Below are 72089 nucleotides of genomic sequence, written 5' to 3'. Positions count from 1 at the left end.
GCAAAACAAACAAGGTGACTTCCCATGTGACTCTTTGTTTTGGCCAGGAAGAACTTTCTATCTGTCCTTTTTCCTACGCCAGCAACCTTTCCAGCATGGCCGACTTCCTCTCTGCCCTCTGCAGCCAACCCCCTCTTCCTTTTGCAGTGTGTCAAATATCAAAGAAACTATGAGTACCGATACAACATTTTTGCATCAAAATGCATCAAGTACCAAAATTGACAGGTTTTGAAGCAGTCGAATACTGAGGTACCACTGGAATAATGATGGGGCAAGACTTATCTTAAATGATACTTGATGCCTCTGCCACTTTTAAAGGACCAAGAAGGAAACATTGAGATAAATTTCTGCTGGGGAAGGAGCAAGAAAGAAGAGAAAGAAGTTGGTATTCCTAATTTTTTATTTATTTATTTATTTTAATTCCATTTATATCCCGCCCTTTGAAATAGGCACACTTTACCACCGGTCTTCAGGCAAGCTAAGCTGATCATTTGTAGGACTCCACATCTGTTTTTTTTTCTTCAACTTACATGCAAAAGCAACAAAACATTGGCAACAAAGACTGTAGGTATGGCGCGGAACTCTGGATGCAGCCTGGAATGTAATGTTTGGCGTGGAAGAAGTGGTGCATCAAGTAGAGGGTCATCATCCATACTCTGTGTTACCTCAAAGGACCCCTGAAACAGATGACAAAAAAAAATTAAAACCAGGAAGTCAAAATAACTTACATATGCAGAAATCAATTATGCTATTTGTGCAAGTTGTCTCACATTAGAAAGATCTGTACATTTCAAAAAAAAAATTTATGTTACCTCAATGCGCAATCACATCATCACTCAGCACAAATAAATTCAGTAGCCAAAACACTAATAACAAGAACCAGACGCCTTGCAGATGAAACACATATACAAACAGAACTACACACCCTGACAGACATATTGACAGCAAACAAGTTCCAAAAAAACAAAATCACCAATATGATTCAGCAGGGGACTCCGAAACAGAAAAACATCCAAGAAGAAGAACAGAACAACGGACGAGCCATCTTGCCCTACATAAAAGGAACAACCGACAAAATCAGTAAAGTACTACGCAAACATAACATCAAAACCGCATTTAACACTGACAGAAAGATATCAACCATCCTGAGAAATCCCAAAGACAAAATAGAACTGGAAAACCAGGGCATATACCAAATCCCATGCGCCTCCTGTCCAGCAACATACATCGGACAGACTAACAGAAGAATAGAGGTACGTGTAGAAGAACATAAGAACTCAGTACAGAAAAAAGATCACACATCTTCACTAGTACAACACATAAACACTACGGGACACAACATCAATTATGAAGGTACAAAAACAATCGCCAAAATAGAACATCTCAATAGCAGAATAATCAGAGAAGCCATTGAAATAGAAAAACACCCAGACAGTATGAACAAGCGAGACGACACCTCCCGCCTACATGCCATTTGGAAACCAGCATTGATAGAGAAACGAATTTCAGCAAACAAGGATTTAAAAAACCAACAAACAACCCCAAATGCCACCAGCCCCAGCAAGACTCATCCACACCCAGAACAAAAACTCTCCCACACAGAAGACAGAATAAGTCAAGCAAAAGTGCCATCACCCAAGCAGAAGAACGCACACACGAACCTGACTGACCCATACCAGAGATACATAGCAGGTCCTCAAACTCGGAGCCAAACCAAAGCTCTGGAGGACACTACACAGCCCACTCCTCAGGACACCAAATCACAACACTCAGGATATTACAACACAACAAAAAACCCCACCCATTCAGAACACACCCCACCCAATCAGAAGACAGCCACGCCTCCACTCAATCAGAAGACAACCACTCCTCCACCCAGTCGGAGGACACACACCCCCCCACCCAATCAGAAAGCAGCCACGCCTCCACCCAGTCAGAACTCAGCCCCACCGGCAGTTGGAAAGAAAGGAACAGCCAGACCACGCATTGCTCCTGGAAGCAGCAGGAGGAACACTCCGGCCTGATGATGACGGATGTGATTTCGTCGAAACGTCGCCACAACTTTCTGAAGATGAAAGGAACGCGGGAAGAAACCCGAGACTCTAGATCTACATATATATATATATATATATATATATATATATATATATATATATATATATATATATGTGTGTGTGTGTGTGTGTGTGTGTGTGTGTGTGTTTGTTAAGTATTTAGAATGCACTTGCTTGGTCCCAAACACGGGACAAATCTTATTTCCTGTAGCAGCTCATATTTGTGTAAATTTTTTGGCTTGCTAACAAAGAATAAAGGGAGACAGATATGATCATTTCAAACTTATTTGAATGAGAACAAATAAGTTTGAAATGATCATATCTGTCTCCCTTTATTCTGTTAGCAAGCCAAAAAAATTATATATATATATATATATACACACACACATACATACACACACACACACACACACACACACACACACATACATATATATATATACAAACAAACTAGAAAAGATTTTAGATACTCTTGGCTAGGGAATTAATACAATAGGATTTCAAAACAAAATGAAGTATTCACTAACATTTAACCATTTCCTATTTGTGCTACAGTAACATGTTTTGTTTCTAACCAATAAAACAAAATTTTGAATTGGAATGTAGGTATCATGGAAGTTATATTTTCAAATTAAGCAAGTCAATCACTATTGTTGAAGAGAAACAGCATGGTCTTCAAAATCAAAATAGTTATTCTTTGGAAAAATTGTCTGGTTTTCAGGGGCATCCTTTGTATTTCAGACTTCATAAAAGGAAATGCCAACACTGTAGTTCAATATTAACAGAAAGTAGGAGGTGTAGTGTTTAGTAGCTTAAAGACAATGGGGAAAGTCTGTGATGGTTCAAGTCCTAGCACTTGTGTGGCGGGTGAGCTTCTGTAGCTTGCCTTGGCTTCTGCCATCCTAGCAGTTCAAAAGCATGCTAGTGCAAGTAAATAGGTACCACTTTGGTGGGCAAAATAACAGCGTTAAATGCGGAAATCCAACCTGTGTTTTACCTGCCAGAATGTGACCCCTGACTGTGAGCTAGTTTGCTCCCTGTGGTGTACCAAACAGATTAGCAGTCTTAGGCAGTCAAACAACTACTCAGTATTAACACTGTTGTCTCCTGGCTAATGTACTATCACCATACACTAAAAATATTAGGAAGTAGTAAGTAATTAGTTTTAAGAGTGCTAATGCTGTAATGTATAGATGTCTATTGAAATGTATATCCTACATATTGGATAAAATGTATATGTAGGCTCGGAATATAATACATCTTAATTTCACATTTGTTTCACCTTCCACAGAGAAAGAGACCAAATTATCATTCCCAATAGACAAAGGAAGAAAGACAACTCTTCCATCAGTTCTAGTCAGCATGACCAACAATGAAGAAAAGTCAATTCTTTTAATAACTGGAGACCAATGAATATTTAATCTGTTCAATGTATTTCACTTTGTAATTTTTTTAAATTACAAAATTGTTTTTCAAATACATAAATTTTAGAAAACTAGCACAGACACAAGAAAGCAACCTTTATTTTGACAGAAATGTCAACATACTGCACAGAACTTATTTTCAGTGCCAGAATCAGCCACAGCAAATAGGCAAACAGAATCACCTCAAGTATCTTTAGTTTTATCTTGAAATCTATTATTGATCCTACTGAAATCCTAGCAAACTGTGTGCAAATTCGTACTGGGGGATAATCCTGACCTTTTATATTTGTTGTTGTTAGCTGTGAAGTCGTGTCTGACCCATCACGACCCCATGGACAATGTTCCTCCAGGCCTTCCTGTCCTCTACCATCTTCTGGAGTCCATTTAAGCTCACGCCTACTGCTTCAGTGACTCCATCCAGACACCTCATTCTCTGTCGTCCCCTTCTTCTCTTGCCCTCAATCTTTCCCAGCATTAGGCTCTTCTCCAGTGAGTCCTTCCTTCTCATTCGGTGGCCAAAGTATTTCAGTTTCAACTTCAGGATCTGGCCTTCTAAAGAGCAGTCAGGGTTGATCTCCTCTAGGACTGACCGGTTTGATCGCCTTGCACTCCAAGGGCCTCGCAGGAGTCTTCTCCAGCACCATAGTTCAAAGGCCTCAATTCTTTGGCGCTCAGCCTCTTATGGTCCAACTTTCACAGCCATACATTGCAACTGGGAAAACCATAGCCTTGACTATATGCACTTTTGTTGACAGGTTGGTGTCTCTGCTTTTTAGTGTGCTGTCTAGATTTGCCATGGCTTTCCTCCCCAGGAGCAAGCATCTTTTAATTTCTTGGCTACAGTCCCCATCTGCAGTGATCTTGGAGCCCAGGAAAATAAAATCTGTCACTACCTCCATTTCTTCCCCATCTATTTACCAGGAATTGAGAGGGCCGGATGCCATGATCTTGGTTTTCTTAATGTTAAGTTTCAAGCCAACTTTTGCACTCTCCTTCTTCACCTGCAACAAGAGCCTCTTTAGTTCCTCTTCACTCTGCCATTAGAGGGGTTATCATCTGCATAACTTAAGTTGTTATATTTGTACTCTTGACCAGTTTTATAAATTTTAGTAGAACATGAAACAAAGCTCAATTTATCTAACATTGCTTCCTGGCGCTTTTAACTTCAGCACTTCTGCAGAAAGGATTTCCAGCCAAAATAGGGGAGGGAGGAAACAAGAGGAGGAAAACTGGAACACCTCCTAGGATATCAAGCAGACCTATTGTTGTGACTCAGGGTCAGCCTGTGGGTTCGGCAGTTGGGTCGGACGACTCAGAGGAAGAGGAGGGGGGTGTTGAAGACCTTGCTGAGGGGGTTGAAGATCTTGCTGATGAGAGCCCTCAGCCAGGCCCCTCCCACTTGGTCACCACGGAGACCCAGCTGTGTGAGCCTGACAGTGTGGATGAAGATGACCCACAGCTAGCCCTGTTCAAGGACGCCCGACGCAGGAGGCAGTCAATTAGGAGTAAACAGAGGAAGGCAATGGGGCTTCTCGGAAGGAGGCAGAGAGAAGCCACGCCCTGAACTCTATATAAGGGGAATGTGTGGGGAGGGCTGGTTTGCTGAAGGCAACCGCTTGGATAGTTCGTGTTTCTTAAAGCTCCTGTTTCTTGGTTGTGTCTTGTTTGTTTTTGTAGCTATAAATTTGGCAGGCGTAATTCCAGCCTCTTGCCGTTTGTAAAGGGGTTGTCCCTGCCTTTTCTGCAGGACCAGTAGCAGGCTGGTACAGAACACCTATTATTAACTACGCCCCACACAAATTCATCCCATTCTCACATGCCTGCCCATTTCACGGGTCCAACGGACAGGGTTTTTGGCTCACTCTATTGCGAGAAAGTTATTGGAGAGATCAATAATAATAATAATAATAATAATAATAATAATAATAATAATAATAATAATAATAATAATAATAATAACAACAACAACAACAACAACAACAACTGCCAAGATCTCGAGAAGCGAAATACGTCCTGCCTTCCAAAGAGAAACGAAAGAAAATCGGTGCCATCACATGATAGTGCCATCACATGATAGCCTTCATGCCGGGGCTCTCCAAACACGAGACTAGCCCTGCCGGGATCGCAACTACCAACTAGGCTCATCCTTTTGGTTAGCTACGACAGCAGCTGCGCTCCGACTCATTTGCAGAGCGCCGGGCTGAGAGCAATAATCAAGCGAAGGGCGGGGAGGGGGTCAGGGCGAGCCTAAGCCAACTGCTGCAAACCTTGGGAGATCCGGACCCCCCCCCCAACTGTTGCAAACCCCGCGCCGTCGCCCCCTCCGACCCAAAGGCTCGCCGTTCACAGGAGCGTCCGTAGTAGCCTCCGAACGCGGTCGCGCCGGGGGGAGCCCAGCAGCCAAACTCACATTATCCAGAGAGAGCAACTGCCGCCGCCCTCCTCCTCCTCCTCCTGAACCCGAAGCTCCCGCCATCGTGGGCTGCTCCTGCAGCTGCTTCCGGTGCCCCGCCCACCCCCACCCCCTTCAGTTGCAATAAAAGGAAACGCCCCGCCTCCTCCGTTCTCGGGCCCGACGTAGCGCACCTTCGGCTTTTCTTTCCCCTCCAAAGCTCCGCCCACTTTCCCGATCGGCGCTGTTATTGGAGACGCGCCTCTCGGCAAATAACCGCCTCTTGTCTCGAGGGCCCCGCCCGCCACGCGTGAAGTCCCGGCTAGGGGTCGGCAACCTCGGCTCTTTTATGACTCGTGGACTTCAACTCCCAGAATTCCTGAGCCAGCTATGCTGGCTCAGGAATTCTGGGAGTTGAAGTCCACGAGTCATAAAAGAGCCGAGGTTGCCGACCCCTGCTAGGCTTTTGCCCAAGGGACCAAGCGAGGGGGGGGGGGAGAGGGGGAGTGCTATTTACTTTGCTGAAGGAGCAGCTTCTTTTATTTTATTTTTATTTTAATTCCATTTATATCCCGCCCTTCTCCGAAGACTCAGGGCGGCTGACAAGCTTAGCAGTAGCCTTCATTCTATGTATTTTACCTGCTGATGACGCGTTTGAGGTGGGTGGGCTCCTTCCTATGTTCAGGAAGGGGAAGCCTAAAGCGACGGAGAGCAGAAGGATGAATTGGAGAAAGGGCAAAAATGCATTTCCGAAAGCATTCCCCCCGTCTTCTGTCCGGACTATTAAGAGAACACGATTTATTGATTTGTCCTACGTTGATTTGTGCTTTAAATTGTAAGCCGCCCTGAGTCTTCGGGGAAGGGCGGGATATAAATGGGAATTTAAAAAAAAAATGCGTTTAAACGTGACCCAATCTTAACTTCGATCCCAGATTTTCCCCCTTAGCTCCATCTCGTACCTAGCCCACGAGTTAGCTTTAGTCATCATTAATGGTCCTGGAATAACACGTTTCTCCTTATTCTGACGTTATCGAAGAGCCCCCGCCCCCCGTCAGCTTCCAAGGGAGGCAAAATGCACTAATATTTCCTAACAGAATAATTAAATCGATGGAAAAAGTTGCCTCCGGAAGTTGTGGGTGCTCCACAACTGAAATTAATGATTAATGTCTTGAGAGAAGAGAATTGAGGTGCGATTTTCTCATATTTTTTTTAAAAGCAGCATGATGTGCCTTTTTTTAAATCTAAAATGCATTTTATGTTAAAAGTATAATTGAAAGAATAACCTGCATTTTTGTAAGCACACTAAAATCTACTGACTCAGAGATGGTGCAGTACAGCGCACACACAATCATTTATAGGTTATAAAAGCATGCAGGGATTTTTAGCATAAGGTAGTAACCTCTATATTTTCTTATATTTATATGGAAAATAATTATTCTCAACATTTTCAGTTATTCATTAAATACAGAATGAAAATTATAGCAATTTTCATTTACAAACTGGATCCAGAGAATTTCAGTCTTTGGGTCTATAGATGGGATTGTACTGCAGTTTGGGAGTCATCCTGGTTGAAACATATGTAGCAACCATGACACAGCTTTAATATAAATAATGTGCGTGTGGCACCTATTACTACACTGGGAGGCCCTACTCAGAGAATCATGCCTTTTTGATTATGGCTGTGATCCATATGTGTTTGCCTTTGAAGACCACTCAGAATAATAATAAACCTTTATTGTCAAAGTACAACATGTGTACATTGAGATTAGCTGAGCCTCCCCCCCCTGCTCTCTCCCCCCAACACACAGTGACAACAAACCCTCCATCCCACCACACTATGTGAACCAACTACACTACACACCGGCCTCCCAAGTCAATTCTGCATAAGATTATGCAGCTAGTACAGAATGTAGCAGCATAAGTAATGTATTTATTTACTGTATTAAATTTGGAGGTCACCAACTCCAAACTGATTCTAGATAGCTTACGTTACAAAATAAAAAACAAACCTGTCCTAAGAAATTGCATTTGAGAATTGGATAGGACCACCTTTCAAAGGACTTTTAAGAGGCAGCTTTTCACTCAGGCATGCAGTCATAAGATTTGTGTGCCTCTCTTGATTGCTTTTGTGATATTTTTACATTGGTTGAAGTTGTCTCGGATATGTCTTGTTTTATATTTATAATGTGCTCTTTGTCATTCAGTGTTTATATAAATCACATGCATGTTATATATAGTGATGCTTGGTGTTGGAAGATTAAATATATGCTTGGGACAATATAATTGCATGGTTAGAGATTTTTGTTTGAAATACTGTATTCGAATGCCATTTTATGATTCCTGTTTTGGGGTATTTTGCTTTTTATAAAACAAATCAATATGCAATTCATTGTGTTTAAATTATAACAACGGTCCTATAGAATATAGATCCATATGGCACACAATTAGTTCTACCAATTGATTGTAATTTAGTTATAAGTATTAATCAATCATTATGGTAATAGACCAGCATAAAGAAGATGGGATGCAAACAATTTTTAAACTAAAAAAAATATGAAAACAAAAATTACACAAACTAAAAAAAGAACAAAAAGTAGATTATACAAGTAGTCCTCGACTTATGACCATAATTGAACCCAAAATTTATGTTGCTAAGCGAGACAGTTGTAAGTGAATTTTGTCCCATTTTATGACCTTTCTTGTTATAGTTAAGTGAATCACTGCAGTTATGAAGTTAGTAACACAATTAGGTGAATCATTGACTTTGCTTCTCTGAAGGTTTGATAAGATCACATGACCCCAGGACACTGCAACCTCATAAATATACAGTCAGCTACTAAATGTCTGAACTTTAGGCATAGTCTGTCTCTAATGCTTCACAATCACTTTGATTTTCACCATCCATTTGTCTCACTTCCAATCTTGACCATCTCGCTGCTTACTCCAGGTTAAGATCTTGGAAATTTCAATTTGGCAGGAGCCTTTGTTCCATGTGTTTGTGAGCTTATGCAAACACTAAAAATAACAATTAAGTAACAGGATTCCATTGAAAGAGAAATTTCATTAATATAGTTGTCTTGGATGCAGAGTACACCTATCAGTGTTCACAAATGTTCATGATTTTATTTTACATTATTTCTTTTTATCTATTTTTTGTCATTTATCTTAGTGGTCAAAATAGGCCCATAGGTGCTTACTTACGTATTGTGCGGCACAAAATCGTTTAAGTAATATTACAAAGCATTGCTTCCAGGACTTACTAGAGATTTCTCTTCTTAACTTTCCTTCATTGAAAAAAAGTTTCCTTTTTAAAAAAAAATCAGCAATCCATAAAAGGCAAGGTCCTCTTATCCCATGACCATTACTCAAGAGCCTTGATGATTAATTTTGTCAAAATGTACTTGAAAATTCAAGTGTACAGTCTTGATAGTCACCTGTATCTGCATGCTTGTTGGCTCTCTCAAAAAAACTGTATAAAATTAATAGCATTTACCTTTACTTAAGCTTGTTCCTCAATGTCCTCATTTTTTTAGTAATAAATAGTAATCACTTTGCACCTATTTGTCTGGAACAGACATTACATTGATTGGCTTGTAATTTCCTGGATCACTCCCAGGCCCATTTTAAAAATTAGAAATCATGTTGGTATTCCTAGTTCTCTGGAATTGAGCCTATTTTGAGGTACAAGTTAGGTACTTTGGCTAAGAGGTCAGCAAATTATTACAGCTCAATGTATATTCCTCATGTTCTTTATCATTGTTATTTTTCTTATGAGGAAAGGCTTTTTATTTCCTAAAGGAAGCCTGCTTTAAATTTTTTGGTTTACTGGATAACTACGAAGTACCCATGCTGCCTTCTTTCTGGACTTAGTTGACTTTTTCTGCCAGTAGAATACAGTAAAGTTGAGCCTGAATTTCTGAGATTTTATATAATCTCTAGGTGTTACAAAAAAGATTTGGCTCTCTTGTCTCCTTTTGTGAGAAATGTACATGTTGTAATTTTCCAGTTCTGTTAAAGGAATAGGCACAGGGCTTTTTTTCTCATAGAACACTCAGAATGGAGTTCCAGCACCTTTTTTGGATGGAACCTTGTAGGGTAGGCAAGGTGGTTTGTATGACATGTGTGAGTTCCGGCACCTTTTTCTTTTACAAAAAAAGCACTGAATAGGCATATAGAGGCACTTACCTAAGATACATTTAGGAAAGGACATATAATAAGATGAAGCAATAGAGAAATATATACCGGTATATACTGACTTAAAGGATACTTTTAGAATAGTGCACACTATTGTAGAATAACATATATCTTATGAATTCATTTTATATAAGGCTTATTCTTTATAAAAACTGCTTAGAGTTGTTGTGACTCAGGGCCAGCCTGTGGGTCCGACAGCCGGCTCCGACGTATCGGAGGACTCAGATGAGGGGGAGGAGGGAGACGAACCGGCTGATGATGGTTTGGAGGCTTTGCAGAGTCCTCAGCCGGGGACCTCTTCTCAGCTGCGTGAGCCCGAGAGTGCGGAGGATGATGACCCACAGCTGGCCCTGTTCAAGGACGCCCGACGCAGGAGGCAGTCGAGCAGGAACAAACAAAGAAAGGCTATGGGACTCCTCGGGAGGAGGCACAGGGAGACCACGCCCTGAGCTCTCTATAAAAGGAGTGTTTGGGGAGGGGCTGGTTGCTGAAAGCAACTTTTCCGCTTGAGAAGACAAGCTCTAGTGTTTTTGTTAACTGCGTAATTAAATCTTGGCAGAAGCCTTTTAGCCTTGGACGCTCTCCAGTCTCTTCTTTCTGATAAGGGGTTTGTTAGAAGAGGGCTGGTTCAGAACAGTTTGCTTTCAGCCTCCCACCCCTTACAACTACGATGGAGCAGCTTCTTGCCGAGAATGCTCAGCTTACCCAGCAACTCACTTTGCTGGCAGCTCAAGTGGGGCAACTACAAGCCCAGGTACATGCTGCACCCCCACCCAGGAGGAAATGTCAGATAGCTATGCCGGATAAATTTGCTGGCAATCCAGAACTGTTTCCTGCCTTCCTGGGACAATGCCAGCTTTTTATCAGCGTGAAAGCAAACTGTTCTGAACCAGCCCTCTTCTAACAAACCCCTTATCAGAAAGAAGAGACTGGAGAGCGTCCAAGGCTAAAAGGCTTCTGCCAAGATTTAATTACGCAGTTAACAAAAACACTAGAGCTTGTCTTCTCAAGCGGAAAAGTTGCTTTCAGCAACCAGCCCCTCCCCAAACACTCCTTTTATAGAGAGCTCAGGGCGTGGTCTCCCTGTGCCTCCTCCCGAGGAGTCCCATAGCCTTTCTTTGTTTGTTCCTGCTCGACTGCCTCCTGCGTCGGGCGTCCTTGAACAGGGCCAGCTGTGGGTCATCATCCTCCGCACTCTCGGGCTCACGCAGCTGAGAAGAGGTCCCCGGCTGAGGACTCTGCAAAGCCTCCAAACCATCATCAGCCGGTTCGTCTCCCTCCTCCCCCTCATCTGAGTCCTCCGATACGTCGGAGCCGGCTGTCGGACCCACAGGCTGGCCCTGAGTCACAACACTAGTTAGTATTTTCAAGTATAATTAAGAACCACAGTGCAGCCACGTTTAATCGAAGCATGAACTCTATTACACACATAACTTCTAGATACAAAGCAGGCATTCTTATAGAAAAACAAGGGAAGATATAAATCTTTTATAATTGCAATTATCCAGCTTGGGTAACAGTTCACCTTGTAGCTAAGGCTATACCCCAAGTTAGCAGGATCTTACAGAAAAGGGAGTGAAGATAAGATAGAAACAAAAGGGCATTTGATCTAATAATTGGAGGTTTTGGTAATTGTAATGGTTGCTAGGCGGTCGGAAAGCATGTGACCAGGTGGGCCTATCAACTGGACTAAAAACCTATGCAAAAATTGCTTCAGATGTGGACTCTGGGATTTGCCATTACAAGAGTTCCACCGCTTTTGCAAAAGCTTTAATAAAACTTGTTTTGTTTTCCAACATCCTTGGAGTTGAATTTTTTTTATTCCTCACACTTTCAAGCTATTTGTTACTAGTCAACTCATTTATGAGATTATTCTTTTATAGTGAAATATGATTGTGTTGGATCCTGCTAGCAATTTCTCGGTAACGTGCGCTAAATGCAACAATAGTTTTGCAACCACTGTTTTCTGTCAGTTACAAACATTTACATTTCACACCACTTCACAAGCACCATTTAAGTTTAATTCTAATATTGTTTCTTCCCCTCTCAGTTCCAAGGACAATTGTTTTAAGACACAGTGATTGAGATTCATTTGGGGGTGGGGGGGAGCTAAGAATGATGATATCCACTCAGTGAGAGAGTGAGTGTGAGAATCACTGAAGTCCTCCATTATTACAGTTGCTTCTTTGCATGACTCCCTGATTTCTTTAACCATTAAAGATCACCATCACTATTTCAGTTATGTGGGAAACAGTGTATTCATGGATATAATTTATATTTATAATTTATATTTGTGGCAAGATATTATCATGTAAAATTGAAGGGGAATTCAGTCTTTCAACATTATATTTTATACCTTCTTTGATATTAAGAGCACCACCTTTCTCAGTACTGTCCTTGCTTAGTCATTCGATTACTTCTGATAGACATAATTTCACCAGGAAGGTCTTTCAAAAATTGTTGCTTTCAGTTCTTGTATGTTGATGTTTTATCAAATACTGTAATACTAAACAGCCATCTTGTTTTCTGCCCCCTCTTTTTCAATTGCCTTTTATGTTTTCAAGCATCCATCGGAGTCTGCTCTAATAAGTTATATTTGAATTATATAGTATGTCCAAAATATTTAAGCATTATCTTCGTTTTAGTGCTTTCCATGTGTAGTGCTACTTCGTTTAATACTGAATTATTAGTTCTTGCAGTCCATGATATTCTCAGCAATTTTTTTCAACACCATTGTTCGAAAATGGTTATTCTTAGTTCAGCATTTCTGGTTATTCTAGTATCCATTCACAGCCATATACTACAATTGGGCAAACTGTGATATATTTATTTATTTATTTATTTATTTATTTATTTATTTATTTATTTTATTACATTTATATACCGCCCTTTCCCTGAGGACTCAGGGCGGTTTACAGGGAATTAAAAACCACAATACAAAAGTTAAAACCAGTTTAAAAAAGATTAAACTTAACCCTGTGCAAATAAAACCCCAGTTAAAATAAATTAATCCTCAGCCTGGGCCAGAGAGCTCAAAGAGCCAGGTCTTCAGGCCCCGGCGGAATGAACGGAGGTCGGGGGCAGTCCTCAGCTCCACTGGCAGCTGGTATATATATATGTATATATGTATATACACATATATATATACACACACATATATATATACATATATATACACACACAGACATACATACACACACATATGTAATCATTTTGATATCTTGAATCTTGAAGAGTTTGCCTAGATCTACCATATCTTTCTCTCAAGTGGGAGACCTTTCTTCCTTTTTTTTACACCTACCATAGCAAAATATAAAAAGGTAACAAAAATCCCAGAAAGTTTGAATCTCAGCATAAATTCAAAATCCCAGGAGGGTTCCTAGCATACTGAAGGGATGTGGATTGACATATCTTTCTTTGTTAATTGTTTTAATATTTACTCAATATAATCCTTTTTATCATTTCACCCTGATCTGATCCTATTGCCTTTGAATCCTAAAGGTGATTGGGGTACCAGCAGATTATGTTCTCTTACTTTGAACTTTTTGTCCTTCGAAATAAACTAATGTTCTCAATGTATTGGCATTAATTATATCTGAATAAAAACACCTTTCTTTCTCTTCTTTGCAACTCAGTTCTTAATTGAGCAAATTTTTCTTTGTTATCTTTTGCTTTCTACTTTTCTTCAGCTATTTTTGTGTAGGCAGACAACTATTTCATCTTCTGTTGATGAATTTTAGGATATTTTTGTTGGTTACATCTCTAATGCTGTTATACATTTCAGTTTAGAGTTTTTCAAACACTTTAACAATCTATCCATATAATATATTCTTTACTTTTGTTGCATAACCATACTGAACATTGGTGAGGTCATTTCTTATTAGTCTGTTTTATTAATTTTCTTTAGTTAAAATTTTAAAAGTGGTAATTAAAAATCATTCAGCATCTGGGTTTTTGGGGGGTTTTTTGGTGATGAACTGAGCTTTTTTATCTTTGCTGCAGAATACATATTCAAATTGATTTCATTGTTGCCTATGTTTTGATGTCAATGTTTATAGCTGTGTTTTACATTATTGGAAGATATTTGATATTAACATTTAATTTTCTTTTCAGAACTCTATTAACCTTTCCCCTGCTTCATTTCATACACTAAGAATTTTCCCCATTATTCCAATGCTATTTCTAACTTTAACATTCCTGTCTTCTATAATTAGTATGATATCTGTTTTGATGTTTTGTCAGTGTCATAAAGTTGCTAGTCAAGCTTCAAAAACTTGGAAGCTGGGTTCATGTACTTTATCCCTTATCAGTGACTGTGTTTACAGCTGAATCTCACTATTGCCTTTGATCTTGTTTCTTACTGAACTTTGTTTAATGGGAAATAACAAATCACTTATCTTTTCGAATAGAACTTTCAATGGTGTAGCTCATAGTTTCACTGGAATCACAGGTTACAAGTTAACAACTCATGAAGGGCAAGCCATAATGCCCTTAACTGTAAACCATTATTTTTAAACCACAATAGGTAGATTCACATTAAGCCAAAACCAGACAAACTATGTAATGGCTTAGAATAGTGCATTGAAATCAATTGGCAGTTTTCTGTCTTTTCAACAGGAATAATTTATTAAATGTTCATAACGGCTGACTCTAATGTATATGGCACCTGACCTTGGGTGGTTTACAAATTGTTAAAACATTTTAAAACAAGAAAACAATACAAAGGAAACAAAGATGCCAGCGATAACATATCCAGATGGGAAAAAAGAAAAGGAGGCTTCAATCATATTTGTCAAAAGGCTGGATGAAGAGTTGGGTCCTCAGAGGCCTTTAAAACAGAATGCTGTTAAAAACAATTTGAACCTTCAGTTGATCTCAATAGGTGGAAACAGGGCTTTTTTTGTCATAGAATGCTCAGAACGGAGTTCCGGCACCTTTTTTGGATGGAACCTTGTAGGGTAGGCAAGGCGGGTTGTATGACATGTGTTGAGTTCTGGCACCTTTTTCTTTTACAAAAAAGCACTGGGTCATGGAACATATAATAGAATCCACAGATCACTGAGAACAGTTCAGGTGACTGAAAAGTTTAGCTGACAGTTATCCGCAGGTCTACAAGTACGGCATTGCTTACACTCTGAATGGGAGACCTCATCATAAAAGTCATTTTCTAATCTTTCATTCACTGGAGAAGAACCTAATGGTGGGAAAGATTGAGGGCAAGAGAAGAAGGGGACAACAGAGAATGTGGTGGCTGGATGGAGTCACTGAAGCAGTAGGCGTGAGCTTAAATGGACTCCAGAAGATGGTAGAGGACAGGAAGGCCTGGAGCAACATTGTCCATAGGGTCGCGATGGGTCGGACACGACTTCGCAGCTAACAAAAACAACAATCTTTCATTCTTTCAAATCATTTACAACCCCTTAAAGACATCTATGAAGAAAAAGCGTGAAAAAGAACCTCCGGCCAACTGCTAGGCACAATGACCCGGTACCATTGAGATATTGTGTTTGTTGGGGATTCACAGACACATCCACTTCGACAAGGATTGCCTACACTTTGGCACGTAGGAATAACACCACTTATGGCTGAAGTATAAGTTCAAGTAAGTTTATAAACAACCCTGTGTGATTCAGTCCTAAGAGCAAATGCTCCAAATTTAACCAAGGAGCTTTCATGTTTGAGGGTGAACTTCAACCCGGCTTTCCCAGATGCTAGTCCAGCAATTAAACTGCTCCATCACCTTGACTGCCCTAGTTCCAGGACCACCACCCACCCACCCCTGCTCGTTGTGATGGGGGTCTCCCGATACTCCCACGTAACACCTCTACTCCGCGAGCTGCATTGGCTTCCGGTTGCCCTTCGGGTGAGATTCAAGGTGCTGGTGATGACCTATAAAGCCCTAAATGGCGAGGGTCCGGGATATTTGAGGGAACACCTGCTGCCAGCATCAAGCTCCCTTCGTCCAGTGCGCTCCCACAGGGAGGGTCTTCTCAGGGTGCCGCCGGTTAAAGATTGCCGGCGGGTAACACCCAGGGGTAGGGCCTTCTCAGTGGGTGCGCCTGCCCTGTGGAACCAGCTGCCTGCGGAGCTTAGGACTGCCCCTGACCTCTATTCATTCCGCCAGGACCTGAAGACCTGGCTCTTCGAGCTCTCTGGCCCAGGCTGAGAATTTTTTAATTTTAATTTTAACTGGGTTTTTTATTTTTCTCAGGGTTTTATTTAATCTTTTTTAATTTGTTTTAACGTCTGTGTTGATTTTTTTAAAAATGCCCTGTAAACCGCCCTGAGTCCTTGGGGGAGAAAGGGCGGTATATAAATCTAAATAAATTAAATTAAATTAAATTAAATTTAAATAAATGAATTAATGAATGAATGAATGCATGCATGCATGCTAGGGCAGAAGTTACTTAAAATGTCTGTAGGGACCTGATATGAAGAAAGCTGCAGGGGGGAAAAGACGAGGGCGCATCCTTCAGCTAGTCATTTTCCAAACGGCAAAGAGAACCACGCTTAGCACCAAACATAATTTCCGTGTTTCCCCTCCTCTGCCTTCCTTGTATCCACCCCAATACCAGCTGCTTCTATGGCAAACCTGGTTCTCGCCTGCCCCTTAAGACAGGCAGAGGAGGAGGAGGAGGAGGGGGAAGACGTCGGAGTCCGTCCTACTCCCCCCCCCCCACAAGTACGTGTTGACGTCACATTTTTTTTTCCCGATGAAGAGGATAAATCGGGTTAAGCTTGTCCAGACCCCGGAAGTAGAGGGGTTGGCAGGCTTGGAGGAGATGGTGAGGCGTAAGTAGGCGCTAACATTTGGCTCACGCTTGAGCGGAGGAAGGAAACGGTAGTAGGTTGCGCCGGGGCTGCGTTCGACGGGGAGGCTAGGCTGATTTTTCGTCTCGGAAAGTCTCGCCGCTCCCCCCGGGCTTTCTGCCGGGAGAGTCCCAGCGTTTGCGGCTGGCATGGTGCTGGCGCCGGCGTTCGGTGCTCGGGTTTTTCGGAGGGAGCAGCCGGAGCGGAGGAGCCGCGATGGAAATGCTGCTGCTGCAACCGTTGGGGTGAGTCTCGGGGCCCGGCTTTCCCCCCGTTTTATCTCTTCCGGGTTTGTTGGATTGAACACCCATCGCCCCCAGGCTGGCTGAAAGTGATGGGAGTTGAAGTCCAGAGGGACGCCCAATGGAACAGGACTGCTAGATAAGGGAAGGTGGGCCGGGCACTCTCCTGATGAGGTTTCTGGAGAGAATTGCCCCTTTGCAGAGAATCGTTATCTTCGAACAGCCCTTGGTCCTATTACTTAAACTGGAATATCGCGTTTGTTTCTGGAACCTACGTCCCAACAATCCCCACCGTCTTCTGAACATGTACAGAGGGCATTTCGTATTTGATAGTAGCTATGGTAAAACAACAGCTCTCGTTTCTGGGTTTGGATAATTTGGTCGCTCTGCCTTGGAAGGGCTGTTTCCAACCCCGTTATCTTAGTTTGAAGTTAGAAAACCACCCAACAAACAGCCAGACATGCTCCTTTTGCAATTTATATACTGTTCCAAAAAAAAGGCCCTTGAAATTCCAAACAGTTTCTGGGTGAGTTCTGGCTTAGTTGAAGATTTGGATTACTTCAACCAAAGTTGCCAGCATATTTTAAGTAAGAGAGCAGCTTTTTTAGGTAGGTTGTCTTTACTTTGGTTAGCCTTGTGCTAAATAATCTTAAGTATTTGAGGGTCAGCTGGGACCCACTGACAGAAAATCCTCAGGACAATGCAGATTAATCTTTGTTTGCTGCTTTTCTCTGCATGGAGAAAATTACTTTTTTCATTCTAGTCACAATTTGAATAACCAATAATGATAGTTGAATACTAGCAATGTGTACCGTACTTAAAATTGACAGCTGAAATGAAGTTTTTACTGTCATTTGGAATATCTGTCATTGTTGGTTTTGTCCAATAATAATCACTGGGTGAATAAAAAGCACCTAATGTGTTTCCATCATTCTAAATAGAAAAATGAAGGTAGAATAAAAACTTTATTGTCACTTTGAATGTACACTAATCAGCATACATTAAAATGAAATTTTGTTGCATACAGCTCTCAAAGGTTTCACGACCTCCAATATACACCAGATAAACATGACATAAATAAAAACAGTATTATGCATATACCCACATATATGACATAGAGAAACAACGCGGTCTAGTTTGGATTATACATGTGCATGGTGAGAAAAATGAACCTTGGGAGTTTACCAGATGGATGGCGTAGGGAACAAAGCTATTGGGTAGTTCTGCTAGAAATACTTCAAAACCTCCTCCCAGAGGGGAGCAACACAAACAGACCATAAAGTGGGTGTGTGGGGTCTCAAAGCTTTGAGCTCTAAGCACATAGCGCTTATAAGCAGCATCCTGAATACCAGGTAAGGTAAATTATGTTTCTGCACCAGGAGTTTTCAATTTTAAAAAGTTCTTGGAAAAGTGGAGATTCATGACTGAAGAAATTTATGTGCACATGAAATGTTACTTTTGACTTAGTTTTTTTTCAAAGTAAACTCTTCCCCTGGGGTCTCTGCCAACAGGTATTGGATGAGGGTGGCAAGGAAAAGAGCTGATAGCATCTTAACTTTGGGATTCTTTCAGATGCTTATTAAGATTTAAGCACCTGATCTAAATTTGCCTTATTTGTCCAGGTGTTACAATGATTCAGTGAACCTGAAGCTGTTTTTAAATATTTTATTCTTAGTAAATGCTGCTCTTATTTTAGGTGTTTCATTTTAGAGGCAATGCATTAATGTTATTTTGTTGTAGACTACAGTACTTAAAAAAACCCACAAATTTGGAACATATAGGTCTTTCACTAGGACCTTCCAAATTTATCTTCCAGTTGCATGTAATTCTTCTGCTACTGTACAGCTAGCTATATAATTTTTGTGGGCATCATAAAAGATCCATATTTTATTAGATTTTTTTTTGTTACACGGAGTCCTTTCCAAAACTGATCCCCCCCCACTCTGATTCTAATTACATTTTCTATTGGCTTCAGGTCTGGCATGAATTTTCATGAAGAAAGTTTTGGAAGATGTTCCATGGTTTCCTTCCAATGTTTTAGATTTTAACTCCAATAAGATATGGAGCATGTGCCAGTGACTGCAGAATAATTGGTAGTTTAGTGGCATTAAGCTCAAAAAAATTAGGGATTTTCTGGTCATTTCAGTGACATGAAGTTGGGAAAAGTTATTTCCTTATTATTAGTTTTGGTTATAGAGCAGCCCCATTTGATCAAATAAGATATTTTTTAATCAGATTTGTTATTTCTGTGATGAATCATTTATTATCTTTGTCTGAATGTCTTGCTGTAATACATGGTTGGATATATTGTGATGCTGCAAGTACTGCTAAACTACAAAAGCTTGGAAGTCCAGGTAGCCAAGCTAGTGGTAAGAGTATTCTAGGAACTGCACTTACTTCCCTGTTCCTGCTATAAGACTAAACCATGTATCAAGATATAAGTTGGGTCACAATATTGTTTTTGGTATAATGTTTGTTGGAAAGAAAAGTAACATTGGTTTTTTTTCTTTCGGACTTGGTTAAAGGACAAGTGGTGTTTCACCTTTTTTACTGTATGCTGTTAGCGCTAACTTCAGTTTAGTGTGTTTCAATGTGTCTTTAATTGTAGTTAGTTAGGTCTCTTATCAATGATTTAATTAGATTGTGGATGTTTAAATTTTGGGCTTTTCCTAGTTTGAATTTCACTAGGGAGTTGGGGTGTTCATCCCAAAGCTTAAGGCATAGTCAAAGCTAAAAGCACATTTCACTTGGCTTAATTGCAGAACTGTAAAAAAATTTTTATCCCATTTATATCCCGCCCTTCTCCGAAGACTCAGGGCGGCTTACAATCTAAGCACAAATCAATGTGCTTAGCAATAAAAAATAAAAATAAAAAATAAAAATAAAAAATAAAAAGTGAATATGTATGTAGATATTACAGGCTTTTGTGCCACGTCAGTCAAGGACTCTAAAGCAGCTTATAAGGCTATATAACAATAATATAGTGGAACAATAAAAACACACATAAACTAATCAGTTTAGCTATAGTAATAATTAAGTTGGTTGTAAACTCTCATGGTTAACAAATTTTCTTTTTTCTTTTTCTTTTTTTCCAGATATACCAAATTATGCCTGCAGAAACCTCTGGATTTGAAATATGATTTAACACATTTTCTTTTTTCTTTTTTTTTTCCAGATGTACCAAATTATGCCAGCAGAAACCTGTGGATTTAAAAGATGATAATACTGAAAAGCACTGCCCTGTTACAGTGAATCCTTGGCACACGAAGAAAGCTTTTAAAGTTTTGAATGAATTAAGAAGGTATTGTTCTTGAAAAGTAGGCAGTATCTTTAGTAGTTTTCCAGATTTTCCTCTTATTGGAATACAATGCTGAAAATTAAATTGCATTATTTAAATAAGATGCTGGGCTGGCCATTGCATTTCATACAATTGTTATTTTTCTCTCCAAAGCTGGTCAATAAGATTTTGAAGGGGAAACTTGAACTGCCTAATACAAGTTTTTTGGATGGCAGAAATTTCAGCTCTTTATTAATGACAAATCTGTTTTCAAATGCTGATAGTGGTTAAATATTGTAGATTAAGGATGTCGCGTCATTTCCCCAACCCTGAAAAATTATGAAAGTGTTCCTGTGAGAATAAAATATGTGGATAGGCGAATGATGGGATTTAGGCTTTGAGGATGAGATTTTATCCTCTTAAGGTGGTGTCTCCTCTTCAGGGTAAAATATTACTGGACCACCATTGGGTCACTACTACACTGATTATGCTCTTTTCCCATGTTTTGTAGATGCTGTTATTTTGGGTTAGGTCCCCTACTTTTTCTTCACTATCTTGTGCTAACTTGAACAATATAGACCTTATATCTTTTATATCTCCTACGCCTCACTCATTTTGGCATATGACTAAAACTATAGTCATTTTTTTTGTTATGCCATTTATTTATTTTAAATGTTTCTTCCTAATGTCCGATAAGCTGTTAGCTATGATATGTTGAAATCTGGCCACCAGATTTTGCTGTATTGCTATGGACATCTGCAAAGGGAAAGCTAAGTATGAGCAGTATAGCATACCATGCCCCAATTAAATGAACTCTAATACCATCATAAGCATTTTGTGCACATCCATAAATGCATCAAACAATTAAGGAGACCAAGGTCTTATTCCATTAGGGATGAACCATTCATTAACCATCCTACATAATCTTATACTTGGTTTGCTTCCATTGTATTCTACTCTTACTGCATTCCACAATCAATTTTCAACTCCCTTTTGTAATCTTCTCAGCTGACTTCTTGTTGACTTTTTGCGGGAGCCAGAAGAGAAGTTTGTAAATGGTGATTGCATTATTGTGGGGCACTTGGTAATTGGTTGTAAGTGCAAACAGGTTTCTCATATTGTGATCACGAGACTCGGGATAATGGTGCAATGTTTTTGTGATGGCTGGAAGTGCTTTGTAGGCCATAAAGCACCCATTCTGTTGGCATTCTAATTCCAGATCATCATTAATTGAATCCTCATAAGTCGAGAATTACCTGTAGTAGCATGACAAGGTGGAGAAAACTAGCCTTTACATAGTATTGAATTACAACTTCCATGTGGCCATTTGTTACAGATACTGTACATCAGGGGTCCCCAACCCCCAGTCCGTGGACCAGTACCGGGCCGCAGCATGCCAACAACCGGTCCACAAAAACAAGCAAAGCCCCATCCACAGGATGCAGGCAGCACACAAAACCACGCACCCTCCGATCCGCGGAAAAACCTCTCTCCACGGAACCGGTCCCTGGTGCCCAAAAGGTTGGGGACCTCTGCTGTAGATTATAATTCAAGTTTCCAATCCTGGAATTAAAGAATAAACTCTGCTTAATTTCTCAAAAATGTCTTTGTTTTTAGTCTTATGTGTTTACTGTACTTATGTGGTAAAAGTAAGCTTATTAAGTCAAAATATATGTGAGGGAGGGAATTGTATACAGAAGCAAGGTTCTTAAGCTTTTTACTACTGTTGATAATGATAAACAGATTTATTCAACCTTCCTATGATAAAAGGGATAGGACTGTGTAAGAAATAATGTTCCTCTTTTAATTTTTAATTTTTAATCTTTCTGAGATAGGTTCTTAAATCTAATGGAGCTTGCATAGAAAAGGTGGGGTCCAAAGCCTGAAGTGAGTTTTGGTAGCACTTAAACTTTGTCTTTACAAGTATGGTTAGTTTTTTTAAAAAAATAATTGCAAGATTTTTCCTTCATAAAAAAGATAAGCTCAATAGCTCTACTAGCAAGGAGAATGATAAGATCCTGAATATTGATATTTTATTAAACTTGTTGAATATCCACAGTAGCCTGTAACTAATAAGGCAATGCTTATCTTTCCTGTGGTCTTAGGTTATTTTTGTTTTCTTTCTTAATAGTCAAAACCTATTATGTGATGTGACAATAGTAGCTGAAGACATGGAAATTGCAACTCATCGAGTTGTATTAGCAGCTTGCAGTCCATATTTCCATGCAATGTTTACAGGTACCTTTTTTTTCTTCTTGTCTCTTGCAGTTTGAACTATCTCAGCCTATTTTGAAAGGCATAAGCTTAATGGGTATTTCCTCAAGACATTGCTGTGTTGTATGTAAATATGCACAGTGTATTTAAAATACTTTAATAAGTAAACTTTATTCTTGAAGCTGATTCCTAGAAGTAAAAGCTGTGCCTTGGAAGCTATATTCTTGCTAGTACTGCTATCTTTGGTGTCATTAGTTGGTAAAATGCGTTCTGTAAATTGCTGAAATACTGTAGCAGAAAAAAAATATATGGATTGAGAAACTATAGAATTGAAAGAATGGATGGAGGATGATAGCTTTACATCTTACGTTGGAGTGCTTTTGGGGCCCAATTTCAGATGATTGGACCATGTGTTTTGCCATGATGCTTTCTATGCCAATTGGATTTTTGAATGTTCATGCTCTGCACCAACTGTCCTGTGTATCCAACATAGGTATGTAAATTGGTTTGCAAGTAATTGTTAATTGTTAATTGAGTTTAACCACATTCAGTTCATTTGAAGAAACATTCTTTCATCTGTAATAATTGTATTAAATTGAAAATAATACAAACTAAAAGGAAAATGAAGGGAAAAGTGCATGAAAGCAATACACACACATATCCCTTACCCCTAAGAAAATGACTTTCCATCCCATCATACCAAATATAAGCAATTCTATAATCTTTCCACCTCCTCATAGCTAACAACTATAAAATTCTTCATCCCATTATGTCTTTTAATAATATTTCCAATCTGATTAAGAGCAAATCTTTCAATTCTAAAATATTAATTAACATCTATAAAATGCAACAAGCGTATCCTGACTTTTAACTGTAACAAAATCCGATTTAAAAAGCATAAAATGGTCCTTTTTGTGCCAGGAGTGTCAAACTCCCGGGCCGCAGGCTGCACGCGACATCTGGAAGCCACGCCCACCCCATTGCCGGCAATGGCAAAACTGTCCTGATATGTTGCACAACTAAGTCTGATGAAAATAACTATTTTGGCAGGGATGAATTAATAGCATGCATTTTGGGTTATAGGAGCATCTCATTCACTTGAACCAATGTGATCATATCTTTAAAATGGTATGTACAAGCCATCAATAATGTGGTTGCTAATATAGGTAGGTCTGTTTGTATTTAAGGAGATGCTCACAACAAATTCTAGTTTATTTGGTGAATGCCTGAAAGATGCATTACTTCATTTAAGCCAGACATGTCAAACACAAGGCCCGGGGGCTGGATCCAGCCCGCAAAGTGGTTTCATGTGGCCCGCGAAGCCATCCTGGAAACAGTGAGGGAACGGCCCCCACTGCCTTGGCCCTGGCCCAGAGACCCTCCTTTTGCCAGAGACCCTCAGATCTGTCCCACTCCTGCCCAGGCCCCCATAGGTACCCTTGATGCGAACGATGTAGAGCTGGCCACGCCCACCCAGTAGGCCATACGCACTCTAGCCACGCCCACCCAGTAGGCCACGCCCACCCTGGCCATACCTACCCGGCCGCTTGAGGGCAACCGCAATGCTGATGCGGCCCTCAATGAAATTGAGTTTGACACCCCTGATCTAAGCCAAAAACAGTTGAAAAAACTAAAGGCAATTATGAATTAAACTTGGCTCAAATCTCAAAGATTTGCAGGACGAGAATTGGACAAAACTTTGGAATTTACTATGAACATTTGTCTTAAATACAATAAATTAAATTTATGTTAAGAATTCAATATATAATTTTTAATTATATAAATATATAAATAAAATTATATAAATAAAAGATTAACAAGATGAGAGTTCCTGCACCTTTTTTAAGAAAAAAAGCACTGCCTCTTCCAGAAACTACCATCTTACACTCTTTTCATGAGGGGCAGCCATAAGGAAAAACAGCTTGGGCAATCTCACCTCTCTCTTTTTATCCACAAATGTTAAAATGTCCACAAACGCTAGTTTCACTTTTCCATGGAGCTGCCTTCAGTCCACCATCTTCTCCCAGAAGGTCCAACAAATATTTTTTTCATTCATCTTTTGAGTAATAGCATCTCCTCAACCAAGTGCCTCTTTTAAAAAGAAACAACAACAACAACAACACAATTCTTCTGTTTCAAACAGTAATGAATTTTGGCTGCAGCATTCCTAAGAGATATTTAGATAAAAAGGTAAAATGTTAGATTCTTGTTAAGGATAGGTAATTTCTGCTTTTCTGAGATGTATATAAATAAATGACAGGTGGTCAGGGTCTAGTTAGTTTGGTAATCAGCCAGCTTCTGATGTTATGAAGCTAGAGAAGGATTTGTTTTCCTTAGTATTGCTTGAAGTTCAAGTTGCTATTTTAACACATTGGATATTGTAGGCATTTTCCATTGTTAACCAATAGATTTTGGATCTACATCAGAAAAGCTCCTCAGAGCTGAGATTTGCTTTAAATTCTCTTTTGTAAACATTCATTCTGGCACTACAAATAGTTCTATACCAATCTCCACAAATTAAAAAGGTATCTTGTTATATTTGCAAAGTGATGAAATTGTTTTATATTACAATAAATCAAAATGTTGCTGCTATTAAATCGTCTTGATCCATGCTTGCAATCTGTTTTGAAACTTTTTTTTAAAAAAATCACTTTACATATAAAATGAATTGACCAAATTGGTGTACATTGGTGTACATTCCAAATTGGTGTACATATTTATTTATTAAACACTTTTTTCCATATACCGTTACGATATGATACCATACCATATCTAGCAACTGCTGGCAGTCAGACTACTCTGTAGATTTTTCTGGCTTTCAAATACATGGCAACGATGCTAGTCCATGTATGATATGCCATAAGATGGATGGATGGATGGATGATCATAATATAAAATATGTAAGTCCAACAGTGCTTAAGCTTCCAAGCAATCAAGTTATGAGTAATAGTGAAACATATATGTACCTGATCTTTCAAAATATTTGTGTAATTTGAACAGGAGGTAAATTAAGTTTGATTACTGCTTTTTAATTCCAGATTTATCCTTGTAGAGTAATGCTTAAAAATCAGTTTATTTCTCTTCCTTAAGAACAGAAAGACCTTCCTTTCTAGTCCCTGGGGCTTTTGAATTATGGTTGTACAAAATTAGAAAATTATGAATTCTCGTCTAAGATCTCAAAAATTCTGAAAGGCATTCAGTATCTCTTGGCTGGTACTTTGGTACCTGTGGGTATTATATTGTCATTTCCTCTTTTATTACTGTGGATTTTTTTTTTGCTTCCAGATAAGATCTTTTTGCAGCATGTCTATTCCACTTGCCAATGTCTGAATCAATCTGTTTTGCAGGTGAAATGAGTGAAAGCCAAGCAAAGGAGGTTCGAATAAAAGAAGTTGATGGTTGGACCCTTAAGATGCTCATTGAATACATTTACACAGGGGTAATTACGGTTACAGAAGAAAATGTTCAGGTGAGTGAGATGATTATGTTCATTTATCATAAAATACTTATGATGGTGGGACAAATCTCTCTGGGTTTGGCAAGAGTAATATTTATTTCTTAGCATATGACTGAAAAAAAATGTGCATCTTTTAACAATATTTCTGTGGTCTTCTTGCCCTGTTGTGGCACAAAACAATCAATGAGCAACTTGCATCTGATTGCATTTTTAAAAGATCTGCTGAGTTGTACAGTCCTTTACAAAGTACTCTTAATGGTATCAAGCAAATGGACAGAAAGGGTTAGGGTTGGAAACCATTGAAAATCTAAACAATCTATTGTTTGAAAAATACATCTTAATATATTTTTATTTCAGACTAAATACTACCGTGGGCTCTGAAGTAAGCACTGGGACTTACTTTTGGGTAGGGCCTACTTTTTGCCGGTACCAGTAGGCTGTGAGCTCGCAGAGCGGTGTGCGGCCCGCGCATGGTGTGGAGACACAACACGGCGAGAGCATGGTGGCGGACCAGTTTAAAAATAAAAAGCACAGTGCATATTATAGTAAAATATAAAGGGGAAAAAACGTTATGTTAACTTTTTAGTACTATTCCAATTGACAAACAGCCTAGCAATTTGGGCTTAACCTTTTCCCATATGCTTTCATGACAATAGATACCAAAACAAGATCTTTTTCAGAACTTTGATCGCTCTGCATGTATTCTGTCTATTGAGCTTCAGGTAGTTCCAGAACTTGTCAGCAATTAGATATCTCGAGTGCTGTTGATGGATGGCTTCAGTGTCCTTGAAGAAAAGTTGTCACTGAAGTTCAAATATTGCAAAATTTTATTGATTTTTGGAATGTTTTTATTTTACATTAGATGAGGTAAGTAGTTGTTATTTGGAGTGCAAACCATGTAGACGGTTCCCAATGTAGGAGTTTACTGAGGTTTGACATTGTCTCATAAACTAAATATTCTTTATTCTTTATAAGTGTGATTGGACACTTATTTCTGGTGCATAAGCTCTCAGTGTAGATACAAACAACAAAGCGATATAAGATGCCAATAGGAGAAGGTAATAGGAAAGATGAGAAGGATAATAGTAATACATCCCTTCCGCATGAGTAAATATGCTTGAGCATAAGACAGGTCTGTGGGAATTAGGTATTTAGCAGAGTGATGGCATGGGGGAAAACCTGTCTTTGTGCCTAGTTGTTTTGGCATGCAATGCCCTCTAGTGGCATCCTGAGGGGAGAAATTGAAACAGTTTATGTTCAGGATGTGAGGGGTCAATCTATAGATATTTCCTTAGCCGTCTTTCTGGCTGGTGTAGTATGGAAGTCAGGCTGGTTGCAGTTGTTGTTGAAGTCCTAACTATCCATTGAAGTCTCTACCTCTCCTCTTAGGTTGCTGTACCAAACCAGACAGTTTTAGAGGTGCAAATGACAGACTCAATAATTCTTTTGTAGAACTGTATCAGCATCTCCTTGGGCAATCTGAGTTGACGCAAGAAGAACATACTTTGCTGTACCTTTCTAATGATGGTTTTAATGTTAGGTGTCCATTTCAAGTCGTGGGAGATTGTAGAATGTTGGAATACATGTTAGAATGTAACAACTGCAACAACTACAAAATTATTCAGCCAGTAAACGACAGCAGTTAGTTTGCATTTATAGTTATAATCTGTGGTTCCTTTATGTTCTGAGGTGAGTTTCCTGTGACAGTTGAAACCTTTAAGCAGCAAGGCCCATGGTGAGTGTACACTGTACACTTTATTTGATCTGTATGGCTGTGTAACCATCCTCTGCTACCAATTTTTATGGCTATATAATAATCCTCTGCTACCATTTCTATATAATAAAACAGAATTTCTAATATAGAACCTAGAAGCTTGAAGGTCTCTACTGCTGACACTGTCTTGTCTAATATTGTAAGATGAAAAATACAACAAAAAATGACCAAAAAAAGAATCCTTTTCTTCCTCTCTCATTGTTTTTGGTAAAATGGGAAGTAAAAAAGAATTGGAACTAGTGGATTTTACTCCACTAGTCATTGCTGACTGTAAGGGATGGTACTCATCTCCATTTCCAGGCCATTGAGCCAGTGCTGTCCAAAGACGTTTTCGTGGTCATGTGTCCAGCATGAGATCATGAAGCATTGTTACCTTCCCACCAAAATGTTACCTATTATCTACTTGCATTTTCATGCTTTCAAATTTCTAGGTTGGCAGGAGCTGGGGCAAGTTTGGGAAGTCACCCTGTTGCGTGGTACTTGGGTCTCAAACCTGGGCTACCAGCTTTTCAGCCATCAAGCCCAGTGTCTTAACCACTGAGCAACCGCACACACTAAAATGGGAAGTAAGGTAAAGGTAAATGTAAAGGTTCCCCGCACATGCGTGCTAGTTGTTTCCGACTCTAGGGGCCGGTGCTTATCTCTGTTTCAAAGCCGAAGAGCCAGCGTTTCACCGAGGACGTCTCCGTGGTCATGTCGCCGGCATGACTAGATGCCAAAGGCGCACGGAACGCTGTTACCTTCCCACCATAGTGGTCCCTATTTTTCTACTTGCATTTTTACGTGCTTTCGAACTGCTAGGTTGGCAGAAGCTGGGACGAGTCACAGGCGCTCACTCTGTTACGCGGCACTCAGGATTCGACCTGCCAAACTGCCGACCTTCTGATCGACAAGCTCAGCGTCCAAATCAGACCTTTCGTTTAGTATAGTATTGGTTGCAGCTGACACCCCACAATATCCTCCTTTGTGGGGGTGAATTTATCAGAGATCAAACTTTGCAAGAAACATATGCTAAATAATCAGTGAACAATGGTTCCTTTATCTTCAACATGATTATTTGTTGCATAATTATATCAGCAAAATGCACTTGAAACAAAAACGGTTGTTAAAATCATATTGCAATTCCACTTTGTTATGAGACCCTGTTAAAAATTACTGTGAAATGTAATTTCTTCTGTAGTTCCACTACCCTACAAGTATGAAATATGACTAAAATCTTAGCACAGGTGGTCCTCACTTAACAACCACTCATTCAGGGACCATTCAGATTTGTGATGCCACTGAACAAAGTCCTGGTCATTTGAGTTCCAGCCATTGCAGCATCCCTGCAGATCTGGTTACGCTTTGTGACCTTCCCTGCAAAAGCTTCCCACAAGCAAAGTAGATGGAGAAGATGGCAGAAAGTGGGAAGTCTCGGTCACATGAAGTCCTCACTTAATGAGGGCATCTGTCAGAATAGCCATTGCTAAGTAGCACAGTCACATGACATTGCACTTTATGACCACATCACTTGCCAACAGTGATTCCGGTCCGAACTGTAACCAATCACTCCCTCTAAACTACTCTTCTCAGTTTGGGGGCAATGGTTCAAGGAACATTAAGGCACTTCTATCAAGCAACAGGCTGGCTTTAACTGTTGCAGTGAAAGCACAATTTCTAGTTGTATGCTTGGGCAAGCCCAGCCACTTAGTTTTGGAGGCAGTCCCTGTGGAAGCATTGTTTGACAAGTAGTGACAAGTAGTAGCAGATGTGAAAGCCTTCAAGAGGATGTGGATCTTTTATCACTTCAAGTTGGAATCCTTCACTTAATGCTAACATATTTTGAGAGTGTTCAATGCTTTGCCTAGGCTTAGTGAAGGCCATTAAGCTACTAAACAAGGTAGAGTATAATCATAACAGAAACTTTTACTGAAAGATGTTGCCAGTTGCTCACTACAAACACTCTTAAATTGCCATTTAAAATGTTTAATCCACAGTATGCTGTTTCAACCTTTTTCTGATCCCTCAAGAGTATCAATATAATATACAACAGTTTTCTGTTCCATGGTGATCTCTAGATGTGTGAAGATAGCAATTATCAGAATTCCAAACACATTCTAGGAGCCGGAATCCTAGGCATATCTAAAAGGTAAAGGTTCCCCGCACATGCGTGCTAGTCGTTTCCAACTCTAGGGGCCGGTTCTCATCTCCGTTTCAAAGCCAAAGAGCCAGCGCTTGTCCGAGGACGTCTCCATGGTCATGTGGCCGGCATGACTAGATGCCAAAGGCGCACGGAACGCTGTTACCTTCCCACCGTAGTGGTCCCTATTTTTCTACTTGCATTTTTACGTGCTTTCGAACTGCTAGGTTGGCAGAAGCTGGGACGAGTAACAGGTGCTCACTCTGTTACGTGGCACTCGGGATTCGACCCACCAAACTGCCGACCTTCTGATCGACAAGCTCAGCGTCCTAACCCACTGAGCCACCGCGTCCCTTTGTGGCATATCTAGAGGGCAGCAATCCATTTAGTTAAGTGGCACTGAAAAAAAGTGACTTATGACCATTTTTCACACGACTGTTCTAGCATCCCCATGGTCACATGAATAAAATTTGGATGCTTGACAACTGACTCACATTTATGACTGTAGTAGTGTCCCAGAGTCGAGTAATCCCTTACCTTCTGACAAGCAAAGTCAATGGGGAACCAGATTCACTTAACAACTGTGTTACAAATTTAACAACTGCAATGATTCACTTAACCAATGTGGCAAGAAAAGTTGTAAAATGGGGCAAAACTCACTTAACAGGTTTCTCACTTAACAACATAAATTTTAGGCTCAATTGTGGTTGTAAGTTGAGGACTACCTGTAGTGAAAATTATATGTGTGAATATAGAGTCAAGGCTTTTTCAGTCCTCATGCTTTCTTTTTTCACAGAGTTATCTTCAGGAAGATTAATAGTGAATCCAGAAATAATGTGATACCTTATGACTTGTTGTTTACTGCATAATAGGGGAACTTCTAACTCTATTGAGCAGTGTAATATTTTGTACTTGCAGTCTGTTTCTATCCATGGGCTGTACCTGGATTATACTGTAGTACAGAGTAATGATTACTACCCGTTGAGCAGAAGTGTGAGTCCAAGAGGATCCCCATATTGTGCAGTATCCTTGAATAGGGAAATACAATCCCATCACAGGCTAAAGATGGATTATTCCAATCCAATGAAGGAGAATATTTGTAGCTCAGGGTTGAAATTTTGATTTTGATTTTATTAAATTTATATACCGCCCTTTCCTGTAGGACTCAGGGCGGTTTACAAGGTGCTTAAAATATCAATACAAAAATTAAAAAAACAATTAAAAAAGATTAAATTCAGGTGTCCTTGAGGTGTCCTTGATGCTCTCTCAGCTTGCTTGTTTTCTTGCAAACGTTTCATTACCCTAACTAGGTAACTTCATCAGTGCTGGTAAGGAGTGCTGTTTGCTGTCAGTTTATATTCTGTTATCTTGCCTGTCTGGGTGGATGGGGGCAGTTTTAGGGATTCTTTGGTTGGGCTGAAATGCCAGGGGGTTTCTAGAAGCCTGGCACTCTTGACAAATCAGCCATCAATAGAAACATAGACATTAACAACATCTATAGACTATGCAAAAGAGACTATCACCCAGTCCAAAAAGGAACAAAAAGACTCCAGCACCTCTCCACCAGCAATCAGCACTCAGATCAGCATACATTAACTCCAAGGTCAACTTCAGACCAACAATCGAGTAAGCAATACCCCAATCAAGAGACTGCCAAATAGCCATTAGTAAACTGCCCCCATCCACACAGACAGGCAAGACACCAGAACATAAACGGACAGCAAACAGCACTTCTGACTAGTATTGATGATGTTACCTACTTAGGGTATTGAAACATCTGCAAGAAAACAAGTAAGCTCAGAGAGCACTAAGGACCCCTCATTCCAAGCCCAGGTGCCCCTAATAGCCACAGTCACTTAGCCTTGGTAGGATTCAGTCAGAATCAATTCCGGCCCATACAGCCTCCAAGCACTGGGGCAGAGCTTTGACAGCCTCACTTAGCTGGACTGGAGTTCTAATATATTGAACCCAAGAATGGTGGATTATCTCATTCAGTAATTTCCTGTGGATACTAAAAAGTGGAGATCCTGCAGGAAGGAAAAGAATTACAGGTAGTCCTTGACCTATGGACATTTATTCAGTGGCTGTTCAAGGTGCTGAACAAATGGTGGTTACAACCAGTCCTCAGAGTTCCAGTATCCCAGCATTTCCATGGTCATGTGATTGTGATCTGGGTGTTTGGCAACTGGTTCATACTTATGACCAGTTGTAGCAACCCGTGGTCATGCGATTGCCATTTACAACCTTCCCTACTGGCTCCTAAGAAAGGTCCAGGTGACTAGGGTAATTCCTCAGCCAGACACAATTTTCCTTTTGCCCTTATCTCATCCAAATTTAAATCCTACATCAGCTTAGCCACTCTGTGAGCTGTGGCTCACAACAGCTTATCCCTTTTAATAAAAGTTGTAAACTGGGAAAGATGCTTTTTGACAATGTCAACAGACCACTTAAATCCCCCCAAATGCAAATGGAGTTTGGGTCATTAATAAACAGTGTTCTGTACGTATGCTGCTATGGGCACTAGGACATTTAATGGCTGTCAGAATACAGGCATAATATTGACCCATCCTTGTGTTAATAATTGTTCGGTGCTGCTGAACAACAAGCATTTTAAATAAATCTACCTACTATGTCTATAAATTGTATTTGAATGTCAAATGTTACTTTAGTTAATAACTTAAATTTCCTGTTCTAGTAAAACCTCAAGGTGCAACAAATGGTTTCTGAAATCATTCACATCTGAAACGGATGTTAATAGCCTTTTGGCGTGAAATGTAAAGTATTAGCCTTCTGCTTTGTGGTACCGATGTCACTTTGTATTTTTAGCTTTCTTTACTGCCACCTGCCCACCATTACAGCTGTTTATGTTGACTCATATGTTCTTCAAAGACATTCACAAATATAATGACAAGTGTTTTTGCTTGAAGTATCTTGGCATCTTTTGTATCAGTCCAATAAATGTTTGGAAATCTCACAGATTTTTTTAAAATCTAGTCTTGTGTAGAAAAGAATGAATTAGAAACCTGATTTAGCAACTAGTTCAAGTTCTCTGTTTGTTAAAATCAGAAATTTTTGTTACATTCAAATTTTCAAATATAGCGTAGAAATGCCATAAAGAGCTTAATAGGAAAAAACTTCTTGAATTTGTCTTAATGCAAGCAAATAATAGTGTTCCATTATTATGAAGGCCTTATATGTCAGGGGTCCCCAATCCACCTGGTCCGTGGACCAGTACCGGGCCGCAGCATGCCAACAACCGGTCCACACAAACAAGCAAAGTCCCATCCACAGGATGCAGGCAGCACACAAAACCACACACTCCCCGGTCCGCAGAAAAACCTCTTTCCACAGAACCAGTCCCTAGTGCCCAAAAGGTTTGGGGCCTCTATTATATGTGATACTGTGTCATGTTAATCTTTCATAAATCTGCTGGGATTTCTGATCCTGTAGTTGTTCTGTCCCCTAGATAAGTAAGTTATATCACATATTTATCAGATCCAAATACAGTAACGAAGAGACTATCGTTGATATTACTGGGTATCATGCCATAAAATGTTAGAGTAATATTGAACAAAGATAAATAATATTTGGTAGCTGCTTATTTTAAGGGGAGAAAACTGCTAAATTTGATAGCTGGTTGCTTTTTTCTTTTCTTTTTTTACATCTGTTACGCTATTCACAAAGTAAAATGAGTGTGAAATTGTAGACCATCAGAGGGGCAGCCAAAGAAATAATAAATAGCCAATGTATCAAACTGTAGTGAAGATTACAGGGCTCTTTTTAAAACTCTAGTTCAGACATGTCAAACACAAGGCCCGGGGGCCAGATCTGGCCCGCGAAGTGGTTTCATGTGGCCCGCGAAGCCATCCTGGAAACAGTGAGGGAACGGCCCCCACTGCCTTGGCCCTGGCCCAGAGACCCTCCTCCTGCCAGAGACCCTCAGATCTGTCCCACTCCTGCCCAGGCCCCCATAGGCACCCTTGATATGAACTATGTAGAGCTGGCCATGCCCACCCAGTAGGCCATACGCACTCTAGCCACGCCCACCCAGTAGGTCACGCCCACCCAGGCCATACCCACCCAGCCCCCTGAGGGCAACCGCAATGCTGATGCGGCCCTCAATGAAATTGAGTTTGACACCCCTGCTCTAGTTGCTATTTTCTATTCCATTCACACTGGAATACATTTTGTTAGCCAGTCCTACCCGTCTGAAAGATGTCGGATGGTCCAATGGTTAGTGTACCTGAGCTAGTTTCTCAGGTAATAAAGATTGTAAGCTGCCTAGGGTCATCTCTAGGTGAAATAGGCAGCATGTAAGTTTAATAAATATAAACAAAAATAAACCATTGCAGTTTTTGCAAGCATTACACAATGAATCTTTCCAGACAAGATAAGATATGGAACTATCTCTGAACTATCTCTTCATATCCTAATCTTGTTTGACAAGTTTTAAGTATGGTATACAAGCAATTTCCTAGACTGAGTCCCTGCTCGCTACAATGAAAAAATTATAGAGAAGCAAAGCACATACAGTATACATGGATATTATGTATATCCTATCTATTGAGTCTGGATTCATTTGTCAAAGTACAGCCTACAATTTAAATAAGCAGCTGTGTTACTGCTGTCCTTTTCTGTCAGTTCTTCATCACTACCCATGATGGGTAAAGGTGCAAAACAGAATTAAGATAGAAGCATAGTGAGAATTTGCCTATTAGTTACATAATTAATTAACCACTTACAGACTGTCATAGACTTAGAAATTCCTTTTTTACCTTTCTTGCTAATGATACTGACTCCTTTAATTTTGGTTATTGTAGGTACTACTCCCAGCAGCTAGTTTGCTTCAACTGCAGGATGTAAAAAAAAGTTGCTGTGATTTTCTGGAAACTCAGCTTCATCCTGTCAACTGTTTGGGCATCCAGGCGTTTGCTGATATGCATGCCTGCATTGAGCTTCTAAACAAGGCCAACACATATGCAGGCAAGTGCAACTTCAGTTCTAAAAACGAGGATTGTGGTATTATTTTTAACATTCCTTTTTTTTAACAATCCTTTCTGTATTGCCCACGTGTAAGAGAATGTAAATTATAATGAAGAAATTAAAGTTGTAAGGGTAAACAAAAATTGTTTTATGATTTGATATTAGCAAAGGAGCCAAGAGGCTAAATAAATTGCAAAAAACTAAATTTAAAATAGACCTTTAAATTTAAATAAAACAGTATTAAATCTTTGAAAACAGGCACTCATTCTTTTTCTCAAAATATTAATGTAGTAATACAATAAATAGGATTCAATCTGCCAAAATAAAGTAGGAATTATTGTTAATGTGGAAATTCAGTAGACAGTAATTCAGTTTCCCAGAATACTTCAGCTATAATATTGATAACATGGCAAATGCAACTAAAATTTTATCTGGCCAGCTATCATTTCTGAGAAGCGTTCTTCTGCATTGTATTTTCAAGGGCCTATGTTGAGAATTATTCCCCTTGTATTAACCATGCATGTATGCTTGCATCTATGGAGTTCACCTTATGGAAAGCAATTTCAATACACTTCATTTCATATGTTAATTTTATAGATAAAAAATACTGAGTTCAGGCATATAGTAGCAATAGCACTTAGACTTATATACTGCTTCACAATGCTTTGCAGCCCTTTCTAAGCAGCTTACGGAGTCAGCATATTGCCCCCAACAATCTGGCTCCTCATTTTACCGACCTCGGAAGAATGAAAGGCTGAGTCAACCTTGAGCCGGTGAGGCTCGAACTGCCGAACTGCTGTCAGCCGGCAATCAGCAGAAGTAGCCTGCAGTACTGCATTCTAACCACTGTGCCCCCACAGCTCTATAGTACTTCATGGAGTAATATTTCCAGTTATGGATTGGGTGTTAATGAGAAAATATTGCATAACAATTCCAGTCATAGTTATAAAAATGAGACTCGGCCAAAACTGTGTTCTAACATAGGTTTTCACCACTAGTCTATGCCATTTGGCACATAAGCCTCTTGTTCTGCAGCAATGGGAGGTTGCCCTGGCCCAGCTCAAGTAACCCAACCAGATTATGGGAAGTATTTTTGGTCTGGTACCCACACATTCTCCTGTCTTCACAGGTGCCTGTTTTCTTGAACTAGAAGGTGCAGACAAGAATGATAATTAGTAACACTCTCTTCCCAGTGGCTTTTTCTGACATGGTGTTCCGGTTCCTCTCTAATAGTCAGCATGCTCAGTTCTTCCTTCTTAAAATTTGTTTGTCCCCAGCTATTTTTACCTAAATCATAGAATTCCACCGGGTTTCCTCTGTCATCTCCTACAAACATGCAAGCACTACTATTTCAGCTACGTATTTATTGGCACATATGCCCAAATACCAGAAATAGGGTGAATTATGGAATTTTTTTCCCCACTGGATATCCGTCAAGCTGCTTCCCTTTCTTTATTTAAACAACGTTTTGAAACTTTGTGCATCAACTAGCATCCTATGGAATGGTGCTCATAAGCTTGTGAACACTCTTGAATTTTCAATATTTATGCATAGATATGATTTGAAACGTGATCCGTTCTTCCACTAGTTTACAGTATTTATTGAGGAAAGTAGCTTTTAAGCACCACCATATGTAATCAGCTTTATTTTGTTTGTATGATTTCTTGTATGATTTTACAGAATTAGAACATATGTTTTAAATTGGATATGGTTATTTTGCTATCCTGTGTTCTGTTTATTTATATCATGCCTTTATTATTTTTACAAATAACTCTTACAAATACAAGGTGGCAAACATATCCAACACACCTTCCTTCTATTTTCTCCACCTTCATGACTAAACTGAACTCACAATCTCCCAAATTGTAGCCTGTTGCCTTAACTACTGGACCAGGGATAGGCAACCTTGGCTCTTTTATGACTCATGAACTTCAACTCCCAGAATTTCTGAGCCAGCATGGCTAAGCATAGAAACCTCTCTTTTTCCCCTCAGCATGGCTGTCTCAGGAATTCTGGGAGTTGAAGTCCACGAGTCATAAAAGAGCCAAGGTTGCCTACCCCTGTACTAGACCAAACTGCCTCTCAAATAATGTTGCCTTATTCATGTACTTTATAAATTTATATGATTTTATGACCATGCAGGTGATTATGAGTGGCTTACAGAAATCAAACAAACCCATCAAACATAACCCTTCAGCTTCCATGGATAAATTGTTAATCCCACTTACCATTAATAATAGTAGAGTTCGTCTATCACATTTGCCGATATTTGTTTATATATGCTCTTGGTGTATATAACATTATGCACGCTTTGTAACATGCTCAAGTGTACTGGGAAAAAAATTATAGACAGGGTGTTCTAAAAGTCTTAGTATAGTTCTGCATTAAGATTTTGGGACACCCCGTATATGAAATAGAATTTATCCAGTCACAGCCATGATTTCAGTCTTTGAATCTTATTATGTATTACATGTTTCTGAATGAAGCTCTTATTGTCAGTCTTATTTTCCAAACATAGTGGCCTTATTTTAGAAATTATGTTGTCAGTTGCACACAAAGTCCAGTTGGGTTTATAAATGAGATTTCCATATTTTAAATGACATTACTCTTTCATAGACATGATGTAGACAGGAGCTGTATCTTCTAGCAATTTAACCAGAAGGAAAACTATTCTGTATCTCTATAAGGATAAAGCGCCTTCTTCATGCTGCTTCTGTTTGCTGCAGTCTATATGTTTATATATATTTTTTCTTGAAATAGAACAGCACTTTACTGAGGTTGTACTAGGTGAGGAATTTCTCAGTCTTGGTGTAGAACAGGTGTGCAGCTTAATATCCAGTGACAAACTAACAGTAGCATCAGAAGAAAAGGTAAGGTAATATCTTCCTTATTTGGACATTATGATATGTAATCATGTAGAGGTGTGCAGACTGTTTCAGATGCTAATGTTTAAAATTTGAGTTTGAAATGAGGGTTCTGTTCTTTTTTGATCTGATTACTCAGATACCGTGTCCTTTTTTTGCCAGAAATATTCCAATATCAAAACAATTCCAGTAAGGTCAGAAGTGTCTAACTTTGGGGGCTTCTGTTGTGATTCAGGGTCAGCCTGTGGGTTCGGCAGTTGGGTCGGACGACTCAGAGGAGGAGGAGGGGGGTGTTGAAGACCTTGCTGAGGGGGTTGAAGATCTTGCTGATGAGAGCCCTCAGCCAGGCCCCTCCCACTTGGTCACCACAGAGACCCAGCTGTGTGAGCCTGACAGCGTGGATGAAGATGACCCACAGCTGGCCCTGTTCAAGGAGGCCCGACGCAGGAGGCAGTCAATTAGGAGTAAACAGAGGAAGGCAATGGGGCTTCTCGGAAGGAGGCAGAGAGAAGCCACTCCCTGAACTCTATATAAGGGGAATGTGTGGGAGGGCTGGTTTGCTGAAGGCAACCGCTTGGATAGTTCGCGTAATTCCAGCCTCTTGCCTTCTTGTAAAAGGGGTTGTCCCTGCCTTTTCTGCAGGGCCGGTAGCAGGCTGGTACAGAACAGCTTCTGGTTATGGTGTCGCAGTGAGGCAAATGCTGGAAGACGAGCTCCAACGTCCATGTTTGACTTTGCCCCACTGGGGGACACTGAAAAGGGTCAAAAGCTGCCCCATAGAGGCGGCAAGCAAGGAGGGGACCCTTGTTTGATCATGGGGGGGAGACGTGTGGCAGCCCTTCCATTTGATCCAAGAAAGCCCTCCAAATTGGTGGGGGAAAGACTGGCTACATTCATGTAGCTGAGGGGTGTCAAACTGCCGGCCCACGGGTTGGATGCATCATGCAGAAGCCGCGCTCACCCCATTGCTGGAAATGGCAAAACCGTCTTGATACGTTGCACGATGTCACGTAATGTCGCGAGTTTGACATATCTGGTGTAGCCAGTCAGAAACTGTTGTCAACGGAAGATACCAAGCACTACTAAGCAAGTTTACAGCAACATGGATGAAACCAGGTGAGATCTAAGCCTCTCTTTATGAATTTAAGACCTTTTCCTGAAAATCTGCCCAAAGCACTCCCCCCCAAAGAGAAGGGGAAGGGAACTTCCATCTCATTCCCTTAGGAAAGCAGCAAATTAATTACCTGAGGAAAAGGAGAAACATATAAGATTAACTTGGAACTAATATATAAATATGACTTGGAAATTTGGGGACTAAAAGTGTTTTCTAAGACTTTTTTTTTAAAAAAAAAAGCTGGAAAAGCTTATAAGTTTTGGATTTAAAAACTGAAAAATGGCGTTGATGACATCTAGTGGTGAATGTACGGCACTACAATTTATTTTTGCCTAAAAGCAGCCTGGCTTGAAGCCCAGAGTCAGATAAGACTTTGGCTGGCCTTGAAGCTCTGACTTTTGAGATTTGCAACTGAGAAAATGGAACAGGCTTGGGACTGCTTGAGACAATAATATTATTTTAAAATTGGCCTGTCTGAACTATGAACAAAAATACTGACTTCTAGAACTGTATTGTGGATCTGTTCTCCTAAAGAAGACATATATACTATTGCTGGATATGATGGAACACTTTGGATTATAAATCTTGATTATTAAACAACTTGTAATGGTTCTTTTTTTTCTCCCTGGACAGAAAGGATATCTTTCTCGTTGGACAGAAAAAAATGAACTTTACTTATATCTGATTAGGGGAGGTTGGATAAACTCATAAAGAATACTTACAAAATATATAATGGATGTTTCCTACTTAATTTTAAATGGTGAAAAAGCATCTTTAACACCTGTCTCCAGAAGCCTCAGTTTGCCATATTACCAAGAAAATACTGAGGAATCACAGAAAGAAATTCTCTCCATGTTGAAATCAATACAAGAAACAATCACTTTAGCTCGTGATGAGTTTAAAAGAAACACAAAGGAGATAAAAGAACAAATTTTTAATTTTAATCTACAAAGCCAGAAAATAAATACAGAGAAGGAACCAGCAACTCAGAAAACAGAAGGAAAAATAGAAAATGCTGACACAAACAATGAGGATCTGAAGGAAGAAAATTTTGACCAGACTCAGAAAAATGAAGACTTAGAAGACACAATGAGAATATTGGAAATGGATCAGACAGTCTCAGAACATACTGGAGGATAAGGAAGGAGAGCTGATGGAATGGAAGAGAAAGCTGTCAACAGAATTGTGGGAATTGGAGAAGGAGAGAGGCTGTTTAATGAATATCATTGGGCCAGTTCTGCCAACAATACCTTAACGAAATTGATTCTCTTGACTCAAATAATATATACAAAAATAGAGGAAGAACTATTTGATGATCCAAGTGTACTGACTTGGAAAGTTAGTTGGCAAAGAAAGAAAGCTAGAGTAAGACTGAAAGAAACAGATGCTTTGACCTGTTAGAGGGGGATGTTATAGTATCAATTTGATGTTTGAATATGGTTAAGAATAGATTGTTAGAAATATAAATATTATTATAATTAGATAGATAGGATTTGTAACCAGAATATCATATCTTGGTATAAAAAGGAAAAGAAGAATATGTTAAGAATTTTGAATAGGGGAAACGTTTGGTTACCCAAATATAACTTGTTTTGAAATTATAAATGATTGGGATATTTTGAACATAGATGGGGAATTAAAATTGTAAAAAGCGAAAATAGGATTTAGACTGAATAATTGGATATTGAATGCAAATGCAATTAATATATGTTTTGGTTAGAAAAGCTATTTTAAACTGATATTATTGACATTTTTTAGAAAAATAGATCGATAGGCAATTCTATATTTACTTACAATAATAAGAATTATATTTGCTTAGTGTGGAAAAATGTTTATTACTAAAAGGGAATTAGAACTGAAAAAAACAAAAATAGGATATAGATTGAATAAATGGATAATAAATGTAACTGCAATTAAGATATGCTTTGGTTAATAGATATTTTAAACTGACATTATTGATACCTTTAGAAAAATATAACAAATGTTGATAGGCAATTGTATATTTATTTACCACAATAAGAAATGTATTTGCTTAGTGTGGAAAAATGTCTCTTACCAGATGAAGAGAGGATGTATTGGAAGATGTAATATTGGATTAAGTATGAAGAAGCTTACATGTACCATGAAATTACTAATGGACCCAGTCATCATGTTGTTTAATTAGGCACTTGATTGTAAAAATAGAAAATCAATAAAATATTTATATAAAAAAGAACTGTCTAACTTTGGCTTTGAAATATTTCTAATGCAGAAATTTTTACCTTTAAAATCATGGAATCAGATTAGAAGGGCCATTGTTGAAATATTTATTCGTTTACAATATAGTTTGATAGGAGGATATAGGAAAAAGATTTTTGAATGTTTTTTCCCTTTCACTCCAGTCATTTCATTTTTTTTTCCAGTTGTGACTCCCAAGGCAAAAATGTGTGAAACTCAAAGAATTAGCTGGAACTAGGGTTTCCTATCAGTATTTATACTTTTAAACTCTTGTACCTGTTTAGCAGTATGTGTATCATTATATACAGTTTGAGTCTGATTGCTTTTTTCCACAATTGGTTTTCCTTGAGGAGATAGACATTACCTCCACCAGCTTATTAATAGTTGGAGATAATGTAGTAGACCCCTTTCTTGCTTAGAGGAAAGTCAGAAAAAGAATACATAGGGGGAGAGGAAATTAAATGTGCTATTCTTTGTAATGCCCAAACTGGCAAGTTATTGTTACATTTTAAAACACATTAATCTGGTCTAGATAAGTTAAAACTTCTGTAGCCAATATGTCTTCACTTCTAAGAGATGAATGGGTGGAGACAATGGAGAATTAGACAAGGCAGTTCCAGCTGGCTTTTGTTGGAAATGTTCTCCCTCTCTAAACAAAATAATAGAGTTCTATATGTATCTGTCAAGCAAACCATATGCAGAACTCATGATGTGTCTTTATTTTACACAAGGTATTTGAAGCAGTGATTGCTTGGGTTAACTATGACAAAGATGTGAGGCAAGAACTCATGGCACGTCTGATGGAACATGTTCGATTACCTTTACTGTCAAAGGAATATTTGGTCCAGGTAATTAACTGGAGGCATTTCATTTGTGGTCTTGTTATACTGCAAGATAAAAGCTTGTGTAATTGGGTAAACATAACAAAGGGTCTAGGCCAACTTGCTGCAACCAACTCACCACAGCCAACTCGCCGCAGGACAATTCAATTGTTGTATTAATTGTTTTATACTTTTACCATTGTTGACCACATTTTTGTCGAAATGTTTGTAACTCTTGTATTTCTGTATTGACTTTATTTATTTTATTATTATTGGCCATGGTTCTGTCGAAAATTTAACTTTTATTTGTTGAATTGTCCTGTGGCAAGTTGTCTCGTGGCAAGTTGGCTACAGCAAGTTGGCCACAGTGAGTTGGCCCATTTCGGATAATAAAATCCCCCCAGATTGATGCTTTCTGTAAAAGTTGGATCAGTCTTTATAATCATACTAGGCAACTTATGCTTTGTCGGGTCATCGTTTCGTAGGTATTTCCTTGCTTAAACAGAGAAGCAAAATGACCATACGTGAGGGGGGGGGGAAATCAGGGAGAGGAGAGCAGCTTCCAATTTCCTGGTGGCTTCCACATTTAATTTCTTTGTGGGAAGTTGGCAATGAGTGTTGGAAGTCAATCAACCCTCCCTCCCTCCGCTGTCATTTCTTCCTTCCTTCCTTCCTTCCTTCCCTCCCTCCCTCCCTTTTCTCCCCTCCCTCCTCTTTCTTCTTTCCTCTCTTCCAATTCAAGACCATTCATATATACAACTCCTGGGGGGAAAAACCTTTGAGTTCCTGTACAAAGATGGGGTATGGATAAATGTGCAGGTTTGTGTGCCAGATAAAGGGCAAGTAAAGAGGGAAAATATCCAGGCCTTTCTGACGCAGTGAGTCAATTCCTTGCTGCTGGTGTTACAGAAGTGTGCTCTTAGGCTCAGCTTATGTAGACACTCACAGGCCTAGAAAATTGCCGCACTCAATCCCAAATCAACTGAACACTGAGGCACAAATGGTTCTTAAAGTACACAGAGACTCAGTGAAATTAAAATAGCAAACTTTTACTGATATATTTTTGCTTTTACACACAAATACACACACTCATCCACACTTACCCAGCACCCTCTACTAGGCTGCCAGGCACTAGCCAGAGGGATGGAAACTGCCAAGTCTGGGATCCAAAATCACTCAAAGACTCGGAAGACTTCAGGACCTCTTTTTATCCCCCAGAATTGGTGGGGAGGGGCTTCCCATGCAGGCCCAACTCCTTTGTTGGTAAGACCTGAGAGGGGGAGCTTCCCATATGCTCAGACCCAACTTTTGTCCTTTTGTTTTCTTAACAACTCGATTCCTTCCCCCGAGGGAGCTTTTGTCCACCCTGCTTACATGCCTTTGCCACTTATAGGTATGGTGGCTTTGGCTCAGTCTTACACTGGGTAGGAGAAGGAGTGAAGGATTGCGAGAGTGTCAGGGAAACTGTTACAGAATGATCAAAATGACCATCATGTGACCACAGCAGCAGCAGCCCAACCGTAGCAGCAACATGAAGAAGCCATGACTTTCCAAAATTTCATTCCCTCTAGATTGGATTTTGGATACATTTTCATATTAATCCATTTGAGTTATCTTAGTTCAAATATTGTTGCCCTGTGATGCATCTTCACCAACTTATTAGTAGTGACAATGAGAGTTTTTAGTAGTATTGTATATAGATTGGGCTTGTAGGTTTGAGAGTTATATGACCTAAGGGTACCTTGAATGGGATACTAAATTATATGAATATAAAACTATAAAAATTTATAAATAAATTTTATAAACTAATAAATAAAAATAAAGTCTGAGTCAAAGTTTCCCAATCTAAACAACTTCAGACACGCAAACGTCAGCTTTCAGAATTCTTTGGTCTCTCAAGATGAGAATTCTGGAAACTGAAGTCCGCACAGCTAGAAGTTGCCCAGGCTGAAAAACACTGATTAATACCAATAAAAAAATATTTAGTATACTTATGGAAGAATATTTGAAAGAGTACTTCATAAAAAAGATACATAGATTAGATTGTCATTATCTCTCTTTTTGCACTGGTTTGTTTTCATTTTAGCAATACTTATTGGAAAAACAATTATTTTAAAGTTCTCACTGAACCAATTCAAAACGAATAACTACATAAAAACTAAATTCATGTAAATTAGTCAGTGTGTTCTTTCTTGCTAAGACTGCATCAATATGGCTAATTCACAGAGAGTTGAAGAAGAGATACTTGTTAAAAATAGCAGTGCATGTAAAGATTACCTAATTGAAGCAATGAAGTACCATTTGTTGCCACTTGAGCAAAGAGCTTTGATGAAGTCCATACGAACAAGGTTAAGAACACCTTCCTGTCTTCCAAAGGTAAGCATGTGACTGATGTACTTCCTTTTTGAAATGCCTTGCACTGTATGGGGAAAAAAATGCATGTGATTTAAATCGTGGACTCTTTTTTATTTTAAAATATAAATAATTGGAATAATTGAAATTAAATACAGAATTATAGAGTTGGAAGAGGCCATTATGTCAATAAGTCAAATTTCCTGTTCATTTTAAACCATACTTAAATCTATCTGGTAAAATTAATAAAGCAGCCAGAGAGTCTTGTCAGTATTCAGCTGCATAGAAAATGTTGTTGAGTTGTGTCTACATTCTTGCTAACCTAGGACTTTACCTTCTATTTAAGAAAATTTGAAAGCTATTGTGTGGCATTAAACAGATTTAAATAGACTTATAATTCACAAAGAAATGACTCTCCTTACTAAGAACACTGCTATGTAGGAAAAGAAAGATACCTTCTCAGTTTATCATTAGTGGGAATTTTGGGGGTATAGCCTGTTTTTTTCCCCCAGGGATAAGTCAACAAAGGCTGCAGCATATTCATATTAGCAGGGCTTTTCTTGAAACTCTTGAACCCATCCTGAATAATGCCACTCCGAGAAATGAAATAGTACTGCAGATAGGATTTTTTTTGTTCATTGTCAAGAGTCTGTTCAGGTTCCCCCCCCCCCCATTTAATGAGTATCTAAGTTTATGATGTTGCTTCTGTTAAAGGTGATGGTAGTGGTAGGAGGGCAAGCACCAAAGGCTATCCGCAGTGTGGAGTGTTATGATTTTAAAGAACAGCGATGGCACCAAGTTGCTGAACTGCCTTCCAGAAGATGCAGGGCAGGTACCACAACACTTTAAATTGATGCTTCCTGCATGCAAGCTTCAATCTATGTCAGCCATTTCCTTTTTATTTATATAATACAATGTTTTTATCAATTAAACAATTGACCATATCAAACATGAGCATCAGCCACAGTAAAATGCAAAAAAAGATATGATACAGTGAAATGAGATAAAATAGCTATAGTGAAATAATATAGAATAAAATATAGTAGGCAATAAAGTGAAGATAGAAGAATATGATAAGAAAGTATAAAGTAAAATGGAAGAAGAGTGTCAGAGCATGCACAGTCTTATTGCACTGAGCTAACCCAGGAGTAAGCACAGTAAACAGTGGTTTGTATTAAATGGTGTTTTATCTTACATTATGCACAATATCACACACCAGGAAAAATATACATACAGGTGTTAATACAGCAGATTCCAATACACCACAGCAGTTACAGCAGGAAACAGAAGAGAGACAACACAGCAGCAGAGCCTTCCCTTTTATACAAAGGCTCTTAAAGGGACATAGACCCTGCTGAGATTCCCATCATTACATCATACATCTCACATTATGCAAGCTGGTTAGCTGTTAAATTATTACCTTGACAAAGAAGAGCTATTTCTTTTTTAAAAAATATGGCCTGGTATTCATGTTATATGAAAAGACTCTCGTACTATGAGATTTTAGAAGGTAATTTATAGACATCAACATCTGAGAACAGGTGATGAGATGGACACCTTTTTTTTCCAGGAGTTGTATACATGAATGGTCTTGTCTTTGCTGTTGGTGGCTTCAATGGCTCCTTGAGGGTTCGTAGTGTGGATTCTTATGATCCAGTAAAAGACCAGTGGACAAGCATTGCTAGCATGCAAGACAGAAGAAGCACTTTGGGCGCTGCTGTATTAAACGGGCTTCTATATGCTGTAGGAGGTTTTGATGGGAGTACAGGTATATAATTTTATACAGTGACATCACTATACAGCCCTTCTTTGTATAAGACATCTAGTGTTTTTGTTGCAATCATTCTCACTATCTCTCTCCCCCCCCAACCCCCCCCCCCGAAACACATTTTGGCATTTTTTTTCTTAAATTCAAAACAGAAAGCTCTATTATCAAATATACTAAAATGCTAAATGGAAATCATTAGAAGTAGGATATTTAGAAACCTTTTGAAAGTTTATTTTCTAGAGCAGGGGTGTCAAACTCGATTTCATTGAGGGCCACATCAGCACTGCGGTTGCCCTCAGGGGGCCGGGTGGGTATGGCCAGGGTGGGTGTGGCCTACTGGGTGGGCGTGGCTAGAGTGCGTATGGCCTACTGGGTGGGCATCGTTCGCATCAAGGGTGCCTATGGGGGCCTGGGCAGGAGTGGGACAGATCTGAGGGTCTCTGGCAGAAGGAGGGTCTCTGGGCCAGGGCCAAGGCAGTGGGGGCCGTTCCCTCACTGTTTCCAGGATGGCTTCGCGGGCCACATGAAACCACTCCACGGGCCAGATCCAGCCTTGTGTTTGACATGTCTGTTCTAGAGTATATCTTCTCATTGGTCTCTTTTTATCTGAAGAATATTGGAGCCGAATCTTAAGGGAGGAGCCTGCAGGCATGCATACACACACTTATGTGTGCTGTTTCAACTGGTGGCATTACCAGTTGACTTAGTTTGGGCTTCAGGCCAAGCCAGATTAGATCTGAGTTAAAACTTGGATAGAAGATCATTGGGGGAATTCCGGGACTTCAGGCTAAATTGGGAAGTCAAAAAAGTCATCCTAAAGGAAAGCATTGGTAACCTAGTGTTGTTGCATAGATATGTCTATGAAGTCATCAGAAAGAAAAAATCTGCCCAAAGGTACTTTGATTTATGCAGAGTATTTAACCAGCTTATTTAGCCAGTTATCTCTAATGGTAGCAAAATGGTATGCCTTTACATGCTTATTACTGTAAAAAAAACCAACCACCCAAAATTCAGTAATACTTCATTTTGATTAGGTTTCTTTATGCTTTATTACAGGTTTATCCTCAGTAGAAGCCTATAATATGAAGACTGATGAATGGTTTCATGTAGCTCCAATGAACACAAGGAGAAGTAGCGTTGGAGTAGGTGTAATTGGAGGTAAGTTTTCTTAATCTGAGTTGACTCTTCTCTCTGCATAACTCAACTTTTAAGACAGCTAATCCTAAAGGCCCTGCCTATTCCAACAAAACCCACCTTCTAATCTAAAGCATATTGAGAACGGTATGAAGGCAGAGTGGAACTTTATTCTAAATGGAAGGTCCAGGAATGCTGCTTCATTGTTCTGCTCTACTTTCCCATCCTTCTTTCCTATCGTTTTTTTGTGCTGCGGCTCTGACAGTATTTTCTTGACTTATTCTAGAAAATAAAATTATTTCTTTTATGAAATGGCTAGTCAGATTAAAGGCTTTATTGGAAAAAAAATCTAAAAGGATTTGCTACTGTGAAATGTGATAATGATTTACATTATAAATATTCCTTCTTCATTGAATAAGCAGCTTGATTAGCATATTTATTTTTATCCATAAAAACTATTTGATTCATAAAATAGGGAAGTGGGTTTATAAAATGAACAGAATAATATATAATTTAAATCTTCTCTCGAAAGCCATGAGAACAACACAATACTTTTTCTGTTTTTTTAAAAAATGAATAAATGCTGCACTTGTAATTTTCAAAATGTTTACAGCTAAATTATTAACTTAAAAAGAGTACATTTGTCCTTAGAAAGTAAAGAAGCACTTACTGTCATTCAGGAGTATATAGCATGTAAACTGGAAGAAAGTTTGTTAATACAAAATAGTGTTAATTCTCTACAGCTCCTATAAATATTGTTGTTAGTTGCGAAGTCGCATCTGACCCATTGCAACCCCATGGACAATGTTCCTCCAGGCCTTCCTGTCCTCTACCATCTTCTGGAGTCCATTTAAGCTCACGCCTACTGCTTCAGTGACTCCATCCAGCCACCTCATTCTCTGTCGTCCCCTTCTTCTCTTGCCCTCAATCTTTCCCAGCATTAGGCTCTTCTCCAGTGAGTCCTTCCTTCTCATTAGGTGGTCAAAGTATTTGAGCTTCATCTTCAGGATCTGGCCTTCTAAAGAGCAGTCAGGGTTGATCTCTAGGACTGACCGGTTTGATCACCTTGCAGTCCAAGGGACTGACAGGAGTCTTCCCTAGCACCATAGTTCAAAGGCCTCAATTCTTTGATGCTCAGCCTTTCTTATGGTACAGCTTTCACAGCCATACATTGCAACTGGAAAGACCATAGCCTTGACTATAGGCACTTTTGTTGGCAGGGTGATGTGTCTGCTTTTTAGTATGCTGTCTAGATTTGTCATGGCTTTCCTCCCCAGAAGCAAGCGTCTTTTAATTTCTTGGCTGCAGTCCCCGTCTGTAGTGATCTTGGAGTCCAGGAAAATAAAATCTGTCACTGTCTCCATTTCTTCCCCATCTATTTGCCAGGAATTGAGAGGGCCAGATACCATGATCTTGGTTTTCTTAATGTTTAGTTTCAACCCAAATTTTGCACTCTCCTTCTTCACCAGCCACAAGAGGCTCTTTAGTTCCTCTTCAATTTCTGCCATTTGAGTGGTATCATCTGCATATCTTAGGTTGTTAATATTTCTCCTGGCAATCTTAATTCCAGCTTTTGATTCATCTAGCCCTGCCTTTCTCATGATGTGCTCTACATAAAAATTAAATAGGCAGGGCAACAGTATACAGCCTTGCCGGACTCCTTTCCCAATTTTGAACCAATCAGTGGTTCTGTGTCTTGCTTCTTGACCCGCATATAGGTTTCTCAAGAGATAAATAAGATGGTCTGGTACTCCCATCTCTTTAAGAACTTGCCACAGTTTGTTGTGATCCACACAATCAAAGGCTTTAGCATAGTCAATAAAGCAGAAGTAGATGTTTTTCTGGAACTCCCTAGCTTTCTCCATGATCCAGCGTATGTTGGCTATTTGATTTCTAGTTCCTTTGCCTCTTCAAAATCCTGCCTGTACTTCTGGTATTTCTCGATCCACATACTACTGGAGTCTAGCTTGTAGAATTTTAAGCATAACTTTAATAGCATGAGAAATGAGTGCAATGGTGCGATAGTTTGAACATTCTTTGGCACTGCCTTTCTTTGGAATTGGAATGTAAACTGATCTTTTCCAATCCTGTGGCCACTGTTGAGTTTTCCATATTTGCTGGCAAATTGAGTGTAGCACTTTTACTGCATCGTCTTTTAAGATTTGAATAGCTCAGCTGGAATACTGTCACCTCCACTAGCTTTGTTGTTGCTCAGTTTTTCTAAGGACCACTTCACTTCACATTCTAAGATGTCTGGCTCAAGGTCAGTGACCACCTCATCGTGGTTATCAAGAACGTTAAGCTCATTCTTATATAGTTCCTCTGTGTAATTTTTCCACCTCTTCTTAATCTCTTCTGCCTCTGTTAGGTCCCTGCCATTTTGGTCCTTTATCATGCCCATTTTTGCATGAAACATTCCCTTCATATCTCCAATATTCTTGAAGAGATCTCTGGTCCTCCCTATTCTATTGTTTTCTTCTATTTCTTTGCACTGTTCATTTAAGAAGGCATTCTTATCTCTTCTAGCTATTCTCTGGAATTCTGAATTCAATTGGGCATATCTTTCTTTTTCTCCCTTGCCTTTCGCTTCCCTCCTGTCCTCAATTATTTGCAAAGCTTCCTTAGACAGCCATTTTGCTTTCTTGCATTTTTTCCCCCTTTGGGATGGTTTTAGTTGCTACTTCTTGTACAATGTTGCGAACCTCCGTCCATAGTTCTTCAGGCACTATGTCTATCAGATCTAATTCCTTAAATCTATTTGTCACCTCTACTGTATATTCGTCAGGGATATGATTTAGTTCATACCTGAGTGGCCTAGTGCTTTTCCCTACTTTCTTCAGTTTAAGCCTAAATTTTGCAACGAGAAGCTCATGATCTGAGCTACAGTCAGCTCTGGTCTTGTTTTTACTGACTGTATAGAGCTTCTCCATCTTTGGCTGCAGAGCACATAGTCAATCTGATTTCTGTGTTGACCATCTGGTGATGTCCATGTGTAGAGCCGTCTCTTGGGTTGTTGGAAAAGAGTGTTTGCAATGACCATTGTATTCTCTTGACAAAATTCTATAAGCCTGTGCCCTGCTTCATTTTGTATTCCAAGGCCAAACTTGCCTGTTATTCTGGTTATCTTTTGGCTTCCTACTTTAGCATTCCAATCCCCCTTGATTATAAGGACATCATTTTTTGGTGTTAGTTCTATAAGACGCTGTAGGGCTTCATAGAACCGGTCAATTTTATCCTCTTCAGCACCGGTGGTTGGGGCATAGACTTGGACTACTGTGATATTGAATGGTTTGCCTTGGATTCGAACTGAGATCATTCTTGGGGATTGTATCCCAGTATTGCTTTTCCTACTCTTTTATTGACTATTAAGGCTACTCCATTTCTTCTGAGGGATTCTTGCCCGCAGTACTATACCTGATGGTCATCTGAATTAAATTCACCCATTCCTGTCCATTTTAGTTCACTGATTCCTAAGATATCGATGTTCAGTCTTGTCATCTCTTGTTTGACCACATCCACCTTGCCTTGATTCATGGATCTTACATTCCAGGTTCCTATGGAGAAAAAATCTTTATAGCATCGGACTTTCCTTTCACCACCAGATACATCAGGTGAGCATCCTTTTGGCTTTGGCCCAGTCGCTTCATTCTTTCTGGAGCTACTAGTACTAGCCCTCTGCTCTTCCGCAGTAGCATATTGGACCCCTTCCGACCTGAGGGGCTCATCTTCCAGCGTCATATCTTTTTTCCTTTTGGTACTGTCCATGGGGTTTTCATGGCAAAGATACTGGAGTGGGTTGCCATTTCCTTCTCCAGTGGAGCACGTTTTGTCAGAACTGTCTGCTATGATCTGTCCATCTTGAGTGGTCCTGAACAGCATAGCTCATAGCTTCATTGAATTACGCAGCCCCTTCGCCAGGACAAGCCAGTAATCCATGAAGGGGATATATATATTGCTATTGTATGTTAATATACAATTATAATAATTATAGGATTGTTTAGCAATAAAGCTTGACCATTTTCTATATTTGTCTGTTAAAAAGAAGGGGAAAAACCAGAAATCAGGCTTTTCTTCTTGAAATTGAAGGAGGGCTACAAGAAAAATAAAATCTATATTTTGATTCCAGAATACTACCTGTTGAAGGATAATGGCATGGGATAATTTCTACATTCTTGGAGCAATGTTTTTCAGCCTTGACAACTTTAAGATGTGTGGACCTCAACTCCCAAAATTCACTAGCCAGCATTCTGGGGAGTTGATGTCAAGACATCTTAAAGTTGCCAAAATTGAAAAGCACTGTCAGAGTATGTGAGCTTTTTGTTACCCATTTATTGCAGAGAGGAGTCCCGTTTTTCTTTCCATCATGCCACCCTAACTAGGCCAATGTTTTCAGTTGCAATTTGAGGACTGGGTAATCTGTATATTACTAAAACTCTCATGTCTGTTTGATTGATTGTAATCTTCAATTGGACAAAATTAGAAGGTATAAAAAGCAACAATTATTGAACCAAGGTAATTCAACTTAAAGGATGTTGGGACCCATGACGTCTGTGAGGATGAAATTTGGGGAAGTTGTTGCCACTTCAGCACTACTGCCCTGCTGCTGTTCAGTGTTACTGCGGTCATCATGTGATCCTCATTTTCAATGTTCCCTGATAGCTTTCCAAAAGTAGATGGGGAAGCCAAAAGGAACTGATACGATTGCTGATGCTGATGCTCCTTGCCATCTTCCCACCAGCAAAGTTTGCAGGGAGAAAATAAATGGAGCACTCAGCAGGGAAGGTTGATTAAAACGGAAATCAGAGTGATTTAATTAAGGTTCATACCTTATTATTTGATCATAAATGCTTTGCTCAAGCTGGGAGCAGACTTTTCTGGTGAGGTTTCATTTTATGTTACGGATCTTTAACAGAGTGAGCGCCTGTTACTCGTCCCAGCTTCTGCCAACCTAGCAGTTCGAAAGCACGTAAAAATGCAAGTAGAAAAATAGGGACTACTACGGTGGCAAGGTAACAGCGTTCCTTACGCCTTTGGCGTCTAGTCATGCCGGCCATATGACCACGGAGACGTCCTCGGACAAGCGGTGGCACTTCGGCTTTGAAACGGAGATGAGCACCGGCCCCTAGAGTTGGAAACGACTAGCACGCATGTGCGGGGGAACCTTTACCTTTACTTTTTACCTTATTATTTGATCATAAATGCTTTGCTCAAGCTGGGAGCAGACTTTTCTGGTGAAGTTTCATTTTATGTTAGGGATCTTTGGCTATTGTGAAGATTTTTGAGATGGAACTAAACCAATTTGAACTCTCTGGAGCACAGAGGTTTCCAACATGAGATACAAATGTGATATCTATCTGCTCAGTAGAGCTAGAAGGAGTTATTAATTTGTTTTATTAATCAAATTTATATAGCCTCCCAACTCAGCCAAGGAGACTACTTAAGTTGGGTCTAGATTCCTTAACTGGATTTGTTCATCTAGTGATTGGAACTGTTTCATTACAACTTTCTGCCAAGTTAATTAGATAGAAAATATCTTGTATCTTCTACATCGAACATCTTCATCCCCAGCTTGCTTTCCTTCCTCCATATGTGGGGATATGAGGTTTAAGGAGTATTTTGTCTCTTGAGCTTTTTAATCTGCTTGTAGTACGACTAATAATTAAAGAAGTTAAAACTTCTGGCTATAGAACGTCAACAATGTTCAGCTGTTTGGTTGCTTTAAGTGTTTTCAAGATCCCAGAACTGCTTCTATGCCTCTTTTTGCCCCTAGGCTGAAGCAGAGAAAATTATTTTAAGAATGATCTTCTTTCTTTACTCTGATAAATAATTTCTGAAGGCTAAGGTAATATATTGATGGGAAAGAGGGAGCCTTACATTCTCCTTGCTGACTTATCTCAAAATTCATCAGGGCCACATCAGTGGTTTCTGCCACTGCCTGGATATACTGTATAAAGCAGCTGAAAAACAGGTTTGGTGTACTTTGTCCTTTTCAAATGTATTTTCTCTAGGTCATGTTATGAAATATCAGTCAATTTTTCTTTCTGTTCTATAAGTCAGTCATGGAGAATTTCCCTGTCTGTCAGACAGACATGCACTTTACGAAGTGCCTGAGACCAAGCTACAACCTAAAACTCGATCGAGGCTGAGTGTTGGCTGACCCAATGTTTCAGCTACAATTGCAAGTGCTGCTAATAATCTATAAACTCTTTAATGACTTTGGAACTGGGTATTTGCAAGATCAGAATCCTTTCTATTAACATTTGGAAGCTTGTAACATCCTGTCTGTTGGATGGGCATTCAGGGATTAAGTAAGGCAATCAAGTATGCATCTGAGATGTTTATTTATTTATTTATTTATTTATTTATTTATTTATTTATTTGTTTTTATAAACCGCCCTTCTCCCGAGGGACTCAGGGCGGTGTACAGAATAAGATAGGCATACAGAATGAACCGTAGTGAAAAACAAACAATAGTAAAATACAAATTGGGACCCCAATAAGAGCTATCAGGCCAGGCCGGACTGCTGGAACAGGTAAGTTTTTAATTCGCGCCGGAAGGTGCGGAGGTCGGGGGCCATCCGGATTTCGGTTGGCAAGCTGTTCCAGAGGGCTGGCGCACCCACTGAGAATGCCCTCCCCCTGGGGGCCACCAGCCGACATTCCTTGAGCGGTGGCACCCTGAGGAGGCCCTCTCTGTGGGAGCGCACAGGACGGTGGGGCGTTGACATTGGCAGAAGGTGCTCCCGCAGGTAGTCCGGACCCATGCCATGTAGGGCTTTGTATGTCATTGTCAGCACCTTGAACTTCACACGGAAGGCAACTGGAAGCCAGTGCAGCGCACGGAGGAGAGGTGTGATATGGGAGTATCGGGAGGCTCCCAAGAGTGTCCGCGCCGCTGCACTTTGCACCAGTTGAAGCTTCCGAGTGGATCTCAAGGGCAGCCCCAAGTAGAGAGCGTTACAGTAGTCTAGGCGAGAGGTCACAAGAGCATGGGTGACTGTACGTAAGGCATCCAGGTCCAGATAAGGCCGTAATTGGCGAACTAGTCGAACCCGGGAGAAGGCCCCCTTGGTCACAGCTCCTATGTGATCTTCCAGGGAGAGCTGCGAGTCAAGGAGGACACCCAGGTTGCGGGCCCTATCAACAGGGGGTAGTAACTCGTCCCCGATGTTAAGGGATGGGATGTTCTGAGTATCCTGGCTAGCCGGTACGTACAGCCATTCAGTCTTGTCCGGGTTCAGTTGAAGCCTGTTCCTCCCCATCCATTCCCGGACCGCTTTCAGGCAGCGGGACATCACGTCGAGGGCATCACTGATGTTGTTTGGAGTTGAGATGAAAAGCTGGGTGTCATCAGCATACTGATGGTACCCTACTCCAAAGCTGCGAATGATCTCGCCCAGCGGTTTCATGTAGATGTTGAACAGGAGAGGCGAGAGGACCGACCCCTGAGGTACTCCGCAAGCGAGAGGCCTCGGGGTCGACCTCTGTCCTCCTGCCAACACCGACTGCGAGCGACCCTGGAGAAAGGAGGAGAACCAGCGCAGAACCGTGCCTCCCACTCCCAGTCCCCTGAGGCGTCGCAGCAAGATACCATGGTCGATGGTATCGAAAGCCGCCGAGAGGTCTAATAAGACTAGGACAGAGGAATGGCCCCTGTCCCGGGCTCTCCAGAGATCATTTATCAGAGCGACCAATGCCGTCTCCGTGCTGTACCCCGGCCTGAAGCCCGATTGGTACGGGTCTAGATAAACCGCTTCGTCCAGGATCTGAGGGAGTTGGTGCGCCACCACGCTCTCAACAACCTTCGCAAGGAAGCGAAGATTGGAGACTGGACGAAAGTTATTCAATGAGGATGGGTCCAAGGTGGGCTTCTTGAGGAGAGGTCTCACCACCGCCTCCTTCAAGGCGGTGGGGAAGTGACCCTCACTCAGAGAAGCGGAGATGACCGCCAGGAACCAGCCTCGTGTCCCCTCTCGAGCTGCATATGCCAGCCAGGAAGGGCACGGGTCCAGTAAGCATGTGGAGGAGCTCAACCTCCTCATAATCCTGTCCACTTCCTTGGGAGTCACAGGATCAAATTCCTCCCAGGTGACGTCGACAAGACTGTCCATGTCTTGTTCTTCCAACTCAGCCCAGTTGGAGTCCAGGCCGGTTCGGATCCGAGCAATTTTATCCAGCAGATATTGACCGAATTCCTCGGCTCGACCCTGCAAGGGTTCCTCCCTCACCTCTTGGTTCAGTAGGGAGCGAGTCACCCTGAACAAGGCAGCCGGGCGATTATCTGCGGACGCGATGAGGGTGGAAAAGTAGTTGGATTTTGCCACCCTTATCGCAGCGAGATAAGACCTGGTGAGGCTTCTTAATCGCAATCGGTCGGATTCGGATCGACTGGATCTCCAACGGCTCTCTAGGCCCCGTCTCCGACGCTTCATTTCCCGGAGCTCCGCGGTGAACCATGGGGCTCGCTGGGATCTGCGCCGGGTCAGAGGCCGCATGGGTGCAACTCGGTCCAGAGCCTCCGTGGCTGCCTTCTCCCAGGCTTCCACTAAGGCATCCGCCGAGCTGTGAGCAGGGAGTGCATGTGCGTCCCCAAGCGCTGCCTGGAACCTATCAGGGTCCATTAGGCGCCTAGGGCGGTACCATCTGGTTGGCACCGTGCACCCACGGCGGGGGGTGGCAAAGGGGAAGTCTAGCCGCACGAGGTGATGATCGGTCCATGACAGGGGCATAACAGTCGTGGCACCCCCACCGAAATCATCGCGCCACCGTCCAGACAAGAACACTAAGTCTGGGGTGTGGCCTCTCTCATGAGTCGGTCCAGAAATTATTTGCGACAGGTCCATGGCCGTCATGGAAGCCATGAACTCCCGAGCCAGATCGGACGATCCTCCCAGGGACGGTAGGTTAAAGTCGCCCAAGACCATGAGTCTTGGGAATTCAACCACCAACCCTGAGAGGACATCGAGTAGCTCGGGCAGGGCTGCTGCTGCACGATTAGGTGGTAGGTATGCTAGCAGCAGGCCCAACTGCGCTCCCGGGCCGTATCTCAGTAGGAGAGACTCACACCCGACCATCTGAGGGACGGTGATCTCTCGCGGGCTAAGGGATTCCCTGATGATAACTGCCACTCCCCCGCCCCTCCCGTGGGTCCGAGGCTGGTGCAGCACCTGGAAACCTGGCGGGCAGAGGTCAACTAGAGGGACACCACCCTCTTGGCCCAGCCAGGTTTCCGTGATGCAAGCCAGGTTTATGCTCTAATTGTAAACTGTCGAGAGTCATGGATATGAGATGGGTGGCTTTATAAATTGAAGGAAGGAAGGAAAGAAAGAAAAAGAAGGAAAGAATATTTGGATATATGGATATTTATTTTGTTGGTATTATTGTTTACATAACTTTTGGAATGCAGAGATTCCTTCAATTAAAGCAGTATAAAAACACTGTCGCTATTGTCTGGAAGGGGTGGTACATCAGTTTAATCTAGATGAAGAATACTCAAACCTGTGTGCAAATTAAAATTCTCTACAGAATTAAGATAATTAGAACTGTAAATGTATCAAAAGCAAACAGCCCGTATAATAGTTAACAATAGCTTGACTGAACCATGTAATATTGAAAAGGGCACCAGGCAGGGGTGCCCGTTGTCACCTCTATTATTTGTTCTAACATTGGAAATATTACTGACTAAAATACGTGATTCGAAAAAAATTAAGGGAGTTCAAATAAGAGACCAGGACTATAGATTGAGGGCGTTTGCAGATGATCTGGTTGTTACAGTAACCCAGCCGGATTATTCAGTTGTAGAATTGATGGAGATAATAATGCAATATGGGAAAGTTTCTGGATTTAAGATCAATGTACAAAAAACTAAAATATTGTCTAAAAATATGACAGTATCACAAAAGGCTGTATTAGAAGAACTAACGGGATTTGAAATAGTTAAAAGGATTAAATAGTTGGGGATATATCTGTCAGCCTCAAATGTGAAGTTATATAAAAATAATTATGAAATGTTATGGGGAAAAATACAAAAAGAATTAGATAGTTGGAAAAAATTACAACTATCTCTATTGGGAAGAATTGCGGCTGTGAAAATGAATGTTTTGCCAAAATTTTTATTTTTATTTCAAATGATACCTATACTTAAAAAGGATTTAAATTTGGAGGAATGGCAAAAAGAAATTAATAAATTTGTTTGGGCAGGAAAAAAACCACGAGTTAAATTTAAGTTAATGCAAGATACGCGTGAAAGAGGTGGTCTTAAAAATGCCGAATTTCAAATTATATTATGAGGCTGCTGCTTTGTCAGCGATAAGTGACTGGTTTAATTTAACACAAGGGAGATTATTAAATCTTGAGGGTCATGATTTGTTATTCGGGTGGCATGCATATTTATTGTATGATAAGAAGGTGGATAGTGTGTTTAAGACACATATTTTAAGATGTGCTCTGTTGCGAGTTTGGAAAAAGTATAAGACATAAGTTAAGCTACAAGATACCCATTTGGGCAATACCTAAACACGCAATAGAAAATATAAATGTGGGATTTAAACATGATGAGACTACATATAAGGAAATTTTAAGTTTAGAAAGGAATGTATGGCAATTAAAGCCATATAATATTTTAAAAGAAGAAAAGATTGTACAAACTTGGTTTCAGTATGGGCAATTACAAGCTAGATGGAAAGAGGACCAGAAAACTGGTTTTTCGATGACTGATGAAAACTTGGTAAAGCAAATTAGAGATCAAGGACAAGCACATATAAAGAGGATATATAATGCATTGATAGAAATTGATTCAGAAACGGAACTCGTTAAAGACTGCATGATAAAGTGGGCTCAAAACTTTCAAGAAGTTATAACAATGGATACTTGGGAAAAGATTTGGGTTGGAAATGTGAAATTCACACAGGCCCAAAATTTAAGAGAGAATTTTTATAAAATGTTTTATAGATGGCATTTAGATCCTAAAAAATTAGCAAGTATATATCTGAATTGCCAGCCCAAATGTTGGAGGTGTGGTTGTGAGGATGCAACGTATTTTCATATATGGTGGACTTGTAAAAAGGTTAAAGCTTTTTGGATTAAAATTTGGTGAAATATGCAAAAGATATTTAAGAAAAGGATAAAGTTTTTTCCACAATTGTTTTTATTGGGTATTATTACAGAAACTACTGTTATAGATATTAAGTTGATGTTGAATTTAATTACGGCAGCGAGACTTTTAGTAGCGCAATATTGGAAGAAGGAAGAACTGCCGACTATAGAAGAGTGGACTTTAAAAGTTTCTAACTTGGCGGAGATGGCAAATATTTCAGCGTATTTGAAAGACCAATCGCAACAGAGATACATTGTGGAATGGAGGAGATGGATTGATTATATTCAGAATAAATATGGGACTAAAAAGTTTCATTTAGCATTTGAATAAGTAGTGGATCTATATGATGTATAACTAGTTAGTAGTTTTTATTAATATTTTGACGAGGGCGAGTTAAAGTGCGATAGAATTTAATGTTTTATTGTTGTTAGCATATTTTAGATTATGTTTGTTTGTATTCTTATACCCTGTATTCAGCTCTGGGAAGTCGGGGAGGGGGGAGGGGAGGGAGGGAGGGGTTGGGGAGAGGGGAGGGGGAGGAGGGGGGGTTGTATTCAAAAATGTATTGTAAAACTTTTCAATAAAAAAAGAACTGTAAATAGTTTCCATAGTATTCCTGGGCTATGATAGAGAAATCCAATTTCATTGCTGCCTTGCCTAGGTATTTTACAAGGGAAATTGAGCTTTTTTAAAAAAATTAAAATTAGCTGTACAAATAATCTTCCCGTACAAATATTTATAATTTAAACATGCTATCTAGTGAATAGATAGTCACTACTTGTTTGTTTATATGTAAATATGTAATATGTGCACATTTGCACACATATGTCTCCTAAACGTATTTCCAGGTATGTTGTATGCAGTTGGTGGCTATGATGGTTCATCGCGTCAGTGCCTTAGCACAGTGGAATGCTATAACTATAATACAAATCAGTGGGCCTATGTTGCAGAGATGAGTACTCGACGTAGTGGAGCTGGTGAGCAATCAGAACTTAAATTACATTTGTGACAGAAAATGTATCTCTCCCCCCCCCCCCTTATCTCATTCTCTCTCTGCCTTTGAGTCGGTTTTAACTTTTGACAAATGCTTGGACAATCACTGCAATTTTTGTTGTTGTTAGTTACGAAGTCGTGTCTGACCCATCGCGACCCCATGGACAACGTTCCTCCAGGCCTTCCTGTTCTCTACCATCTTCTGGAGTCCATATAGACTCACACCTACTGCTCCAGTGACTCCATCCAGCCACCTCATTCTCTATCGTCCCATTCTTCTCTTGCCCTCAACCTTTCCCAGCATTAGGCTCTTCTCCAGTAAGTCCTTCCTTCTCATTAGGTGGCCAAAGTATTTGAGTTTCAACTTTAGGATCTGGCCTTCTAAAGAGCAGTCAGGGTTGATCTCCTCTAGGACTGACCGGTTTGATCACCTTGCATTCCAAGGGACTCACAGGAGTCTTCTCCAGCACCATAGTTCAAAGGCTTCAATTCTTTGGCGCTCGAACTTTCTTATGGTCCAACTTTCACAGCCATACATTGAAAGACCATAGCCTTGACTATATGCACTTTTGTTGGCAGGGTGATGTCTCTGCTTTTTAGTGTGCTGCAATTTTTACAGCAAGATTATTTTGGAAGTAGTTTGCCATTGCCTGATTCTTATTGCTGAGAGAGTGTGACTCTCCTAAGCTCCCTTAGTTGGCTTTGTGCCTAAGGTGGGACTAGGATTCACAGTGTTCTGGTTTCTAGCCCGAATTAATTATTACACTAAACCAGCTCTTTAGTAAGTTCTCTCACAGAACTGATCAAGCGGCCTTGAACAAATTTCACTGCACATTTATATATGAGTTAAATACAGTTTAAGTAGCCAAAGCACTGCAATTCAGCTGGAGAAATTTGACTTTTGATATGCCTGGCTCTGGGTCAACCCAGGCTAAAAACTAAAATTGGGCTATTTTAAAACAAGTTTTATTTTAAAATAGGTAATACAGTTCATTTTATCACCTCCAGATATTTATTGTAGAAGGAAGGTTATGTTGTTCTTTGTTAGCCAGAGAATAAAGAATTTGGCAGCAACTTTTGAGATTAAGAAATTTAAACCCGAACACAAGGGCTGTTTTTGCTTTGGCACTTGTGCCAGCCAGTGCAATTCACATCCTTCAAACATATGGCATATTCTGTACATACTTAGGCCTAGAGCACAGGTCTGCAACCCGCGGCTCCGGAGCCGCATGCGGTTCTTTCAGCCATCTCCTGCGGCTCCCAGTTTTCTGCCATGTGCAGTCCAAAAAAAAAAAAAGTGGGACTAAAAAAGTTCAACCAATCAATTCAAATATGCAGGGTAGATGCATATCTCGCCTTGGCTCCACTCTTCAGTCAAACCCTGTTCTGCACATGCGTGCATGTATGCGCATGCGCACACATTTTTTTGCGGCTCCCAGTTTTTCCTTTTGTGAGGGAACCGGTTCTGAGTGGCTCTTTCACTGTTTCAGGTTGCTGACCCCTGGCCTAGAGTATTGTTATGATAAAATAATTCCTTCTCATCAGTTAAGACTATACAACTCCCATCACGCTCAGTCAATGCAGCCTATTACTGAAGGGCTTAGAGTTGGGGGAAGCTGACAAACAAAAGTCCAAATGTCTTATGCAAGCAAAGAAAATAGAGACAGATAAATGTGCCCTGATGTGTTTCTCTTTACACTGCAAACTGCAATGTTAATGTTTAAGCATTGCTTAAAACATCTGATGCAAGAATGCATTTTGTTCCTTGCTTTCAGGTTGTCAGCTCCATGTCTAGCAATGACTTCTTTTTAACACACAAATGTCTTTTTGCCCCCTTCTAGCCAATTGTTCAGACACGTACAATTTCTCTGGGGAAGACTATGGCACTGCTGCCAATCTGCAATTACAATCTGCAACCAGATGCCCTTTTTAATTTTCTTCTCTAGGCAGCTAATTTTTAGTTAGCTGCCCAGAGTCATGTATTTGAGATGGGTCGCTATATAAATGTAATAAATATATGCACACTGTTCAGCTTTTCTTTCTGATGAGTGATTTCTTTCTTCACTCTTCTCTCCACCCTGTGTCTGAAGATCTAGATAATACTTGTATCATTAATTAATATATTAATTATATATATACATATATGTGTAAATGTTTTGGCTTGCTAACAAAGAATAAAGGGAGACAGATATGATCATTTCAAACTTATTTGTTCTCATCAGTCAGCCATACCCTTCTGAGATTCGAACCTGGGCCGACTGCGTCTTAAGCAGTTGTTTTAACCCCTAGGCCACAGGCTCTCTCTCTCTCTCTGTTAGCTGAGAAGCAAGGAAGATATGTGTTAAATGTTTGTTAAGCATTCAGAATACACTTGCTTAGACCCAGACACAGGACAAATCTTATTTCCTGTTTCAGCCTAGCCCAAGGCCATCTACAGGCAGTAGCCACAGCAGTGGCAGCTCATATTTGTGTAAATTTTTGGCTTGCTAACAAAGAAGGGGTTAACCTAGGGGTTAAAACAACTGCTTAAGATGCAGTCGGCCCAGGTTCGATTCTCAGAAGGGTATGGCTGACTGATGAGAACAAATAAGTTTGAAATGATCATATCTGTCTCCCTTTATTCTTTGTTAGCAAGCCAAAAAATTTACACAAATATGAGCTGCCACTGCTGTGGCTACTGCCTGTAGATGGCCTTGGGTTAGGCTGAAATAGGAAATAAGATTTGTCCTGTGTCTGGGACTAAGCAAGTATATTCTGAATGCTTAACAAACATTTAACATATACATAAAGTGTATATATATATATATAATGGAACTATCACATTTAATTATCACATTTAATGGAATTATCACATTTAATTATTATTGATTGTTAATTAATTGTTAATGTCCTTTTTTTCTTGTTAAAATATAAACCAAGACAACACGCTGTAAACCAGGCACTTGCAGAGTGAGCGCTGCCTGATCCTTTAGAAAACTGTATGCACAATCCTTATATCTAGCTTTCTAGGTCAAACACCTTTGTAATGCTTTAAACTACAAAAAATCCTAGCCCAGGAAGTCCTCCCTGTTTATTCCCTTTGACACTTTTAAACGGTGTTCTGTTTCCAACCAAAATTTTAGAGACTCCATAGAAGTCTGCTTTGGTCACCTGTGTTATGTTGCCTTAACTAATAAATGAGGAAAGGATCTCCCCGTTTTTTTCTGAATGTGGTTTGTGGCTCTATAACATCAGTTTAGGGATAAAGGTCATAGCCCCTGCATTCCGAAGGTTCAAAATGTGCGGTGCATTTTTCTGTTTAAAGGGATAAGCTTTGTTTCATCCCAACTTAAATCCTACATCTACCACCTCCATTCATCTGATGAAATTAGCTGTAGCTCATGAAAACTCAAGGCTTTTCATAACATTTCTTAGGCTGAGAAGGTAGCACCAGACTCACGATCCATAATATATAATATTATTTAATCTATTTAATATATTTCACATTAAAAATCATAATTAGCAGCAATTTTTGGATTTTTATACTTAAGATCTTGGAGGAGGGCTTATAAATGATGTTCTCATATTTAAAATGTTTTAGTCATATGATCTCAGTAACTTTTTAACAACTAAAATGTTGATGCAATTCTCTCCTTTTCATTATTTTTTTAAAAATGTTGATGGCATTTTAGAAAACAATAACCTCCTTTCTCTGATTTCTGAATCTTTTTATTTTATCTTTGCAGGTGTTGGGGTTTTAAATAACTTACTATATGCAGTTGGAGGACATGATGGCCCTTTAGTTAGAAAAAGTGTTGAAGTTTATGATCCCATCATCAATGTATGGAAACAAGTTGCGGATATGAACATGTGTAGGAGAAACGCAGGTAAATATTTTATAAAGGGTTTTTTAATAGTCAATTTGAAAAAGCACTAGTTATCATGCAATTTTAAAAAGTCATCAATACAATCATAAATAAGGCAAGGGAATATGTTAAGAGTAGCCTTTTATGGGAATATTTTAAGAGTAGCCAAAGGCATAAAGTATTGGTTCATTTTCTTAATGGATATACACTCAGACAACATTATAGCAGTTCCTAGCAATTTTAAAACTACAATGCTTTCTATTGTTTCAAGGTTAACACATCAGCAGAAGACAGAAAAAGAAACAAATCAAAATTATGATATAGTTCTATCAAGATTGCATTTGTCATATTTAAATTGCTCATATTTCCTGTTTTGTTTTTATTTTGTCTTAATTGTTAGTTGCTCAGAATCAGGTATATGAGATATGTCACTGTATAAATTTAATAAATATATGCATACTGTTCAAGTAAACAATGCATATTGGTTTGCTTAACCATTTTCCATTAAAATTGTTAAAATTGCTCCCAGAAATGCTTACAAATATACTTCTTAAATATACTCATGGGATATTTTTAATTTAATTTTCTTTACAAAAATACACACACAAAAATGAACAAAGCAGATTGAAAAACCATAATACACTTGCCCAGTAGATGACCTACCGTAATTGTTAAATTACATGATCAAAAAAGAAAATAAAAACAAAAAACTAAACTAAAAATTATTTAAATTAAAAATTATGTTAAATTCATAATTCTCTAAATATATCACATCACATTTAATAATCTATAAAATTACTCAAAAGATTTGTCTATTATAAAATATATGATTCTGCCCAACAGAAACATGACTGTGTTGTGGGTTTTTTTTTTAATTAGTAGAAAAAAATGCCGCCTTAAAAATTGATGCTGAACAATTTTTGAACTCTAATGTCTAAAGTAAGTATTTTTCCAGTTTAGTATAATTATTTAGTCACAATTTCCAACTTTGGAATACAGTTCAAAATAATATTCACAAATTTAACACACTGTATTAAAATATTCTACAATAATGAACAATGGACAAAACTAAATGATATGGAAAAAAATCTTATTTTTAACAAGGAAAATCTACAGGTTATTCTTTCTGATGTATTCTTTGAAGCCTCTGACAACATCTTATGGGATAATTTCTTTTGATGAATTAAAGAAATAAACCTAATGCCTTTTAATTACATCTATTACTTTTACTTACATCTATTAATGTTTCATTATTGGATATCTCAGCTTTTATCTCATATGTCATAAATGTCAATTATTTTAACTTTAAAACTTATAGATACAAAATTTATTTGATTTGGGGGGAAAAAGATAGCAGCTCAGACTCTTTTGAGGCAGCTGTTTGGTCCTGCTGAGGTTAGATTATAAAGGTGGTTGAGTATTATATTGCCAATGTTCTATATTAGGCAAAGAAAATTCCATCTTAAGTTGTTGAAATTCACTAATATAATTGATTTATTTATTCCAGACTCAGTCCATTCTTTCCAATAGAATGTCTTATCACCTATTTCTAAAGTAGAATTTTTCCATAAAGCATTCAAGAAACCCAGCATTGAAATCCAATCTGTGTCACAGTAAGGCCCAAATATATCTAGCTGCTCTCAAACTAGGAAATGAAGGACATTTTTTGTTATATGTTGACCCAAGAATTGCCAAAATGCTAACAGAAAAAAAAACATTCCAATGAAGCCTATAACTGTGCATAAATATAGATTATAATATACACTTATTTGCTTATTTGTCAGTCAAACTTGCATGCCATCCATCTCGGCAAAGGCAACTCTAGGAATAAAATGCACTGTAAAATATTAAAACAGTAAATAAAGATGATCCATTTGTTTTCTTGGTTGTCCACATTATTCTCTGTAGTCAGAAGTGTCAATACTCTTCCTCTTTCAAAGTCCAAATTCTGTTTCCATAGAGGGTCAAGGAGACTACCATTGCCTGCAGGATTCTGATTTCTGTAGGTATAAATACATGATGGAATATTAATATCTTTTCCAATGCCTTCATGACTACTGTACTGAGTGCTAGTCTGCAGTGTGTTTCTTGACTGCTTGTTCCTTTACTGTTGATGATTGATCTTAAAAGGCAGAAGCTGTCTATTATTACTTCAGGGGTCCTGACAAGGATTTTTAACATCTCCTTGCAAACGGCATGTGTACCATCGTGCTTGAAAGCAGCTACCATTGTCCCAGTCCCCAAGAAAACTGCAGTTGAGTGCCTGAATGACTACAGACCTATTGCATTAACATCTGTAGTCATGAAATGCTTCAAAAGATTGGTTCTCCAACATCTTAGGACATGCTTCCCACTGGACTTTGATAAACATCAATTTGCCTACAGGGGAAATAGGTCGACAGACGATGCCATAGCTACTGCTTTACACTCTGTAGCAAGTCATCTCAAGAGACCTGGAAGTTATGTCAGGATGCTTTTTGTTGACTACAGCTCGGCTTTCAACACCATTTTGCCGAGCATTCTCATCGAGAAGCTGACTGACTTGAAATTCTCCCCCGCCATCTGCAATTGGATTCAAGACTTTCTTAGGGATCGGTTACAAACAGTGAGGGTTGGGTCTGCTTTGTCCACCCCCCTGAAGCTTTGCACCGGCATGCCACAGGGCTGTGTGCTTAGGCCCTACCTGTACTCTTTTATACACTTATGATTGTGTATCATCTGACCCATCCACTGCGATAATCAAGTTCGCAGATGATACAACTGTGGTGGGTCTTATTACAGGTGGGGATGAGACAGCATATAGGGCGGAGGTACAAAAACAGGGTAGAACAACGGCTTATGACCCTCTTTTACCGGTCTACTATACAGAACGTCCTCTTGTATGGTATTGTGGTTTGGTATGCTGGTCTGACAGCCGTGGATAGGAAGGCATTACAGAGGGTGGTGAGCACAGCACAAGACATTGTGGGCTGTCCCCTGACACCACTGGATGACATCGCCAGGGCTCGCTGCCTTGGAAGAGTGAGGAAGATTCTCAGGGATGACTCACACCCTGGACGGTATCTCTTTACTCTCCTACCATCCCATAGGAGATATAGGAGTATAGCCAGCCATACCAACAGGCTGAAAAATAGCTTTTATCCGTGGGCTGTTAGGCTTTTAAATGGGACATAATCTCTGTGAACTTATGCAGAATTGACTTGGGAGGCCGGTGTGTGGTGTAGTTGGTTCACATGGTGTGGTAGGATGGAGGGTTTGTTGTCACTGTGTGTTGGGGGGAGAGAGCACGGGGGGAGGCTCAGCTAATCTCAATGTATTTTTACTTGCTCCTTGATTTTTATTACTAAAGCTTCCAGAACCTTTGCACAGCAGATATTATTATGTGGAGAGGACAATTTCTTCCTTTTTTGTTCCCTTCTGCGCTTGATTTCTTTCCTATCATTGTGTTTTTGTGCTGTAAACTGTAAACCATGCTTAAGTGCTGGGAATGAGGTGACATATAAATTTAATAAATTACTATTGTTATTATGGTAGTTATAGTTTGTTCCTCCAATGTTTCTTCCAAAACTAAACTAGCAAATATTGCCTGGCTGGTGAGCAATCAAGTGATAATGTTTTATTTCTTTTTCATATTAGGGGTTTCTGCTGTAAATGGACTTTTATATGTAATTGGAGGAGATGATGGCTCCTGTAACTTGGCCACAGTGGAATATTATAACCCAACGACAGATAAATGGACAGTTGTATCATCATGTATGAGTACAGGAAGAAGTTACGCAGGTATTGAAAAATAAATTTGGAAAATACTGTTCCCATCATCATCATCATCATATTCATCACCACTATTCTGAGTATATGGGGAATGAAAGGAAGTATGGCCCTGACATTAGCAGAATGGGCAGGATCTTTTACTTTTTTAAATGGAAGTCATACCAATTATAGCATATGGTGCAAAATGTGAATAATTGTGGAATCATTGAGGTTGTGGTCAGGCAAAGAGAGAGGCAAATGACAAAATGCATATTGTGATATCATAATGCATATTTCATCATTTTGACACCATCACCAGATTTTGTGGGCAGGTCTGTGGATTTGGATAGCTTATACTTTCTCAGGTTCAGTATCCCGTCTTCATCAAGGTGGTACTCATGACATGTATTACACGTATATGAAGCATTTGTGAATAAACCGTCTCCAATATTATTTAGCAATGTTCCAATAAGGGACGTGGTGGCTCAGTGGGTTAGGACGCTGAGCTTGTCGATCGGAAGGTTGGCAGTTTGGCGGGTCAAATCCCGAGTGCCGCGTAACAGAGTGAGCACCTGTTACTCGTCCCAGCTTCTGCCAACCTAGCAGTTCGAAAGCACGTAAAAATGCAAGTAGAAAAATAGGGACCACTACGGTGGGAAGGTAACAGCGCTCCGTGCGCCTTTGGCGTCTAGTCATCTGGCCACATGACCACGGAGACGTCCTGGGACAAGCGCTGGCTCTTCGGCTTTGAAATGGAAATGAGCACCGGTCCCTAGAGTTGGAAACGACTAGCACGCATGTGCAGGGGAACCTTTACCTTTACCTTAATGTTCCAATACAAATAATTGATCTCTTGCATCTCTCTTTCTAGGTGTGACTGTTATTGACAAACCATTGTGAATTGGTGCAGATTTTCTCCTCTTGATTATGCACTTAAAAGCAAGCTTTAACAAGTAGTGTTGAAGTGATTAAGCATCAAAGCACTTCTCAACTTGTAGCTGTGCACTGACACATGTTGGAAACTGCAATTAAGGTTTAAAATGAAGATTATTCCAGGTTGAAGCAAAGTGTAGCATTATTCCACAGTAGACTGCATCTACTGGAGATGTACAAAACTGTATGGACCTTATTTGCTAGATTTCTAGATAAAACTCATTTTCTTAAGAGCCAATCATGTCTCCCATATGGATGACTATAGATTTTTTTTCCTGGTAGAACATAACGTAATGTGTTCTGGTGAGAGTAAAAAAATAGAGATTTGGGGGGGGGGTGGTAAAATGTCCATGAATAGTAGGTTTTATGCCTGCATTACTTTTTCTCACTCATCTTTGGTCATATTACAAATGTTTGCATATTTATAAATTTTCTTCATATTTGTTAGGGACTTGCTGATACTATTTATAACTGGCATGGTATTCCAAAATGTGCCAGTACTACATTGTAAAACAGAGGTGTATATTTTGATATTTACTAATGCCATGAAACTGATACCACAAAAATCTCAATTAAAAAGTGTTTTAACTTATATACTAGTGATTTCTAGTCAGCAAGACCCCTTTGTTACGTTTTGATGTATTTATCTTAATTGTAATTGGACATGGTAATAATTATGGATTAAAATGAATGTATGGGATTATTTTACTTGCATGGCATTTAAAACTCTTCCTGTGTAACAATGTTTGTGTAATTATTTAAAACTGTTAGCTGCTATTAATTACTGTAATATATATCAACATATTTGTACAAGAAATATATTAAACTGGATGTGTTAAATTTGACCCAAAGTATTGTCATTTTGATGTTTTCTTTAATAAAAATTTACATACTTTTCCCAAGTTTGGGATTGCTTTTTTATCTGGTTGGTCTTTCATTGGCAGATAACTTCACTCTCATAGTGAAGAAAAATGTGGGCTAGACAGCATCATCACCAGTTGGATTTGTAACTGGCTGACAGACTGTACTCAACTAGTAGGCCTTAATGGTACTACATCTACATGGAGGGAAGTAAGCAGTGGGGTACCACAAGGTTCTGTCTTAGGCCCTGTTGTGGTTCGGATGAGGAGTCAGATATGGAGGGGGAGCCTGGGTTGGCACTGGAGCTTTTGGAAGGCTCCGACTAAGCAAGAGGCCTCAGAAGCGGAACTGGGACCTTCTGCCCACACTTAGGTGTAGAAGCAGCTGTTTCCAGGGCCTGAGCTGAGTGAGGAGGAACAGATGGGGCCCGTCCCAGATCCATGTATGCGCAGAGAGGAGAAGAACCGAGGGTTATGGGTTGGCTCTTAGGGAAAAGGAGGAGATGTTAGCCATCCTCTCCCTGGCTTAAACATAAATAGGGGTTTGGGAGTGTGTCAGAACTCATATTTTTAAGGGGTTCTTTCTAATTCTACTATTTTTTCTATTCTTCTGGGTTCTGTCATACTAATGGAAGGGAGGGGAGAAGGCGCTGTGGGCTGCCTCTTTGCTTTTCTCTATCTCTACAATGTAACTCACTGTCTCTGCATACACACTCTTTGAACTGTCCTCCCTTAATGTCAACTAAGAAGTGGGGAGAAAGGAATGTGCCTCTGGGCATTTGGCTTATCTCCTATTTTGGAAGGGAAGGTGCGAAGACCCAACAAACACCACTATAACCCTGAGACAGACTGGCGTTATCAGCAGTTTCCCACAGCAGACTTAACACCTGGGGATTGGCCCATTCAAACTGACCGGATAAACTATTGGGGTTGGGTTTGCTTGGGACTCCTTTAACCTATTGATCTGAGCGGGAAACCCTAAGATCCTGTCTACTATGCCTGCTATCAGCTTCTAATAAAAGTTCCTTTTGGAAGAAACTGCTTCCACAAGTCCTTCTTTCTTAGGATGTTTTGAAGTGGGCCCTGACAGAGTGGCTGTTTGTGACTGTTCCATGTTATTGCATACTTCAATCAGTTTTGCCAGGACTCTTTTGGTCTGAAGTGCTAACTTAAGTCTCCCTGCTGGGAGCCAATTGACATTAAAAGTGCCTTAGCCATGTCAGCTGGGGCTGCTACTGCTTGATCAAGCATTTGAAGACTTGTTAACTGGGGTTCTTCCATCAACATAGTTTGTTGTTGTTTTGTAAATAAAAGGGGTTTCTACTCATGATTAAGCAGTTGTTCAGTACTCGCAAGGGCTGGGTCAGAACAGGCCCAGTACTCTTCAATATCTTCATAAATGACTTAGATAAGGGAATAGAAAGGGAACTCATCAAATTTGCAGATGACACTAAGCTGGCAGGAATAGCCAACACCCCAGAAGACAAGCTCGGGGTGCGAAAAGATCTTTTTTAAAAAAAATGTTTTTATTGGTTTTTCCCCCCATACATTCAGTAATATTTATTCAACAAACATGCTGTCTGAGTTTACATTTGCTAATACATATTTACTTCCTAACCCTTTTTTCCTCTAGCCATTGATAAAATAAGTCCCAAGTTTAGTTATATTCCATTTCTTCTTTTTCTTTCAATCTCATAGTCAGTCTATCCATCTCTGCACGTTCTAGTATTTTTAAATTGTTTCTTCATCTGATGGTATTCCATTTTTCCAATATTGTGCAAATATAATTCTTGCCACTGTTGTAACATGCAAAACCAAATATATACTTTATCAGTCTTTTCTGGCATTATACCTAATAAATGTTCAGGTTTAAAATCAACATGTTCTCCCAACATCTTTTCATGTATCTTTTTCCAATAACGTTACTTTGTCACATGTCCACGAAACATGATAATAAGTGCCTGATTTATGTTTACATTTCCAACATCTATCTGACATGTTTTTAAACATTTTTGCTAGTCTTTCTGGTGGCAAGTGTCATCTATAAAACATTTTATATAAATTTTATTTGTAGGAAGTTCACAATGTCAATTTATAATTTCTTTCCCATAAATTTTGCCATTTTTCTAGTTCTATATTGTATCCAAAATTTTTTGCCCATCTCATCATTTGTTTAACTTGTTCGCTTTCCATTTTCAAAGTTAATAAGAAATTATACATTTTCTTAATTAGTTTGTCATCAGAGGTTGACAATATCTTATCAGTTTGTTCCTTATAAAATCCATAGAGTTTAACATCTTTATCATATCTAGCTTGCATTTGTAACTGCGTCCACCATGATAAATTGATACCCTAATTTTCCATTTCTTGATTAGATTTTAAATTCTCTTCAGAGTTTAGAATATCTCTATATGTCCAGATTTTTTCAAACTAAATATGGGTGTCCTAATGCTTCCATTGTTGACAACCATCCTGGAATTTTCAAATATATTTTACATTTTATTTTTTCTCATGTTGTTATAATAATGTATTTCTTATATAGTGATTTTGGAAGTATTTATGAATTTTATTTGTCCCGTACCATAAAAAAGTGTGCCACCCCAATTGTAAAACATGCCCCTCCAGATATAACAGCCTTTTGTTTCTAAGAGTTATCCATTCTTTTACCCATGTTAATGCAGATGCTTGATAATATAAAACCCACTCTGGTAAACCAAAACCTCCATTTTCCTTGGCATCTTGTAACATTTTCATCTTAATTCTAGCTTTCTTTCCTTGCCAAATAAATTTCAAAATTAATGAATTTAAATCTTCAAAAAAAATTCTCAAGTTTTATAGGTATTGTTTGGAATAAAAATAAGATTTTAGGTAGTATATTCATTTTCACTGTAGCAATTCTTCCTAATATTGACAATTGCAAGTTTTTCCATTTTTCCAAATCCACTCTTACTTATTCAATGGTTTTGTATAATTATCTTCTTTTATCGTTGAACATCTTGCTGTTAAATATATTCCCAGACATTTGACCCTTCTAACTATTTGCAATTCTATTTTTTCCAACATTTTTTTTTGCTTTATCTGTAAGATTTTTATTTTATTTTTATTTATTTTTATTACATTTATATCCCACCCTTCTCCAAAGACTCAGGGTGGCTTACAAGCTTAGCAGTAGCCTTCATTCTATGTATATGCCTGCTTGCTAGGGCTTTCACACACACCCCAAGCGGCATTATTACAAAGTCAGCTTATTGCCCCCAACAATCTGGGTCCTCATTTTACCTACCTCGGAAGGATGGAAGGCTGAGTCAACCTTGAGCCTGGTGGGATGTGAACCTGCACTACTTGCAGGCAGCTGGTGTTACTTAAGGAGGCATCAGCCCACTGCTCCACCAAGGCTCTATTA

At 39.5% G+C, this 72089-nt stretch overlaps 2 protein-coding genes across 3 annotated transcripts in view; one reads left to right on the top strand and one right to left on the bottom strand.

Moving 5' to 3' along the window:
- Window positions 1–5975, bottom strand: part of TMEM192 (transmembrane protein 192) — a 17128-nt gene extending 11153 nt beyond the window's left edge. The window contains exons 1-2 of the mRNA XM_083367874.1: window positions 5889–5975; window positions 531–677 (exon numbers count right to left, since the gene is read on the bottom strand). Of these exons, the coding sequence (XP_083224000.1) occupies window positions 531–677; window positions 5889–5954 (213 nt within the window). The 5' untranslated portion in view covers window positions 5955–5975. The remainder of the gene's footprint in view (window positions 1–530; window positions 678–5888) is intronic.
- Window positions 5976–16725: 10750 nt separating this feature from the next.
- On the top strand, window positions 16726–68717 carry KLHL2 (kelch like family member 2). 2 transcript variants are annotated; one of them, XM_083367252.1, is made up of 15 exons: window positions 16726–17119; window positions 20292–20417; window positions 22525–22631; window positions 25955–26076; window positions 34778–34940; window positions 37701–37810; window positions 41867–41983; window positions 44183–44332; window positions 45023–45140; window positions 45879–46076; window positions 47133–47234; window positions 59154–59282; window positions 63024–63164; window positions 66780–66923; window positions 67765–68717. In XM_083367252.1, the coding sequence occupies exons 1-15, from the start codon at window positions 17091–17093 to the stop codon at window positions 67791–67793; spliced, it is 1785 nt and encodes a 594-aa protein (XP_083223378.1). In that variant the 5' UTR covers window positions 16726–17090; the 3' UTR covers window positions 67794–68717. The 2 variants fall into 2 exon arrangements, with proteins under 2 accessions (XP_083223378.1, XP_083223379.1); XM_083367253.1 differs by lacking the exon at window positions 45879–46076.
- Window positions 68718–72089: the final 3372 nt, after the last annotated feature.

The sequence above is a fragment of the Vipera ursinii genome, assembly GCF_947247035.1.
Source record: "Vipera ursinii genome assembly, chromosome: 7".
Lineage (NCBI taxonomy): Eukaryota > Metazoa > Chordata > Lepidosauria > Squamata > Viperidae > Vipera > Vipera ursinii.
This window is presented reverse-complemented; position numbering and strand designations above follow the sequence as displayed.

Coding starts and splice junctions, on each gene's coding strand:
- KLHL2 (XM_083367252.1), top strand. CDS start 17,091: ATGGAAATGCTGCTGCTGCAACCGTTGGG. Junction 34,941..37,700: donor CAAGGCCAACACATATGCAG/GCAAGTGCAACT, acceptor TTCTTGAAATAG/AACAGCACTTTACTGAGGTT. Junction 59,283..63,023: donor TACTCGACGTAGTGGAGCTG/GTGAGCAATCAG, acceptor TTATCTTTGCAG/GTGTTGGGGTTTTAAATAAC.